This window comes from Pipra filicauda, unplaced genomic scaffold (assembly GCF_003945595.2).
Source record: "Pipra filicauda isolate LSUMZ 115617 unplaced genomic scaffold, ASM394559v2 scaffold889_size95291_pilon, whole genome shotgun sequence".
NCBI lineage: Eukaryota > Metazoa > Chordata > Aves > Passeriformes > Pipridae > Pipra > Pipra filicauda.
This window is the reverse complement of record NW_024105074.1, coordinates 36,918-95,275: the sequence shown is the minus strand read 5'-3', so window position 1 is coordinate 95,275 and position 58,358 is coordinate 36,918. Positions and strand designations below refer to the sequence as shown.

General features: G+C 48.3%; 1 protein-coding gene and 2 long non-coding RNA genes across 4 annotated transcripts; 2 read left to right on the top strand and 1 right to left on the bottom strand.

The window, feature by feature from the left end:
- Positions 1 to 1,720: 1,720 nt before the first annotated feature.
- On the bottom strand, positions 1,721 to 3,444 carry LOC120325210. Of its 2 annotated transcripts, none has more exons than XR_005567106.1 (4): positions 3,349 to 3,444; positions 2,488 to 2,526; positions 1,874 to 1,959; positions 1,721 to 1,765 (listed from the first exon to the last, which is right to left on the bottom strand). It is a non-coding gene; the product is annotated as an uncharacterized LOC120325210 (long non-coding RNA). The 2 variants fall into 2 exon arrangements; XR_005567107.1 differs by having other exon boundaries at positions 1,725 to 1,765; positions 1,870 to 1,959.
- A 6,688-nt stretch (positions 3,445 to 10,132) lies between these two features.
- LOC120325211 lies at positions 10,133 to 13,567 on the top strand. Its single transcript, XR_005567108.1, has 3 exons — positions 10,133 to 10,169; positions 10,528 to 10,694; positions 13,270 to 13,567. It is a non-coding gene; the product is annotated as an uncharacterized LOC120325211 (long non-coding RNA).
- A 7,348-nt stretch (positions 13,568 to 20,915) lies between these two features.
- LOC113999897 lies at positions 20,916 to 38,103 on the top strand. Its single transcript, XM_027743694.2, has 8 exons — positions 20,916 to 20,982; positions 23,580 to 23,996; positions 24,399 to 24,505; positions 24,994 to 25,136; positions 25,930 to 26,063; positions 33,725 to 34,346; positions 34,832 to 35,169; positions 37,230 to 38,103. Exons 1-8 carry the CDS (start codon positions 20,916 to 20,918, stop codon positions 37,505 to 37,507), a joined length of 2,106 nt encoding a protein of 701 aa, XP_027599495.2. The 3' UTR covers positions 37,508 to 38,103.
- Positions 38,104 to 58,358: the final 20,255 nt, after the last annotated feature.

Below are 58,358 nucleotides of genomic sequence, written 5' to 3'. Positions count from 1 at the left end.
GGAGGCAGAGGATGACCCGGCCCTTGTTTCTCCCACGCTCGCAGACCCAGGTCCGGCTCCTTTGGCCCCACTTTTCTTAGCAGACCCGGCATCATTTCCCAGGGTCCCCAGGAAACTTCTGCACTTGACCCATTGCTGAGTGCAGAGCACAGGGCGAGGGAAGGACAAATTTCCTGGCACCCACCCCCTGGAATTTTCCTTCTCCGCAGCACGCTCCCGTTCCCGCTGTCTCTGGAGGTGCCCGCACGAGTCCTCCTTCTCCCAGCACCTCAGAGAATGTCCTCTTCACCCGGGTCCTGCTTACCGGCGTCCAACAAAACACGCTGACGACATTTTTCAGGATGCCAGTGGAGAGATATTAGAGCACACTGCCCAGGGAAGCGGAGCCTGCCCCATCCCTGCAAGTGTTCCAGGCCGGGCTGGACGGGACTCGCAGCAACCGGGGACAGTGGAAGGTGTCCCTGCCCACGGAAGGCAGGCTGGCCTTTGAAGGTCCCCTTCAAACCAAATCGCTCTGGGATTCCCCTCCAAAAGCACTCCCCAAGAGACACAGCGAGCAAAGCAGAGGGACTGCACTCCCAGCTTTTCTTACCTGCAGGCACACACAGCACAGCACAGCACGTTGGACAGAAAAGCCACGGGGTTAGTCCTGCCAGAGGCGTCCGGCACACCCACGGCCACCGAAGGGAAACAGGGAGCCTGGGAACACGGAGTAAAAGACACCTTAATTAGGACCACACCGAGCACTAGCCAGGCCATTCCCACAGCTTCACTGTCCCGTCACACAAAAAGCACTCACCGAGGCCTCAGGTAGGATGGCTCCTGCCGCTGACCAGGTGAATACCTCCCTGGAAGCCCGCTCCGCTCCTGCCAGGCACTGGGGCTCACCCAGGGGGGCTTTGCCAAGCATCCAATGGACATTAAAATTACAGCCTGGGCAAAGGCGCTTCCCGCAGGACCGCTCCTGGCCAAGGCCACCGGTCCGTGCACGTCAGACCGCTGACCAGCCGGGGGGATTTTCGGGGGCACGCTTCCAGCTTTTATTCTCCAGAAACTCCAGTTCTGTCTGGCACCGCTTGCTTCAGTCTTCCCCTGTTGGAAGAGGTCACTTAAGGCTTCCGAGGGGCCAGACTGCCAAAGCCCGGCCGGTCCATTCCCACGAGGAAAGGTAGCTTTGTCTTGGACAGGATACTGGGGGGGAGACACAAAATAAAAGTTAAATTTAAAACAACTGCCTAGAATAGAAAGCAATTCAAACATAAGGCAGACAAGACTCGTGCAAATCTGAATCCATTTGGCTTCAAAGGAGAATTATTTCCCTCTGCACCTAACAGACTGTCCTCTTCACCCGGGTCCTGCTTACCATCGTTGAACAAAACACGCTGACGACATTTTTCAGGATGCCAGTGCAGAGATATTAGAGCACGCTGCCCAGGGAAGCTGAGCCTGCCCCATCCCTGCAAGTGTTCCAGGCCAGGCTGGACGGGACTGGGAGCATCCAGCCGGGGATGAGAGCGGAAGGTGTCCCTGCCCACGGAAGGCAGGCTGGCCTTTGAAGGTCCCCTTCAAACCAAATCGCTCTGGGATTCCCCTCCAAAATCACTCCCCAAGAGACACAGCGAGCAAAGCAGAGGGACTGCACTCCCCGCTTTTCTTACCTGCAGGCACACCCAGCACAGCACAGCACGTTGGACAGAAAAACCACGGGGTTAGTCCTGCCAGAGGCGTCCGGCACACCCACGGCGACCGAAGGGAAAGAGGGAGCCTGGGAACACGGAGTAAAAGACACCTTAATTAGGACCACACCGAGCACTAGCCAGGTCATTCCCACAGACAGCTTCACCGTCCGGTCACACAAAAAGCACTGACCTACCAGGGCCTCAGTTAGGATGGCTCCTGACGCTGACACCTCCGTTTGCCCCGGGGGGTCAAGAAGAACATCCCTGGGAAGAAGTCACCCTGAACAACAAAAAGGCAAAATTAGTGAAGCACGGGGGCCTCTTCTGACTAGATTGCCACCAGCATTCCATAGCAAATGCCACGACTATTCTGTTACAGACGAGAAAACCCTGTACTCCCAACCAAACAGCCAGGAGGTTTATGGGCACGCCTGAAAATTTCCTGTGAGGAGCTTTTTGTAACTAAGGAGCAGGTGCTATCTTGAGTTGAAGGCATCGATTTGACAGACACTTAGTACAGCAAACTCTTCAGCAGAGCAATTAATTGCTGCCTGTTTGAACAGTAGGGGAGAGAAAATGACAGTCTAACAGAAGACAAGAAAAGCAGAACTGGAATCAGCAGCCTTTTCTTCCATCTCTCCCGAGAAAGTCGTGTTTCTCTGTTCTAACAATTCTATGCCCTTTTCTACATGAAACTTACACCAAGGCTGAAAAAACAACTAGAAAACACGGAGAGAAGCTTTTCAGAATTTCACGTGATTTTCCCAACCCGATCCCAGAAAAGCAGAACTGGGTAGAATGGACTCACCTCGAGGCCTTTGGTCTTTTTTTCCATAAGCTTCGTCACCTGATTGAAAAAGCAGAGTAGACTCGGTATTTAGGCTCACAACAGGAAAACCTCCCCTTCGTTTCCTAAAAGAAACTACATTAATCTGCACAGCTGCAGGCGCGTCTCCAGCTGTTAAAGCCTTTCAGCTTTTCAGAGGGTGAGAATGCCCTGCTAAGGAAGGCTGAAAAATGCTGGGAGCCTGCCCAGGTCAAAGAGCCCCTTGATTTTGTCTGTGTTCCAGTCCCTGGCTAAAGAAAGGGCAGAACCACCGCAGGTGTTGCTTGCCTTTTCCCTACGAGGTTTTGCCAGGCGCTGGGCCAGCCCGGGCACTGCGGGGGAAGGCCGGCAGTGGCCAAAGCCCGCCGCTTTCCCAGGGCAAGCGTCGCTTGCCAGAGCGCCCCCGAGCGCCGGGCCCTGCCTCACAGTCGCCGCCTGGCGGACACGGCCGGGAGCGGCACTGCAGCCGCGCGCCCCCCCCCCCCCTTGGCGAGACCCGCGGCGCCTTTCGCGCGTCCGGGCCTTTCTTCCCTAAAACCTGCCCTTGCCTAGGAAAAGCTGAGCAGTTCACAGAGTTGCTGTTTCCAGCCCAGCTTCCCAAAGGATTTCTCTCTCCCGGCAGCACAGACAGGGTCCCCGAGGCAGCGCAGACCCTCCCCGCGGGGGGGTGTGGTGCGTGTGCAATGCCAGGGCACATCCGAACCCGGCCCTGCGGCGGCACGCAGGTGCAAGTTTCTCCGCAGAGGCGAGAAAGCTGCCCGTCGCTTCCCCTGCCTGCAGGCCCCGCTGGCCGCGGGAGAGGCAGAAGAGCGGCCGCCGCCCCCCCGCCGGGCCCCCGCTTACCCCGGCGACGATCTCCTGCAGAGCCCGACGTCGGATCTGCCGCCGTGGGTCGCTTCCGGGGGGGGGGGGGAGGCGGCGGCGCAGCCCCGACAGCATCTCCGGGGCACGGCGGGACCGACCGGGAGCGGAGCGGAGCGGAGCGGAACGGGGGCGGAACGGGGCGGGAGGACGGCGACCGCGTGGGATCGTCGCGCGTGCGCGGCGCGCCGCGGCGCGAGAGGGGTCTGCCCGCGCCGGTGCCTGCCGCCGCCCGCGAACCTGCCGCCCGCGCCCGGCGCCGCCGAGCGCCCCGCCCCGTCCCCACAGCGGGAAGCGGCGCGGCGAGACGGCGCTGCGGGCGCGGGGCGGGGGTCCGGGTCGCGGCGGAGGTCAGGCAACAGGATAGACGCCTCTCTGAGGCCAGGGCGGGGGCCTCTCGCCGCCATCTTGAGTGTGGCCTCGGCTAAGTTCCGGTCCTGGCGGCGCCATCTTGAGTGTGGCGTCGGGGCGAACTTCCGGGCCGGGGCCGCCATCTTTAGTGTGGTCGTTCCGGTCCTGGCGGCGCCATCTTTACTGTGGGCTTGGCGGACTGCCGGGCCGGGGCCTTGGAGGACTTCCGGTCGCTCTCTACTTCCGGTGACCGAGTTTACCCAAATTACCGGCCCTCCTCGCTAATTTCTGCGCTTTCACCCCAAAAAATCTTCACGTTATTCCCCCCACACACACCCCGCCAGAGACGGGAGACCGCCAGTCCCGCCCTGCCGCCGGAACCGGCCCTTAACTCGAGCGGGGAGCGCTGCACCGCCACGAGAGCCACTGCGCATGCGTCGCCGGTCCCGCTCCTGGCTGCCCTTACTTACCACGTGATCGCCGGCGTCTTGCCAACGACTGCGCACGCGCCGCCGTCGCCACCTTGCCTGCCCCCCCCCACCCCGCCGCCCGACCGCCCGGCTTCGCTTTCTTACTGCGGCTCCCCCTCCGCTTTTTCGGCTCCCTGGGGTTCCCCCACCCGCATTTTCGGGTCCCCGTCTCACATCTTAGGGGTGATGACCCCGCAATTTACGGGTCGGGGGGCGGGAGGAGAGGAAACGGGGTGCCCAAGAAGGGGTTTCTTTTTTTTTTTTCTTTTTTTTTTTTTTTCTCTTTTATTTCATTTTCATTTTAATTTCCTTTTTAGGTTTTTTGCCTTTTTTTTTTTTAATTTTCTTTTGTTTTTTATGTTTCATTTTTTTATTTCGTTTATTTTTTATTCTCTTTATTTTTCATCTTCTCTCCCAGTGCTCCCCAGTAAACACCCAGTGCTCCCCAACAACCCCCAGGAACACCCAGTGCTCCCCAAAAATTGACCCAAAACCGACCCAAATCACCCCAAAAGCTGACCCAAAACTGACCCCAAAACCTGACCCAAATCATCCCAAAACCTGACCCAAAACTGACCCCAATCACCCCAAACAGTGACCCCAAACTGACCCCAAAACCTGACCCAAATCATCCCAAAACCTGACCCAAAACTCTGCATTTATTTGGCACCATTACCTCCCAGAAACAACATCTCCGATTTAGTTGATTGCTAAAGCCATCATTTTAAAACCATCTCGGGAAGCAAAAGGCACTGGAAAACACACACAAATCATTCCTGCACCCACCAAATCATTAGGAATTGGAACCCCATTCCCTCATCTCTCTCCTTGTGCTTCTTGGCTGGAAAACCTGCTGATCCCCGCTGGCTATTTTTAGGCTGCTTTTCTTCCACAGCTCCTTTCCTCCCGGCTGAAACCTCCTGGCACATTCAGGGCTTATCCGGAGGGAAGCCCCTCTGAAGTATTTCCTCCCGTGGCAATTATGTGGGATGAAGAAGGAAAAAAAGCACGTCAAGAGCTCCTTCTCCCCCCTTCCCTCGCAAACCCCCTCCCAGTTTGTCCTTGGCAGCTCCATGCCCCCGGCACCCGCACCCGACGCTTCGGCTCCGCTGGGAAAGGGACAGCAAGTGCACAAGCAAGTTCAGTGCTGGGCAGGGGCTCCCTGGGGAACGGCACTTCAGTGCTTTAGTCCGGGGCCTTTCCTGCTGCCCTCCCTCCCGGAGGCAGAGGATGACCCGGCCCTTGTTTCTCCCACGCTCGCAGACCCAGGTCCTGCTCCTTTGGCCCCACTTTTCTTAGCAGACCCGGCATCATTTCCCAGGGTCCCCAGGAAACTTCTGCACTTGACCCATTGCTCAGTGCAGAGCACAGGGCGAGGGAAGGACAAATTTCTCGGCACCCACCCCCTGGAATTTTCCTTCTCCGCAGCACGCTCCCGTTCCCGCTGTCTCTGGGGGTGCCCGCACGAGTCCTCCTTCTCCCAGCACCTCAGAGAATGTCCTTTTCACCCGGGTCCTGCTCGCCGTCGTCCAACAAAACACGCTGACAACATTTTTCAGGATGCCAGCGGAGAGATATTAGAGCACGCTGCCCAGGGAAGCTGAGCCTGCCCCATCCCTGCAAGTGTTCCAGGCCGGGCTGGACGGGACTCGCAGCAACCGGGGACAGTGGAAGGTGTCCCTGCCCACGGAAGACAGGCTGGCCTTTGAAGGTCCCCTTCAAACCAAATCGCTCTGGGATTCCCCTCCAAAATCACTCCCCAAGAGACACAGCAAGCAAAGCAGAGGGACTGCAGCACTCCCCGCTTTTCTTACCTGCAGGCACACACAGCACAGCACGTTGGACAGAAAAGCCACAGGGTTAGCCCTGCCAGAGGCGTCCGGCACACCCACGGCGACCGAAGGAAAACAGGGAGCCTGGGAACACGGAGTAAAAGACACCTTAATTAGGACTACACTGAGCAATAGCCAGGTCATTCCCACAGACAGCTTCACCGGCCAGTCACACAAAAAGCACTCACCGAGGCCTCAGTTAGGATGGCTCCTGACGCTGACGAGGTGAGTACCTCCCTGGAAGCCCGCTCCGCTCATGCCAGGCACTGGGGCTCACCCAGGGGGGCTTTGCCAAGCATCCAATGGAAATTAAAATTACAGCCTGGGCAAAGGCGCTTCCCGCAGGACCGCTCCTGGCCAAGGCCACCGGTCCGTGCAAGTCAGACCACTGACCAGCCGGGGGGATTTTTGGGGGCACGCTTCCAGCTTTTATTCTCCAGAATCTCCAGTTCTTTCTGGCACCGCTTGCTTCAGTCTTCCCCTGTTGGAAGAGGTCACTTAAGGCTTTCGAGGGACCAGATTGCCAAAGCCCGGCCGGTCCATTCCCACGAGGAAAGGTAGCTTTGTCTTGGACAGGATACTGGGGGGGAGACACAAAATAAAAGTTTAATTTAAAACAACTGCCTAGAATAGAAAGCAATTCAAACATAAGGCAGACAAGACTCGTGCAAATCTGAATACATTTGGCTTCAAAGGAGAATTATTTCCCTCTGCACCTAACAGAATGTCCTCTTCACCCGGGTCCTGCTTACCATCGTCCAACAAAACACGCTGACAACATTTTTCAGGATGCCAGTGGAGAGACATTAGAGCACACTGCCCAGGGAAGCTGAGCCTGCCCCATCCCTGCAAGTGTTCCAGGCCAGGCTGGATGGGACTGGGAGCATCCAGCCGGGGATGAGAGCGGAATGTGTCCCTGCCCACGGAAGGCAGGCTGGCCTTTGAAGGTCCCCTTCAAACCAAATCGCTCTGGGATTCCCCTCCAAAATCACTCCCCAAGAGACACAGCAAGCAAAGCAGAAGGACTGCGCTCCCAGCTTTTCTTACCTGCAGGCACACACAGCACAGCACGTTGGACAGAAAAGCCACGGGGTTAGCCCTGCCAGAGGCGTCCGGCACACCCACGGCCACCGAAGGGAAGGAGGGAGCCTGGGAACACGGAGTAAAAGACACTTTAATTAGGAGTACACCGAGCACTAGCCAGGTCATTCCCACAGCTTCACTGTCCAGTCACACAAAAAGCACTCACCGAGGCTTCAGTTAGGATGGCTCCTGACGCTGACCAGGTGAATACCTCCATTTGCCCCGGGGTGTCAAGAATAACATCCCTGGGAAGAAGTCACCCTGAACAACAAAAAGGCAAAATTAGTGAAGCACGGGGTCCTCTTCTGACTAGATTGCCACCAGCATTCCATAGCAAATGCCACGACTGTTCTGTTACAGACGAGAAACCCCTGTTCTCCCAAACAAACAGCCAGGAGATTTATGGGCACGCCTGAAAATTTCCTGTGAGGAACTTTTTGTAACTAAGGAGCAGGTGCTATCTTGAGTTGAAGGCATCAATTTGACAGACACTTAGTACAGCAAACTCTTCAGCAGAGCAATTAATTGCTGCCTATTTGAACAGCAGGGGAGAGAAAATGACGGTCGAAGGGAAGACAAGAAAAGCAGAACTGCAATCAGCAGCCTTTTCTTCCATCTCTCCCGAGAAAGTCTAGTTGGTCTGTTCTAATAATTCTATGCCCTTTTCTACATGAAACTTAGACCAAGGCTGAAAAAACAACTAGAAAACACGGAGAGAAGCTTTTTAGAATTTCACGTGATTTTCCCAAACCGATCCCAGAAAAGCAGAACTCGGTAGAATGTGCTCACCTCGAGGCCTTTGGTCTTTTTTCCATAAGCTTCGTCACCTGATTGAAAAAGCAGAGTAGACTCGGTATTTAGGCTCACAACAGGAAAACCTCCCCTTCGTTTCCTCAAAGAAACTACATTAATCTGCACAGCTGCAGGCGCGTCTCCAGCTGTTAAAGCCTTTCAGCTTTTCAGAGGGTGAGAATGCCCTGCTAAGGAAGGCTGAAAAATGCTGGGAGCCTGCCCAGGTCAAAGAGCCCCTTGATTTTGTCTGTGTTCCAGTCCCTGGCTAAAGAAAGGGCAGAACCACCGCAGGTGTTGCTTGCCTTTTCCCTACGAGGTTTTGCCAGGCGCTGGGCCAGCCCGGGCACTGCGGGGGAAGGCCGGCAGTGGCCAAAGCCCGCCGCTTTCCCAGGGCAAGCGTCGCTTGCGAGAGCGCCCCCGAGCGCCGGGCCCTGCCTCACAGTCGCCGCCTGGCGGACACGGCCGGGAGCGGCACTGCAGCCGCGCGCGGCGCTGCAGCCGCGCGCCCCCCCCCCCCTTGGCGAGACCCGCGGCGCCTTTCGCGCGTCCGGGCCTTTCTTCCCTAAAACCTGCCCTTGCCTAGGAAAAGCTGAGCAGTTCACAGAGTTGCTGTTTCCAGCCCAGCTTCCCAAAGGATTTCTCTCTCCCGGCAGCACAGACAGGGTCCCCGAGGCAGCGCAGACCCTCCCCGCGGGGGGGTGTGGTGCGTGTGCAATGCCAGGGCACATCCGAACCCGGCCCTGCGGCGGCACGCAGGTGCGAGTTTCTCCGCAGAGGCGGGAAACTTGCCTGTCGCTTCCCCGGCCTGCAGTCCCCGATGGCCGCGGGAGAGGCAGAAGAGCGGCCGCGCCCCCCGCCGCCGCGCCCAGCTTACCCCGGGGACGATCTCCAGGGACGACCCCCCCCCCCCCAGCTGCTTCTCCCTGCAACCCCTCCGGCAGGCGCAGCTGCCCTGGGATTTCATGCACCTTGTGTCTCTTGCGAGCTCAACGAGCGAACAAAGGGGTCCTGCAAGATCCGCTTCCTCTGTCCCTGAGGCAGCACAGACCCTCCCCGCGGGGGGGGGGGGCGATGCCAGGGCACATCCGAGCCCGGCCCTGCCGCTCTCGCCGCCCCTTCTCCTGGCGGCGGCACGCGGGTGCGAGTGTCTCCGCAGAGGCGAGAAAGCTGCCCGTCGCTTCCCCTGCCTGCAGGCCCCGCTGGCCGCGGGAGAGGCAGAAGAGCGGCCGCCGCCCCCCCCGCCGGGCCCCCGCTTACCCCGGCGACGATCTCCTGCAGAGCCCGACGTCGGATCTGCCGCCGTGGGTCGCTTCCGGGGGGGGAAGGCGGCGGCGCAGCACCGACAGCATCTCCGGGGCACGGCGGGACCGACCGGGAGCGGAGCGGAGCGGAGCGGAACGGAACGGAACGGGGCGGCCGGGGTTCGCGCCGCGACCGCGTGGGATCGTCGCGCGTGCGCCGCGCGCCGCGGCGCGAGAGGGGTCTGCCCGCGCCGGTGCCTGCCGCCGCCCGCGAACCTGCCGCCCGCGCCCGGCGCCGCCGAGCCCCCCGCCCCGTCCCCACAGCGGGAAGCGGCGCGGCGAGACGGCGCTGCGGGCGCGGGGCGGGGGTCCGGGTCGCGGCGGAGGTCAGGCAACAGGATAGACGCCTCTCTGAGGAGAGGGGGCCTCTCGCCGCCATCTTTAGTGTGGCGTCGGCTAATTTCCGGTCGTGGCGGCGCCATCTTGAGTGTGGCGTCGGGGCGAACTTCCGGGCCGGGGCCGCCATCTTTAGTGTGGTCGTTCCGGTCCTGGCGGCGCCATCTTTACTGTGGGCTTGGCGGACTGCCGGGCCGGGGCTTTGGAGGACTTCCGGTCGCTCTCTACTTCCGGTGACCGAGTTTACCCAAATTACCGGCCCTCCTCGCTAATTTCTGCGCTTTCACCCCAAAAAATCTTCATGTTATCCCCCCACACACACCCCGGGAGAGACGGGAGACCGCGAGTCCCGCCCTGCCGCCGGAACCGGCCCTTAACTCGAGCAGGGAGCGCTGCACCGCCACGAGAGCCACTGCGCATGCGTCGCCGGTCCCTCTCCTGGCTGCCCTTACTTACCACGTGATCGCCGGCGTCTTGCCAACGACTGCGCACGCGCCGGCGTCGCCACCTTGCCTGCCCCCCCCACCCCGCCGCCCGACCGCCCGGCTTCGCTTTCTTACTGCGGCTCCCCCTCCGCTTTTTCGGCTCCCTGGGGTTCCCCCACCCGCATTTTGGGGTCCCCGTCTCACATTTTAGGGGTGATGACCCCGCAATTTACGGGTCGGGGGGCGGGAGGAGAGGAAACGGGGTGCCCAAGAAGGGGTTTCTTTTTTTTTTTTTCCTCTTTTATTTCATTTTCATTTTATTTCCTTTTTAGTTTTTTTGCTTTTAATTTTTTTAATTTTCTTTTGTTTTTTATATTTCCTTTTTTATTTCGTTTATTTTTTATTCTCTTTATTTTTCATTTTCTCTCCCAGTGCTCCCCAGTAACACCCAGTGCTCCCCAACAACCCCCAGCAACACCCAGTGCTCCCCAGTGCACCCCAGTAACACCTACGCCCCAGACAGCATTTCATGGAGGCTTTCCTGGGGCTCTGAGTTGGTTGTTCCTTGCAGGTGATGCTGAACACGGAGCAGCTGATCAAGCATGCGGTGCAGGAGAGGTTGGCAGTGACCGTGTGCATCAACAAGATCGACCGGCTCATCCTGGAGCTCAAACTGCCCCCAACAGATGCTTATTACAAACTCAGACACATTGTAGATGAAGTTAATGGTCTCATCAGGTGAGGGGGTTTGTGTCCCTGTCCCACTGCAGGTGCTTCTCTCTGTGTATACCTGAAAACCCATTACTCTGTCTCTTGATACGTTGAATCAGAGAAAAATGAGGCAGGAAGAACTGCTAGAAATTTATTTCAGCCAATACCTTGAATTAGGGAGGATTGGCTCTTCCTGACAAGCTTCATGGGATTTCATTCCCCCCCCCATTTTATTTGTCCTCCATTAAAAAGTAGGGACAGAGCAGTGAGCTTCTGTGTTCCCAAATATCTCAAATACACTGAAATTATCCAGATTGTATCCCAAACTGGAGGTTGAGATGTCTCAAAGCTCCTGAATATTTGCTAAAAAACCAGGAGGGACTTGCTCTTCCAACCCCTAAACAAAGATATGATACTCATATGGTCAGATCAACTCGCCAGCCCTGCTCAGGGAAGGGAGGCACATCTTGGTAGCCATGTATCATTTCTGTGTATTCTGCATCCACGGAATTTTTTTAACAACTTTCTGCCCTTCAAGTGTGTGTGGATTTGCACACAGGCTCCCTGGCATGTCTCTGTTCAGTGTCTTATCATTAACTTTTTCTCCTTGACAGATTGGCTATTTTGTGCCCTCCTCAACTAGCCCCCAGTTGTGTACAAACCCTCACTCATTGAGGGGAGGTGGGTTGCTATTTTGGGGGAGAAGGGAAGGTATTTGTTTCTTTGCTTTATTTTTTCTTTCAACAGCATAACCAGCACCCCAATAAAGGAACAGCTACATACTTAAAACCTAAATTCTCTCTTATGCAAAGTTTCAGATTTCTTCAGTTTGCTTTTATCTTTGAACACCAAACATTTGCAATTCATATAAAAGCAAGCCAACCAACTGGTCATCCATGCTGGGACTGAGCCGTCAGCTGGAACACAGTTACACACCACCACAGGGTGGGCCCTTAAGTGAAATGTGTGATACGTGTAATAGCTCAAGCATAGAGGGACTTCTGGAAAGAATTATTACATTTTTTTAAATTCACATTCTATGCTTACTATGATTTACTGTTAAACTTTTGCAAGAGAGAAGGTATTTCAAAACCGTGATATTAAATTTATCTTTCTCATTTTGATGTTGCAGACATTCTCAGCTAGAGAGCCAAGGATTGTTTTTGTAATCTGATGTCCTCAGTCAGACAATTCTGTTTTTAAGTCAATCATTTTACATTTTTAAGTAGTATTCAGATGCTGCATTAACATGAACTATTTTGGTCACATTTTCCAAACACTTTCCAAAATTTTATGTAAGAAAACTGAAGGACAGCCCAAACATAGTAACTGTGTAAACACCAGCTTCTATTGGGATGCCCAGAAGTATACACTCATAATAATGGCACAGTAGAACTGAAACATGAAGAAATATCACAAAATTAAACCTTTTTTCTCATACAAAGAGCCACCAAATTCCTCTAAACCTGCTTATTACAGGATGTGTAAAAGGGGGATAAGAGTGATTTTTAAGGAAGCAAGGAGGGATAGTGCTCTACACGACAAACACACAACACAGTGATGGCAAACGGTAGGCACAAATACACACAGCAACCACTTTCAGATGTAGCTACTCACCTTTCACAGCACTTGCTTCCTTCAGGTTGTGAAACAGAAAGTCTGTGCTGGCATAGGTGCTCATCTCTACTCCATTGATGCCCCCGTTCAGGAGGAGCCTGGCTTTCAACCTGGATTTGTGCCAGTTTGCCAGGGACCCACCCACTATGTCACTGGCGATGTAGTTGAGGCCGTTCTGGAAGCCAGCTGAGGTCTGGTGGCACATGGGACTGCCACCCTGCTCCTCCTGCAGGCCTTCGCTTGTCCTCAGGGACACATTCTCCACCGAGGCCCAGCTGTGTCGTTTGGGGTTTGTGCGAAGGAAGGGGGCACTGGGGTCACAGTGGTGGTGGAAAAGAAAGTTTCTGAGCTGTGCCTCCTCCACCCCTGAGGATCTGCCCGGATGACTTTGGCCCCCTGGTTTGGGTCTGGGGGAGGGCTTGAGAGAATGAAAGCCTCCACCCCAGAGAGGGTGAGCCTCTTCACCCCAGCTGTGGGGCTGGTGACCCGGGCACTTTCTGGCTTGTGAACGATGGGTTGGGGTGGGGTGGTGGCCATGCCATAGGTCATTTCACATGCAGAGTGGAAAGATTTATATAGTCACCGCCCACGGGGTCCAGCGATGGAATTCAGTAGTTGCAGCTTCCATGTCTTGTCAGTGGTGGCCTTGATCTGCTGGGGGTGAAGGAGGGAAGCCCCCACACTCAAAGAAGTTCTGAGTTATTATATCCATGGTTAGTGTCCCTGCCCATGCCACAAGCCTCCAACATCTCCCTGGGCCTGCACAGAGTTCCTGTGTGGGGCCCGGTAAAAAGAGGTTTTCTCGCCTTTCAAGACTGGCAGAGGGGGGGATGGGCTTTGATGGGCCATCAGAGGTATAAAGCAAAAGTCCTGCAGAAGCCTGCAAGTCCCTTGGCAATCCTAGAACACATAAATCATTAACCGTTTCAGTCTCTGACACATGTGAAATCCCATTTTCTTATGAATCTGTTTGGGGTTTTTTCAGAAATCAAAGAAGAAATTAATGACTGATGCTAGTCTCTGAGGGGAAAAAAAAACAAAGGAAAAGGAAACACTGCCACTTTAAACTCTGCAAAACAAGAAGAGTCAAAAAGAGAGTCAAGAATAATAATATTTGCAACAGAAGCACTTTTTTATTTCTTTTTTTCTTGGTTGTGTTTTTTTTTCCTTGTTGCCATAATTATTTTCCTGCTGAGGAAAGAAGCGGAGAAATTTCAGTCAATAAAAGCTTCTGGTCTGTGGTGGGGTTTTTTGTTTGTTTTTTGTAAGTCTCCCGACTTTAATCCTGAATTCTAATCTTGAGGAGCCCACAGACAGGATAGAGAGATTATACAGGCACCAGAGTCCCATGGGTGGAAATTCCAGATCATGCAAGAGTCAGGAGGTGTGGCTGCTGTCCTGGAATACATGGCAAGAGAGCACAGGAGGATGTATGCAAAACAGGGGGAGGAACTCCACCAACGACCTCATTTTAGGGAATCCTGACAGAGAAAGAAGTGTCTTTGGAAGTCCACCATTAGTTTGGTGTTTTCTAGCCTTGAATTACTTTTAAAAAGTATTTCCACTGTAAAACTGTAACAATAAACAGCTGCAGAACTGTGACTGTAAATGCTGGCAGTGTAAGCAGATCCCTCTCAGTTATTAATTGGTTTAGCATCCCATTTGAATTGATCCATTTGATCTTGGTTTGATTGTCTCAGCTCCTGGTTTGCCTGGGACTATCAGCCTGGGAAACAAAATATGTCTCTGAAATCAACTGTCAGGGGCAAGAGCAGAGGACTCCAGTGGTGAGACTGTTTACTCTGGTACATAAACAGAGCTGCAGTCCCAGGGAACCATGGTTCCCAAAGGAGCTGTAACTGCCTGGATCTGTGGGATGTATGAGTGGCTAAAAGGTGGCTCTCCCCATGTCCTTGTATGAGAAACAAAAATACAGTTTTTATATAAATAGACGTATCATGAAGTTGTGAGATATCCAAGTTACAAGAGCTGAACTTGGGTATCAGGGTCTCTCGGCGGGATAAGGGAAATGAGAAAATTCTTTAAAAATTCAATCTTTTAGGGCCATTTTGTACACAAGGTTCCTCTTCTCTTTGGGCTAAGAACAAAGGAAGATCCATCACCTTTGACAGGGGATGGCTTGCAGCCAATTGGGAAAAAGGGAAAGCCCCAGGACAGGCTCGTGGCACCCGTCCCCTCCAGGATGGGTGTTCCCCAGGGCAGGTGTGGGGGATGTGTGACCCTGTCCCCGAGGCATGTGGCACATGTCACCCTGCATAAGGTGGCTCTGTAGGGCCACCCAACCCACAGCACCACAAAGCACCAGGGGCCACACTGCCCCCTCACCACAGTGCCCCCCCCGACCGGGGCAAGGCTGGGAGCAAACGGGGCTGCTTCCCCACCCTGGGCACCATGAGCCTGTTGCTGCAGGGGCATCTTTGTACCCCATAAAGGCTTTACGTGTCCTTGAAGGAAGCATCTTGTATAAACTGAAATTAATTGGGGCCTCACTATTGGCTCTGTGCAGCAATAACTAAAACATCCCTGTGTTACCAGCACTGATCCAACACAAATCCAAAGCACAGCCCCTACCAGCTACTGGGAAGAAATGTAACTAGCCCAGCCCAGCCTAGTCCAACGCAAATCATGAGTCCATCTCAAGCCTGAGGAACAAGGCCTTTGACTGGGGAGGAGATGGGACCTGTGGCCCTGTGACATTCACATAGTGACACAGGTTTTCCTGTATCCCGCTGGCAGCCCCGGGTATCCTGCTGAGCCTCAGCAGACAGGTGGGCAGGGCCAAGTCCTCAGCGTGTGGAAAATGTTTTACAGACTTTTTAGTTTTGCATTTATTTATGCCTGGTTTTCCCCTCGTATAACTTTGCACCTTTTTGTACTGAAGCGCCCATAAGGTGCAGGTCGGAAGAAGTGATTCCAGCCTGCTGTAATGATGAAAATAAACTTATTCAGCTAAACGTGCTTTGAAGTACTGGCAGAGCAGCAGCCTGCAAAGTTCAGCTGGAAGCAGTTTACACACTTTCTGAGGCTATTTGGTCTACTGTTCAATACATCAACAACTCAGAGTGCAGCTACTGTTCTTCTGCCCCTAAACTACACCTCAAGAAGAGAAGCTATTGTTTTAAGGAGCATGGAATTGCTTATCTCCTACTGCCAAAACTGAATACGGATGAATCTTCTTCCCAGACAAAAGGTGCCAGGACAGAAAGCTCTTGCTGCCCACAGAGTTCCCCAGCTGTCCCAACAACTGCACCTGGGAACCAGTGGGTAAGCAATTTCTTTCCTGGGGGAAAGGGCTTTTGTTCGCTTGTGGGAGTCCTGAGGGGGCATAGAAAGGAGCCACTTGTGCTGTCAAAAAGCCCTTACACAGAAAAAACACCTAGCCACACAATCCCCACCATGCCCAGCCCTGCTCCCAGCCCTGGGGAGGAATAAAGAGGGGAGGAAGAGGAGCACATCCAAAATCCAGGTCAATGTCGTCCTCCTCCTGTGTCACCAGAAGGGTCAGGAAAAGCACTGTGGGCAGGCTGACACCAAGGGTGGAAGGTGACAATGGGGCTGACGTGGGCACATCAATCACTTCTGTGTCTGGCTGCCAGTGCTGGGGGCTCAGCTGGACCCTTTGCTATGGAATATGGGGACTTGGATCTACTGGGAACTTAAAGGCACCAGCAGCTCACCATCACCAACACTATCTTTCAGCAGAAAAATAGACTGAAGACAACCTGGATGCATCCTAGATCCAAGCATTGGCACCTCATTGATGACATCTTGGTGCGACGGAGAGATGTCCGCGATGTCCATCACACCCACGTGATGCCCAGTGCAGAATGCCAAACAGACCATCTACTTGTGCGCTGTAAACTTGACTTCAACCTTAAGTTCAAACCTAAAAGGGGCGGTATTCCAAGGAGGAGACTCCAAGTTAACGATCTTAAATCAGCTAAAGTGAGAGACAACTTTCAGACAAACCTTCAAACTAGGCTCGAGGATCATTCCATAGATCCCTCTCCTGAATCACTTTGGCAGCATATTAAAAACAGCATCCTGCAGTCCTCTGAGGAATCCTTAGGGTTCTCCTTCAAGAACAACAAGGACTGGTTTGATGAAAACAATCAAGAGATCCAGGAATTGTTGAGGAAGAAGATAACTGCTCACCAACCACACCTTGCACTGCCGTCTCGTCATGTAAGAAAAGCAGCCTTTCATCTTGCATGCAGCAGGCTCAAACAGCAACTTCGTGACATCCAGAACAAGTGGTGGATCAGTCTAGCAGGAAAAATTCAATTATGTGCAGATACGGGTGATCACAGAGGATTCTATGAGGCCCTGAAAACAGCATATGGGCCTACATTCCAAGTAGTGCAGATACTCAGTGCAGATGGTCAAACGCTTCTGACAGATAAAAACCTCCATTCTGAATCAATGGTCTGAACACTTTCAGACTCTTTTCAGTACCAATCATGTAGCTCAAGACTCAGCAATTCAACGCATTACACAACAGCCAGTGAAGGATGAACTGGATATTGCCCCTACTAGGGGAGAAACTCTTAAGGCCATACAGCAGGTGAAAACTGGCAAGGCAGCTGGGGTTGATGGAATTCCACCTGAAGTCTGGAAACATGGGGGCCAAGCACTCCATGCGAAATTCCACGAGTTCGTGGTGCGCTGTTGGGAACTAGGCCAACTACCATCAGACCTTCATGACGCAGTCATCATCACCTTATATAAGAAGAGGGGAGATAAATCAGACTGCTCTAACTACTGAGGTATTACTCTGCTCTCCACTGCTGGCAAGATCCTGGCAAGAATACTCTTGAACAGACTAATACCCACTAGAGCAGAAGGAATTCTTCCTGAAAGTCAGTGTGGTTTCAGAGCCAACAGGAGCACCACAGACACGGTATTTGTTCTCAGACAACTGCAAGAGAAGCGTAGGGAACAGAACAAAGGTCCTTATGTAACCTTTGTTGACCTCACCAAGGCTTTCGATACTGTGAGCAGAAAAGGTCTGTGGTAGATTTTGGAATGTTTAGGTTGTCCCCCCAAGTTCCTTAAAATGATCCTCTCACTCCATGAGGATCAGCACAGCCAAGTCAGATATGGCAATGCAGTTTCTGAGCCCTTTCTAATAACTAATGGTGTGAAACAAGGCTGCGTTCTCGCACCAACCCTATTCACAATCTTTTCCAGCAGGATGCTCCAAAGGGCCACGGCAGACCTCAATGATCATCTACATTCGATACCGTACTGATGGAAGCCTTTTCAACCTAAGGGGACTGAAGGCCCACACCAAGACCTTAAACCATCTTGTCTGGGAGCTGCTCTATGCTGACGACGACACCCTCATCGTTCACACAGAAGCAGCTCTGCAGCGTTTAACATCCTGCTTTGCTGAGGCTGCTGAGCTCTTTGGGCTGGAAGTCAGCTTGAAGAAGACAGAAGTTCTCTATCAGTCTGCACCTCAGGAAGTCTCCCATCATCCCCACATCACCATTGGCCAATCAGAACTCAAATCAGTCCAGCAGTTTAATTACCTAGGCAGCCTCATCTCCTCGGATGGTGAGATTGATGGAGAGATAGACAACAGGTTAGCAAAGGCATCGAGAGCTTTTGGAAAACTCCATAAAAGAGTTTAGTGAAATAAACACTTGAAGAAAAGTACCAATATCAGTGTTTACAGAGCCATAGTGCTGTCTACTCTCTTATATGGGTCCAAATCATGGGTCATCCACCGCCATCACCTGCGACTCCTGGAACGCTTCCATCAACGCTGCCTCTGAACAATCCTAAACATCCACTGGTCAGATGATGTGACCAATACATCTGTTCTAGAACAGGCAGCAGTGACGAGCATTGAGGCCATGTTGCTGAGAACACAGCTGGGCTGGGCAGGGCACGTCTCCAGGATGAAGGACCAACCACCCCCTCCCTAAGATCGTGCTCTATGGTGAACTTGCCACTGGCTGCTGCATGAGAGGAGCCCTGAAGAGAAGATACAAGGACTGCCTGAAACAACATCTCAGTCTTGGCCACACTGATCTTCATCACTGGTCTACTCTGGCCTCCAGTCGGGAGGTCTGGAGACACCCCATCTCTAACGCTGCTGCTTCCTTTGAGAACGCAGCAGGATCACCATCGAGGAGAAAAGACAACGCAGAAAGAACCGTGTCTTGCCGATCCCATCCAAGGAGTCCTTCTGCTGTGCCTTTTGCAACCGGATGTGTCTATCTCGTATTGGCCTCTTTAGCCAGCAGTGTGCTTGTAGCAAATGTGGGTAGAGCCCTTCCCAAATCTTCGTTTGCAAAGCCCAGCCATGAATGAGTATGTTTAGGAACATTTAAAGGTCAGCTTATGCTTCTAAGCGCTCATGTCCTGGTTTACTTTGATTTCTTGCATTTCAGATAGGCCTCAACTTCTCACTATTTATTTCAATTTTTAACTCCAGCACCATCCTGCCACCGAAATCCATATCTGAAATGCTTTCTGAAGTTGATTAACATCTCTTTGATTTGTACAAACTTAATCAAACTAGTACAATACCCCTTCCAACTGCGCATTCAGGTTACAGGAATCAAGTTTAACAGAGTATCTGCTGTGTCCTATCACAGTCTTCTTTATGAGTCAGGATTTCTCCCTACATTATCTAATGAGGATAACCTGATTTCCCAAAAAATTAGTGTTAAACAGAAGCATAGGGTTTGTCAAACAGGTCCCAATACTTATCTAGGAAGATCCACAAAGAAGGCAGGGCATAGGAACACTGTGTGAGAGGTGCCAGTGTATCTTCCCCAGGAACCTGTGGAGACTGATACATAGTGTATCCAGACAAAAGAAATTCAGTATTTCTATACCGGAAAAAAAAAACCCTCAGAGGGCAGTTACACTAATTCATTCTTGTGAGAAGAACAGCAATGGAGCACAAGTATAAACTACATCTAAACAGCTTTGTTGAGAGTCTGAGAAAGTAACTGTTTACATCTGAAAGTTAATGTTATGACTCCTGTCATTTTTCATATAAAGAAGTATAAAATATATATACATATAGATATATGTGGCTCTAAAGAGAGGAAAAAAAAAAGCTCACAGCCCTGGGAACCTGAGTTGGTCCCTCCTCAAGGAAAATAAAAGAAAGCATTCTCCACAGTTCTTACTCCCTTCAAAAGAAAAAGCTGATATTAGGACCAGAGTTCAGTAAATAAACACAACCTTGCTCAGAAACAGGAACCTCTGAAGCAGTTAGTGATTTTTATAATTTGCACTTTTATCTAATATTGAAGAGGTCCCATCCCTTCTGAGTTATGTTTTGTCAGCTGAATGCTGTTAGCAAACTAAATGCCATTTTAGCCACAATGACATTGCAGCCAGCATGTCTTGCAGCTGGTGGCTGAACCAGGTGCACAGTTAGACCGATTATACTGTCTGCAAAATGCTGGCACATGTTTCAGCTTACACTCATTTAACATGGTGAAACTGCTTTCAGGTGAAAGCATCTGTAGAAGCAGGACCTTCCAAGCTCTAGTGAATCTTGAAACAAAGACAGAAGGTATTAGGGAAACACACAGTAGGAGAATGGTGCCGTGAGAGCAACAAGATGGTAAGCCAGTAACCATGAAAAGGATGAAGGATATTCTATTTTGGTGCATCAGAATGCAGTGAAGCAAGGCTCATTCTTCATGCCAGTACTGTCTTTGCAGACAGTGCAACCCCTGTTGACGGAGAACCAGAAGCACTGCTAAATAACTACAGCCAGAGCACGTTAAAAAAGTAATATCTTCCTGCCAGCCCACTGGAAAAGACTACAGAATCCCAGAATCCTTAGGGTTGGAAGGGACCTCCAGTGAGCATCCAGTCCAACCCCCTGCCAATGCAGGGTCACCTGGAGCAGGTGACAGGGTAGCAGGTCAGGTGGGTTTGGAATGTCTCCAGAGAGGGAGATCCACGACCTCCCTGGGCAGCCTGTTCCAGTTATTTATGCTGAAGTGGAGCTTTTTGTGCTTTAGTTTATGGCCGTTGCTGCCCTCCTGCTGCTGGGCGCAACTGAAGGGAGTCTGGCACCATCCTCTTGGCACCTGCCTTGGAAATATTTATACGCATTAATGAGATCCTGTCTCAGCATTCTCTTCTCCAGACAAAATAGACCCAACTCCCACAGCCTCTCCTCAGAGAGATGCTCCAACCCCCTCATCACCTTTGTGGCCTCCGCTGGACCCCCTCCAGCAGCTCCTTGTCTTTCTTGCACTGAGGAGCCCAGACTGGACACACCACTCTAGATAACGAGGTTCACCTCGTTCACGCGAGCTTTGCAACATCTAGGCTTCCGCGGCGTGCTGTGGGCGGCATTTCCACCAGCTCTTCGCGGGAAGCATTCTCCCAGGTATCCCGAGCCGAGCTTGAAGCATTCCCGTACCGGCCGGGGGGGAACAGCATCCCCGCCGAGGCCGAGCGGGGACGCGGGGACGCTGCCCCGTTCCCTGCGGGTGCGGGGGTCGGGCAGCCTCCCCCGCTGTCCCAGGTGTCCTTGGTGAGCCGGCGGGGCCGGGGCAGGACTGACCTCGGGCGGGGCATTAACCGGAGCGGGCTGGGCGAGGCCGGGAGCACAGCCGAGCCGGGATGGACGGGACGGGCGCGGACGGAGAAAACAAGGAGCGGGCGGCCGGAAAACTGAGTAAGGGTGATGGTAAGGGTTGTTATGAGGGTTAATTTAAGGGTTATATAAGGGTTCTTACAAGGGTATGGGTAAGGGTGGTGCCGGCTCGCCTTAATGAGCGGAGGGAGGCACTCGGCGATGAGCCTAATGAGTGACGCCAGGGGTAGGGTAATGGCTCCTCCGGGAGGTTATCTGGGCGCTCCGGCCAACATTCCCCCGCCTCCCTCATCCCCGCGGCGTCCTGACCCCGCACAGACACATCCTGGCGTCTGGGGCTCCGTGGCGGAGTTTGGGGACGAAGGGCTGCGGGGCCCTCGTGTGCCTCGGTTTGTAAAAGCACCTGAGCGAGGGTTGGGGGCAGGTGCCTTTCCCCTCCTGTCGCGCGGAGGGGCTCCCGCTGCCTCCGGTTTTCTCTGTTGTACCTTCCCCCCGCTGTCCGGTTTTCCTCCTCCTTGTGTGGATGGACCTCTGACATCTGTCCGTGTGCGTGCCTTCAGGTGGCTTTGTAACAAATGCCCCAAAAAACCCTCAGAAGTCTTGCTGTCACAGTGCAAGTGGTTGGCTTGCTCCGAGAAATGTCTAAGGAGGTGGTTGTGAGAAGGAAAAGAGAGCTTGCCTTCCTGCTCGTGCGCCTTCAGCAGCTCAGGTGTTCCAGACTGAACGTCTGATGTTCCCAGTCAGTTAAAATCTCTGCTGCTTAAGGTTATGTTTATCTAAAAGTGGGACAAAGTGATGTTCAGTCTGGTCTCTTGCCATATGGGAGAAAGGAGTGGTTTGGTAAGTCCCTCTTTATTACCATGAAGGCCTATCTTTCTCTCCAAACTATTTTTATTACAGCTCTTCCTTGTCAATCCCAAGTTGTTGTGAGGCCTTTGCTGTGTATTTTAGAAATAAGAGCAATTTACTTTCTCTTGCAAGAGTATTTCTGTAGGTAATATAAAACAGGTAGAAAGTACCTACACAAGACTTGGAAATCTATTTTGTGGTGCAAACACATACTGGTGTTTGCACAGAAACAAGTGAAACCCCTGCTCAAATCAAAGCACTAAGCTGAAAATGCCATTGCCTATTTGAGATGTTGGGTGAGTGACAGAAAATACTGGTTTTTTCACATGATGAGTGAGATGAGCTAAGAGGCAACAAGGAGGGTGATGGAAAAAGGAATTATACAGAACAGAGCCAGACTGTGCCTCACTGTTTCTTGACCCTCCCCATCAGAATATTTCATGTCAATAGCAGTGGAAACTGTTGTTGCTTAACAAGATCAAATTATTATAGTTGCATAACTTCCTGCTTCTGTTTCTTTCCCCTGCAGCTAATTTAGTTCTCTTAATCCTGTAAAAAGCAAACTGGAAGGTCTTGGAACAGCCTGGCATCCCCTCATACTTCCATGCAGATTCTCCCATCTGACGGATGTTATGGGACTCCTTGACTAACAGTTGTTTCAGAAAGAAACATTGAGGCAGAAAGCAAATCCCTTATTTTGATATTGCACTAATATATATCAAAAGTAAACCAGAGTGAAATGTTAGAAAGAGAATTATTCTAGATCCCCAAATTAAACGACCAAGTTTCTCTGTAAGCATATACAACTGAAATGCTGCCAACAGTCTGCTCAAACTTTCCCCTCTCCAGACAGAGGTAGATACATGGGTTTGGGTTTGTTATTCTACTTTCTATTCTTAAGCATTTGTTTGTTCGTTTGTTTGATTGATTGATTGTTTTGTTTATCTAGCAGGAATCACACAGACTCAGACATTCTAAGACAACCAGCAGGTTTTTGGGACATTGTTTTTTGGAAAAGTATATGCCAACTGGAAAAGTATAACGCTTCTTTATTGTTATGTTGCTTATTTTAATTATTTCTCTTGCTGTGTTCTCTCTGACCTGTCTTCTACTATTTAGTCTTCCTTACTATAATGCAGTTTGTGCTTTTTGTTAAACTTGATCACACTTCTACACCTGTTTTTGTCCTCATCCAGCTATTTAATTTGCTGGTTTGTAAGTCTGTTATTTGTAAGTGTGACTGAAGCTGCAGAAAAATAATTCAAGGCAGTTATCAGAAGCTTATACAATTAATGGGTTTTGCTTGGTCAGCTTTGGTATGACAGAAATACATAAAAAATTGTCTGTCATTTGTTAGATAATCCCTGTTGACACAATAGACCACAATTTCACTTGTGTCTTTCTTTTGCTCGTAAATCATTAATTTTTATTCTGTCCATTAGTCCAGAGACCTTTGCTATCCCCAGTACTGTTTTCCCACTACTGTATTTGTAATATGCAACCTTCCCTTTATTCTCTGTGCCTGGAATTACCTCTCCCTGTAGTTTACAGTTGGTAATGTTTTTGCAGACATCTTCACTCTCAATATGAACCATTTCTCATCACAGAGGTTTGACTATCTCCCTGTTGACCATTTCAGTTTCTTTGCTCTTGCTTCCCTGGCAGGCTCTGTCCTGGTGACAGTTTTTATTTTGAGCTCTCCAGTTCTTGTCACTGTTGGGTTTTGTTGTGTGGTGTTTTCCTTCTTCCATAACTGAAACTCCTGATCCAGGCACAGTGCATGTGAGGTGGGGTATGGGTTGGTTTTGGGGTGTTTTTTTTTTCCCACTTTTTCCTTACAGAGTGCCAGGATGAGGAGGGCAACGTGTTGCAGTGTAAGGAGCACTTTGTGGTGGATCATGAGCACCCAGGTCAGTCAGGGTCCCCTGAACACTGTGAGAGTCATTACCTTGGTGGGACTGAAAAGGAGGCAAAGGAGAAAAAAAGTACCAACAGAAGTGGAATGTCCGCCGAGAAAGCACCAAGTGGAATCCCTGGAGCTCCCTGCAGGCAGGATGAGGGTGGCCCAGCTACTTGCCAGTCATCCAAATGTGCTGAAGCCCAGCAGTCCTACAAGGTGTCTTCAGTCTTGGAATCCAGAAGTAGCCACGATGCAACCAAGGAGGAGGGAAAAGAGGAAGAGGAGAAAAAAGCCTTACTTGAGAATCCAGACATCCTACCACCGGTCAGGAAGAAGTCCCGCACCTCCTACAATGCAGGTAGATACTGGGGCACCCACTGGCAGACAGGGACACTTGTAGTGCCAGTGGCACTGGTGTTCCTTTCCCCATGCCAGAGGCCCATGGAGGTGCTGAGCTGCCCTAACTGGTGCTGCACTGCATTCCACACCATCAGATGTGTGAGGATCTTCAAAGAGAGATCTTCAAATAAAGTGTCTTATGTTTGAAGCATTGTTAGCAGTGCTCTTTGTTTCTACTGCAAAAGAAGAGTTTTGTTTATTTTTGTGGTTTACTTTAAAAAAAATCTTTTATGTTTTTCATGTGTTTCTAAATATAGTAAAAATGTTCTGTTTTTTTTCTGCTTCCCTCTTCTGTTTTTTTTTTCTTGTTTATCACATACTCCCCATCTCTCACTCTCTTTGAACAATGCATGTTTTCTAGAGCAGCTAGAAGAGTTGGAGAAGGTGTTCCAGGAAGACCCCTATCCCGACACTGAGAAGAAGATGGAGCTTGCAGCTGCGTTTGGTGTGATGCCAAAGCGAATCCTGGTAACGCCTGTGTGAGGGACAGTGGGTTCTGTGCAGAAAAAGGATGGACAGGGACTGGGGCAGGGAGGAGGTGACGACTACACCTGCCACTGGTGACAAGGAAGAGAGCTCACAGGGATGGACGCTGCTCAACCCCACCCAAAATGGCCATGGAGTCTGGGGTTGCATATCTTCCCATTTCCTAAGATGAATCATATAATGGCTAGATAAATGAGGCTAAGGAGATCAGAGTTAATCTCTTTTGTCTTGAAAATCATGGGCAGCAAAGGAAATTGATGTTTGGGGGTGTCTTTCTGCTATTATTTTTCTGTTTGCAATGAATTGTGCAGGTTCTTGGGAAGAAAGGTTTCTTGAGGTTCCTTTCTGTCAAAGGAAGGTTTTTGGGCTCACCTGGTGATGTGTGGAAGCAGTCACTGCTGATTCGTTGTCAGTGTCCCCATGTGTAGATGTTTTCTTTCCTGAATGCATCCTTTCTTTCCATTCATCAGATCTGGTTTCAGAATCGCAGGGCAAAGTGGCGGAAATCGGAGAAGCTGAATGCGAAAGGCCACAGAAAACATCCAACATCGTCACCTCTGTCACATGATTATGGGTGGGGGACCTACTCTGTTTTCTCATCTTTCCACAACAGGTACCTAATGAATTAAATGTTTTCCTTTGCCATTTCCCCTTTACATTTAAACTATGGAGAGCTGACAATCGAGTTGGACCTCAGTAGCTCGTCAGATTTCTTGGCAAATTGTAGTAGACCCTCTTAAAAGAGGGTTTGAAATAAATCTGTTGAGATTGCTGTGGCTGAAGTCATGTGGAGCACAAGGGATGAGATAGAAAGGTCTATGGATCACCCCTTCATTTTATGTTTTTGTGAATGGTCAGGAGCCCATTGCATTTCCCACCACTGCTTTCCATTTCCATGGATTTTGACTTGGTGATGGAAGTGCTGCTTGCTTAGATCACTCTTACAAAGTCATGGGCTTCTTTGAACAAATATAAGGTAGCACCTTTCATAGGTGAGCAGGGGACATTTACTGGGGGGGAAGGGAGTATGTGAGAGGATAGATAGTCTTTCAAGGGGTAGTGAGTGAATGTGTGAGGGAAGAAATTAGTTTCCACAGGGATATATTTGTGGCAATCTGGAGTGAGAAAACAGAATGCAAAGAGGAAAAATTAAGTTAAAGATTGGAGACCACCTGACTTATTTCATTGCATTGTCCCTGCTGCCTGTCCTACACTGGGGACTTGAGGCTGCTTCCCCAAATACTACCAAGACAGCATTCCTTGCACACCTAAATCAGCCACTGCTTTCTTTTTGCACCAGCTAGTGATGTAGGATCTGCCCATTGTAGGGTAGAAGAGTATGTATTTGGTCATAATGCCTTGCCTTGTCTTCTGATTCATCCTCACACCCTTTTTGCTTCCTCCAGGGCACCTCCTCTGCCTGTGCCTCCGTTGCCTGATGTTGCTCGTGACCAATCTGCCGTGCTGGGAGGAAACGCTGCAGCTGGGAACTGCTCCAGCCTGCTCAGAGCACAGCTTGCACCACTCTCCTCTGCCTCAGGTGAGACCCCGACCAGCATGAGTGTTTTCCATAACTACAGCATTGGCTGGTGGAGCTAGGATGTTCCCAAACACTTTAGGGAAGGTCATGTGAATGCCCCACGCCATCAGTGCAAAATGTGACACCAGGTCACTGGACAGGCTGAGAAAGTTGGGATTGATCAGCCTGGAGAAGAGAAGGTTGTGTGGAGACCTCACAGCACCTTCCAGTATCTGAAGGGGCTGCAGAGAAGCTGGAGAGGGACTTTTCCTCAGTGACAGGATGAGGGAGAATGGCTTCAAACTGAAAGAGGGAAAATTTAGGTTAGATATGCAGAAGAAATTCTTCCCTGTGAGGGTGGGGAGGCCCTGGCACAGGTTGCCCAGAGAAGCTGTGGCTGCCTCATCCCTGGAAGTGTTCAAGGACAGGCTGGATGGGGGTTGGAGTAACCTGGGATAGTGGACGGTGTCCCTACCCATGGCAGGGGGTTGGAACTGGATGGTCTTTAAGGTCCCTTCCAACCCAAACTTTTCTATGATTGGAGGTATAGCAGCTCTCTGCTAATTGAGTCTGTTCCAGCTATGTACCAGCACGGTGGTGCTTCTGTGCTGATGCTGGAGCCAAATTTGCAGTCCTTGTTCATGTCCTAGCCCAAGCTAGCAAGGAATTCTGAATATGACTTCATAAGGATAAGTGATAGGGGCATTCTTCCATAATAGCTGTTTGACACTGGTCCTGCTGCTCTAAATGATGATGAAAGTATTACTCTGGTTATGATGTTCTTCATGGCAGATATGCACATCCACACTCTGGTTTAGATGGAAACATTCTGGCTACAACCAGAGTCGGGTGAGGTGTGTGAGGAAGGTGCACTGTACAAACTGTTGGTGTTGTAGAGGCTCCCTCAGGTACTCCATACCTCTAAATGTCCAAGAGGGTTCCTCGGCTTCCCCAGGCAGTGCAATTTTCCATTTTGTGCAAGACCTCGAGGGAGGGAGACTAGTTGAGTTCCGGAGCTGCCGCTGAATTTACTCTCAGTTGCAGTGGAGCTGGAGGTCAGTGGGGTGTGCTGTTCCACCAGGGTTCTACCTGTGCTGTGCTTGAAGATTGATGGCAGCTGAAGACTGTTCAATTGTTTCTTCGTGTGTGGAGTACCAGAGCATTCCCTGGAGTCAGGAATGCTCCCTAAAGCGTTTCCTATGTATGTTTACATTTCCAAGTTGGCACAATTTGAAAAGATTTCCAAAGTGATGAGGACTTTATCACTTCCTTGGGAGGGATATCCCAAGCAGTATATGTGCTGACATATGATACTACTGTGTGCATTTTTCTGCTTCCCAGTGTAATTCATTCATTGGAATTTCTGCTCCCTCATTTTATTCTAAATGTGCCAGTATTTAGTTATCAGTATTAAGGCCAGTTCTTGCAACTCATTTTCTAATAATGACTCAATTTTTTTTTAATAGTGCTGATACCTTAAAAGTACTTTGGCACTGTAGAAAGCACCTGTAAGATTGTATCAATAAGCTTAGAATGCTAATAAATACTTATGTGTGCTAAAAGTACGTAATTGAGATACCTAATTTAGTATTTCTGTCATTTAAATTTGCCTGTCATCCTCTCAAGGCAAGGACTACTTTAGTCAATCCTATGACCTATTTAATCAATAGGTCTGTAATTCAGTTAGTTCTGGTTTTTCCACTCCTTACAGCAGGGTAAATATGGTCAAAGTGTTTGAATAATTCCCTGCTTCCCAGAGTGCTGAAGCAGTGTTGTCTGTTGAGCCCTGTATTTGGATATAATTAGATAAAGACTAAGGTTTTGCAAAATAATTCATTTAAAGGAAACAAACCAATTATCCTCAGATTTCTATGCTGTAGGAACCTCTGCTGGTTCCTAAAATACATCTGCAGATGTGCTGTTTAGTCAAGAGAGAATGTAATAGAATCATAGAATGGTTTGGGTTGGAAGGGACCTTAAAGATGATCCAGTTCCAACCCCCTGCCATGGGCAGGGACACCTTCCACTACACCAGGTTGCTCAGAGCCCCGTCCAACCTGGCCTTGGACACTTCCAGGGATGAGGCAGCCACAGCTTCTCTGGGCAGCCTGTGCCAGGGCCTCCCCACCCTCACAGCAAAGAATTTCTTCTGCATATCTACTCTAAACTTTTAGTTTGAATCCATTTCCTATGTTAGAGAAATAGAAGTTTCATTCAGGGATGTGATCTTGTCCTCTGTTTTCAATGAACCATTTCTTTCTGGGGAATCTGCACGCTGGGATGCAATTCTCCATGTGGAAAAGACAAGCAATCCTCCTGATAGGAGAGAAAGGTCCCACCTGAATTCTTGGTGCAGTGTGTAAGGAAGAAAAAGGGCAAGTGAATGTCCCTGAGGGTGAAATGAGTATGTGGAAAATGAGTGATAAAGAGAGCTGGGTTTTTACTGCTGGAATCCTTTCAGCTTGCTGCTGACTGCCTCCTATTGCATTTGCTGTGTGTGCATCCAGCTTTTAGGAAACACAGGCTTCCTCTGCTTGTCTGAAACCCCTGTGTCTTCAGTGCTAGGGATGTGTGGAAACGAGACTTTACTTCGTTCCACTAGATCTGTGTGAGGGAACAAGCCTCCCCTTGTTCTCTTTAAATCAGGCTGGGCAAGAAGTAATGAAATCTATTTGTGTCAGCTAAGGCTGGTAAATACTTTCCAGATACAGATCTGTTTGAGGGGATTAAAAAAAGTACCTTTTTTAAGTCACTGTTCAGAAAAGAGGCTTGCTTTGGTAGTGCACACAAACTGTGAGGTTTGGTGAGTGGTTTTGGACCCGGTTGCCTGAGGGAAGGGAGGAATAAGGTTTGTGTAATGAGCCACATGCTGCCCTCTTTATTTATGAAACCCACCCTGCCCTCCAAATTTGTTCTACTCTAATCAGATGGAAGTTAGAAGTCCTAAAAATTACATTCCTACAAGTCATGGGAGAACTGGTGCCTGGGCAGAGTAGAGACCTAAGTTGGTGCACTCTTTGAGGAAGAAGACTGATATTTGGTGTAAAGAGTCCTCATAGAAGAGAGATCTGCAGGGCACAATGGCATGGAAAGCTGCAGTTGCAGTTTTGCCTTAACTAGATGCAGGGTAACAGCTATGGGGAATAAAACAATAAAATTTGCTTTTTGTTTGTTTGCTTGTTATCTAGCATTGCATAGGCAGACTTTTCTCTTTAAGAAAGCAAAAACTGAAACAGGGAAAATGGAAGACAATGTGACCTGAATTCATTCATAAAAAAAAACTTGCCAAGAAATAGAGCCATCCAGGGTCCACCTGTTAGCTTTATTAGAATATCTCAGAACATGAAGGAGGCAAAACTTGAATAGGATAAAATCCAAACTAGCTGAAGCAAAATAAAAGAGGAAACAAATTAGAAAAAAAGCTATCAGTTTACAAGGCAAAACCAATTGCTTAGTAATGTTAGATTTCAGCAAAATAATTTGTGACCTGTGCATTCTGGTGCAGTTGTGCCCATAGATTTTGGCCTGCTGGAGTGGCTGTTCAGGTGCTTTCCTTGGTACCAGTGTATTTAACCACTTTCAGCAGGACAAGAAAATGATGAGGACAGTATAATCTATTACCTGAGACCTTTGGAGAGTGTTCTGTGCTGCCTTTTCCACTGTTTTTCTTTGCTCTGGCCAGTACTTCTGACTGTTGATTTGTGGGTTCTTTTTTTTTCTAATGTCCCACTGTTTTTTCCAGTTTGCCAAACAAGCTGATTAAAAATGTCAGCGCGTTGTATTTGAGATGTATCTTACCTTGATGGCAGTTATGGCTTCTGATTTGGGTATTGGGCACACTGCTTGCTGTGAGAGCCTTTTGCGCCTCAAAACTTCCATTTTGAACTTACTTTGGTCTCAGAATTGTTTTTTACTACTTTTGCTGGACAGCATGCTTGAGATTAATAGATTTTTTTGACACTGGCAGTTCTTTAAAGTTGTTCTTGTTTTCCTGAGATTCCTTACTGGTATAAATATATCTGTGATTCATTGACTTAAAGCATTGGCTTATGATTTTTTTTGAGTTAACCCTTTAGAAAGAAAAGTTCCTCTGGAACTTTTTTGTGGGAGGAGATTTTTCTGCCCCACTGGTGATTTTGCAGGAAATCCTTTGTTTCATGTGGCTGTATTGTGAGGACACCTGTCAGGAGCCCAATCTGTGCAGATAACTGTCAGAGGTGGAATGGCTGTGGAAGTCTTGAGAGCAATTGGATGAAGCTGGATATGATCTGTCAGAGAAGAGTGAACGACAAGCTCTAATGATTTTGTGGGAAATATCCCTCTCTTTAAATTTAGAAAGACGGCATAAACTTAGGGAACAAAGAAACAAGGAAGAATTTATTCAACACATTGGGTCTTTCTCGCACCGAGTTTCCAGGGAAAAAGACACCTTCGGTTTAAATTCCATACATTTTATAGTTTCGCAAAATCCCACCCTTTTCAGATAAGTTTTAATGTATTCATCTTCACCTAAAAAGGTTTCTTTTCTCTGAAAAGGGGCTTTCCCTTTTTCCCAGTTGGCTGCAAGCCATCCCCTGTCAAAGGTGATGGATCTTCCTTTGTTCTTAGCCCAAAGAGAAAAGGAACCTCGTGTACAAAATGGCCCTAAAAGATTGAATTTTTAAGAATTTTCTCATTTCCCTTATCCTGCCGAAAGAGACCCTGATACCCAAGTTCAGCTCTTGGAACTTGGATATCTCACAACTTCACGATACGTCTATTTATAAAAACCCCCATATTTTTATTTCACTCACAGGATTCTGGCTTTTGAACAAATTACTTTAAAGCTGATGATGTGTAGCTGACATGGCAAGCAGGAATCATATCTTTTGAACAAGTGGTAGGTTCTGGCCTACTGAAAATCCAGAAGAGGATCAGACTGACAGGCTTCTCAAAGCAATGCAGTTGGAAACTGAATTGGTTCATTGACCATCACTCCAATTAAATGAAGAGGCCATTGCTCCTAAGTTTGAGTAATATTTTTTTTCTACTTTCAAGATGTCATTTGCACGAAAGGCTGTAATTACTCAGCATTAAAAGAAACTGTTTGTGACATCAGTGTGTGACACAGGCTTGTGAAACCAGGCCCTGCTGTAAGTTCACGGATACATCTCTAGGACAAGCCTCAGTCTCCTTCACGACTCGTGAAAGACAGACATCCCAGTCATGCCAGCAGAAAAACACACATCCCTTTCTGTTACTTTAAGACTCTGTCCCACTCATTGGAAGCTGTTTGCACTAAAGAATGGATCTCTGAACTCTGCCAGGATGTTGAGGAAGCAGCTATAGTAGGGGTAAGGCAGCTGTGTGGGTGGAGACTTAGAACAGACATTCTTGAGTTAAGGCACATGTCTTAACCAGGGCTGGTTCAGAGATCTGAAGCTGCAAATTATTAAATTGCTCTCCAAAAATTCCCAAGGCTGTCTCATGGACTGAAAATCCAGAAATAATGGAAGTGATAAACAAAAATTCTGCTGTTACATTCCCGTGTTCACTGGAAAGCCTTCTGAGGTTATTTATCTCTATATCAGTGTCAGGAAAAGCAACAGAATAGTAAAATGTAGGTATTATCTCAAGCCAGTGATCAGAATTCTCCATCAAACAATTCTGGAATCTTCTGTAAATATGTCAGATTTAGCAGATATTGCTTCTCTGGGAATTGTTTATTCCCACTGCATTTGTGACTTTATTCAGAAGGCATCTGAATAAAGCCATCTGTCTTTGAAAGGACTGAGAAGCAGAGGAGTCTTGAGAAAAGGCTAAACCAGCTCTTTGGAGGCCATGGGTGTCCCTTCACAATCTCTTTGCCTGGGGGTCCTAGTGCCATGACCCACAAAGATTATCTACACCTAAGTATTGCAAATATTTCAAAAAACAACTTAATTTTTAGTAGATGTGAAAGTGGGATTAGAAGTGACTTCCTGGGCTGCTTGTATTCATCCTGAGGAAGACTAGTGCCATCTGCAGAACAGCTCACCCTAATGTCATTACTGAACTGAAGCTTTACCTGGATGTAGACTGGTTTTCAGGTAGGTATGTTTCATAATGTTTGTGTGAACATTCTGGGACACGATGGTTAGGAGAACCTGTGCAAATGAAGGTTTTAAAAAAAAAATCAGGAGAGATCTTCAGTTTCATTTCTGGCTAAGCCATTTTGATTTTGAGGACACTAAATATTGGCTTCCTTGTGCTTTGTTGTGTGGGAGTAGATCTGTGCTATGTCAAACACCGGGAGTGGGACAGGTATATCACAGATGCTGCCTGACATGGATAAATAGTATGTTCAAACAGAAAAAATAAACCGCTGAGAATTGCATGGGCATGTGAATGCTTGAGAGATGCCATCCTAGCTCTTGCTCCGGTTTTCTAAATGAGCCCAAAATCAAGGTTATTGAAACTTGAAAAGTTTTCATTGAAACACCATGATTCCCTCTCTCCATGGTTGCAGAGAGTTGGTAAAAACTGCATGTGGGAAGATGCAATAAGAGAGACAGAAATGCACAGTGTGATGGGGAATCTGAGAAACAGTGCTATGAGGTGTTGAAGTGGAATCTCCTCATCAGCTCTCTGGGCTTGCATTCCAAAATTCTCCGAAGGTTGCTAATGCTTGCTGTGGCATCTTTAGGTTTGATGCTTGAGGCCTTTCATTCGTACCTGGTGGAGTGCATTGCATACCAGGTACATACCTTGCACCCTGTATGCCTGCAAGGGTGAAGTACAACTGTAAACTCTCCATAAAGCTTTCCTAGGAGTGGGAGTAGACCAGCTTTACCTGAACAGTTGGCTGGTTCAGCCCAGCTAGACTCAAAAAATCATTTAAACTTGTGAAGAGAGAAATCATTTGCTAATTGCCATAATGAAAGAAAATCTGGTTCTCTTGCCCCATGTGCAAGCTCCTTGAACTTCTGCGTATAGTTGTTACTCTGGATCACCAGCATATGTGATTCTGACCTTTAATGTCCTCTATTGTCCTGTTTCCACAGAGGCTCTTCTGTAAGAAACTCTTCCTCTCTCATTTTCCAGCAGTGACTGAGGAGAGAGGTCACCAAACAAGATTCTAGGAACCAAAAGGTGTTGGTTTCTTTTTCTGTGTCCCAGCTTCTTTTTCCAGAAGATCTTCAGCTGACATCTCTGCTCTTTTAATTTTTGTTTCTGGCACGACTCATCTGAGTGAAAATATGGTCAAAACAATGACTGAGGATGTGGATGTGCACGTGCACGTTTTTGTTTCTTTCAAGCCACAGTTAAATTTTTCAAAAGGGTAATCTTTTTGAGTTGAGTGCAGCACACTCCTCCCAGAGGACAGTAGTGATGGAAGATGACTGGGGGATAATTCCTGGCTTTTTTCCAGGAAGTACTTTGCTTCACTTGGCTGCCTTCTTGAGAGCTGAATAAATATAATATGCAGAGGCTGAAATCATGAAGGTAATTTTATTTAGCCAATAAACACCATCCTGTGCTCCAGAGAACTTGCTAGTACTTCCTTGTGCTTCTCTACAGCAATGCCGGTACTTGCTCAATTTTATTCCCACCAGTTAATGTCTGGCTTCTTGCTTTTCTGTTCTGTTCCTCCTTCCCTCTGCTTGCTCCTGTTCATTCCTGCTATGACAGCCCGGTGTGACAGTCTCTCTTTTCATTCACAGCCTCCTCCGTGGCAGGAACAGTGGCATCTTGTGAAGAAGTTCAGGCAAAGATGTCGCTACAGCTCGGCTTCAACTGCAGCAGAGTGGACAGCTTCAACTCCAGCAGAGTGGACAGCTTCAACTCCAACAGAGTGGACAGCTTCAACTCCAACAGAGTGGACAGCTTCAACTCCAACAGAGTGGACAGCTTCAACTCCAACAGAGTGGACAGCTTCAACTCCAGCAGAGTGGACAGCTTCAACTCCAGCAGAGTGGACAGCTTCAACTCCAGCAGAGTGGACAGCTTCAACTCCAGCAGAGTGGACAGCTTCAACTCCAGCAGAGTGGACAGCTTCAACTCCAGCAGAGTGGACAGCTTCAACTCCAGCAGAGTGGACAGCTTCAACTCCAGCAGAGTGGACAGCTTCAACTCCAGCAGAGTGGACAGCTTCAACTCCAGCAGAGTGGAGTGCTTCCCGAGCCTTCCCGGCCCTCCTCCCGTCCGCAGGGCCACCAACCTGTCCTTCAACCCCCACAGCCCTGCTGTTTCCATGGCGCTGGACACTCCCAACAGTGAATGCTGGTTGTCCAGTCAGGAAAATGGCTCCAGGGAGGCCTTCACTTACAACATCCAGAATCAAGGGTAGGAAAGATGAGAAGGGAAATGGAAAAAGCAAAGCCTGGGAGAAGCCCTGCGAGGGTGAATGTGGGACATGGGACAAGGAATTAGGTGGGAGCATAAGTGAAAAGAGAGGTGCAGGAGTGACAGTATCTTTTAAATGAAGCGTGAAAAGCTGCATGATGTGCATAGTGGGACAGGGCACCTGCTGTGAGACAAGTGATACCTCTGGTCAGAATGCTTCCAGAATTGCATACCTGTCAAGCAAAAGAGAGGATGTTTCAAACTTTGGGGTGTGCTTTGGAGAGTGGGAAGATAATGCCCATTGGTGAAGAATCCTGCTGTGATACCACTTGGCTCAAGTGGTTTCTGTTGCCCTTGTCCTGGCATCTGGGAGGAGGGGTTGGAGTCAGATCAGGGTTGGCAATAACACAGTTGTTTACTGGATGGGTTGCTGTAGCTGTTGACCCTACTTTAATCTCTGGATTGCCTCTCCTTGCTCTCTGCAGCTTTAGTCCACCACCCTCCTGCCATTACCCTGAGCAGCTGGAGACTGCAGGGAACCTGGAGACCACGTACTGCCAGTCCAGCAGCCAGGGGGGAATTTACCAGCTGTCCCAATATTCCCAGCAGCACCAGCTCTCCCAGTTCTGCCAACTGCCAGATGACTTGGCCACCAGTTTGCTCTCCAGTGACCAACTCCCTCCTCCAACACCCCCTGAGTCCCATTCAGCTTTCCTGGCCTTACCTGGTAACACTGGAGCAGTAACCTATGGAGCCACACAAGGCTATGGACAAAACCACATGGAGGGACAGCTTGTGCCGCAGCAGTCAAGTGGAATCTCAGGTAAATTTCTGAAATATTTTGTCATCCTGCATCTCTGGAGTAACTAAACCATACCCTGAAACACTCAGGATGATCAGTGGTTTTACTGGTGGCTGTGACAGAAAGTAGAAACGTGCACATGCATGCACAGATATATAGATATATATGTATGTGTGTGTGTGTGTGTGTGTATATATATATGGGCCCATCTTTTTTTCTAATTTCCTTGTATGCTTGTTTTTTTTTTTAAAGTGCTGAGTGACCCATTCATTTGAAGTTACTACACAGGTTGCACATGTCAGAAAGAGCATTAAATGTGAATGTGTCAGGTAGTGCAGTAGTTTTTCTCTGGACTGGAGAACTAACTTTTGCAGGAGTGTACTGTTGTGCAAGTGAACATGCCTTTGGTATATGTGGGTGGGAATCAAGGGTGCAAAATGGAAAAGGTGCCACAGCAAGTGGAATAGTTGGAGGTAGAAAGAAAAACAGGCTTCTCACTCTGTTGGGCTTCTGCAGAAACCGGTTTGAAGTTTCATATCTTGGGGTAGTGCAAAAGAAGAGAGAGACAGAAGCCAGTAGAGTATGCATATAGAGTCTTTCTTTTTCTTCCTCTGGTTTGAATTTGCAACAGATTAAGGCCCTTCTGCATAATTTTCTGAAAAGTAACTAGGTGAAACTGGCACTGTTGGTCTCCTTGTTTTGTGTCCAGGCTTTGTATTTTGAAGTTATTCAAGCCCAAGTATAATCAAATGATAAACCATTGCAGTTAGTTTATTTGGAGTGTCAGGTTTGTTGAATTAAGCTCACAGTCCAAAAACTACATATCTTGTCTTATCACATAAGAGAATAGTTTCAGACCACAGATGCTGCTGCTGGTTTTGTACCAGTCTTGTGGACCTTGTTAGGGAGGGAAGTCTGACTCAGAGTCTGACTCACAGCAGGCTGCAAACTGGCTCTTGTTCCCATTATTCCTGCTGACATTGTCCAGGCCAGGTTGGCGGCACCTGTGCTATCTACCACACTTGGCCTGTCTCCCCTCTCTGGTTTCAAGGCATAATTATTCTTCTCAGTGGTTTTTCAGTCTGAAGTGCCAGAAATAATGAGAGGGCTGTGCCCCAGTGCACCAAATTAACATTTTTATAGCGTGATGCCAAAGTGTGTGTTGCATTCTTTGGGGCACATTGTGTGAGCATAAGGGGTGTGTAAAGGTGCAGGCTGATAAAGTTGAAAGATTGTTGAAGGAACAGAGGCAGAGTTGATATTCTCTTACTCTGTCCAGAGCACAATCAGCAGTGCGTGGCTGTTCTGTTCGAGGAGGGGATCCTACAACTGTTATGACCAAGTTCACAGAATCATAGAATGGTTTGGGTAGGAAGGGACTTTAAGGATCATCCAGTTCCAACCCCCTGCCATGGGCAGGAACACCTTCCACTATCCCAGGTTGCTCAGAGCCCCATCCAACCTGGCCTTGGACACTTCCAGGGATGGGGCAGCCACAGCTTCTCTGGGCAACCTGCCTCACTACTCTCACAGGGAAGAATTTCTTCCTAAAAAGGTTCCAGGTTCCCAAAGTGCAGTGGGCAGGGAACCAGTCTGTCAGTGCAGACACACCCGTGAGTCTTACTTCACCGAGTAAGCAAGTGAACAGCTTAGTTGGATTATAGCTATTACTTAACAATACATTCCTGCTTCCAGCTTCCATAAATGAAAGTGAAGATTAAACATTCAGGTTATGCTTGACAGAGTTGGAACCTCTTGGAAAATAGGAGTGGAGAAAAAAAATTGGGGGGTGGGTGTCTCTAATATTGTTACATACTCTCAGGATCAGTGCTGAGTGACATCGTGATTTCTTTTTACATTATAACAATGCTATGAATTTCCAAGATTTTTCCTCCTAAGAACTTACCTTTTGGATAAAAACACTGCAGTGTAAACAGCAAAGTGATCCTTTATCTATATGTGGTGTCTGCTCTACTGCAGTGACCACCAGAGCATGGCTGCAATGCTGTTTGCACTGAGCATAGACATGCTGCTGTTATTTTCAGTATTCTGTCTTTCCTTTGTTGCTTTTCCCTCAGCAGACACCACTGCCTATCAGGCTGTCCCTTGGAGTGATTTCTACATGCAGGAAGCTCAGTTCTCAAATCAGCTGCACTCCCAAATGCCATTTTTTAGCACAGCAGAAGGACAGAACTTCACAGAGCCATCTCTTCTTCAAGTGCCCAATGGAACAGCACTGGGATCCATGTCACAGGCTGGAAAGCAAAAGGGAGTCACACCAGATCAGAGTTCAAACCAGAGCCACCAAACAGAGCCAGAGTTGGCATGGCCATGGCTCGCTGAAAGAGAGATGATGTAGAGTGTTGTAACAAGAAAGGAGACACCACTGTTGGTAACTGAAAGGCCAGCTGATTTTTTTTTTGGGGGGGGGGAAAGGAAAGAATTCCAAGACAGCAGTAGCTCCTATGAATGCAGGATCAAAACTGTAGCATGAATGGGAATGGAACTTCCTTTTTTCTGGTCTGCCATCCGAGGCTGGTCTCGTTATCCTGTACCTGGTTCTTAGATTCATCTGTTCATAGAAAGGGGGACTTAGAAGTCAGTAAAATAGATGCCAAAGTTCTGTCTTCTCTCAGACAACATCTGTTGTGAGCTGAATGGCTGCACAGGACTGATAATTTCTAAGATTTCCAGAGGTATAAACACCTCTCTTCAAGGCAGAACTTCTTCAGCACGAGAGGGGAAAAGGGAAGAGAAGAGAGAGCTTTCTGTCTGGATTTCCATTTCCAGGCTTTTTCTTTTTTGGAAACAAGATTATCCTACTTTCAAATGGTTGAAAGGTGTCATATGCCTTAAATATTCTTTGGATGTGTATGGGGGTATATGTGTGTCTAATTTTGAAATATGAGACATTTGAAAAATCCAAAGTATTTTGTTCTATAGTTTTCCATTGTCTTCTTTCCCCCTTTAGTGACATGTCTGCCCCATCCCAGGAGGCAAAACCAAGCACAATTGCAGACACCTTGCACCCAGCATCACGTATTTCCTTCACATCCTGAAGCCAGGGCTTAGCTCTAGCCTTTACCTTTAACACTGCTGCCAGAACAACTTGGCAGCACACAAGTCAGGAATAATATTCCAGTTCAGGTCTCCCCGCGGCCGGGGCCAGCCGCAGCGCTCAGGCTCCAAGTCCGCTCGCCGGCAGCAGGTCTACCCCCCTCACCCGGCAACGGGGAGAGCCAACCCTCGGCGCCACACCCGCGCTCGCGGGGGTGGGGACGGAACCGCCTCCAGCCCGCACCGCCCAGGCGCGCCCGGGGGCGCCGAGGCTCGGCCGCTTCCTGCTGTGCCGGGGGGTCACCAGGTCTAACCCCTAGCGGGGAGATGTCGGCAGCGGGGCCCCTCCGCTCTGCGGCGAGGGGCCCCCTTTGCTGCCGCCCCTCAGCACCGGAGCGCCCCCGAGCCCCCGCCCCGCGTACCGGGCCCGGGACCCGCACGGAGGGAAGGACGGGCCGCCGCCGGCGTCCCAAGCGCGCGCGTCCCCCTTCTCTCTCTCGCCCTTAGGCCCGGCCCCCGGGACCCCGCGTCTCGGGCCTTGGACCCGCGCGGAGGGAAGCTGGGCCGAGCGCGGCGCCGGGGCCCCCTGTCAGCACCCGACCCGCCGTCTGTCAGCGAGCGATCGGTGGACAAAAGCTTGTGTCGAGGGCTGATTCTCAATAGATCGCAGCGAGGGAGCTGCTCTGCTACGTACGAAACCCTGACCCAGAATCAGGTCGTCTACGAATGATTTAGCGCCGGGTGCCCCACGATCATGCGGTACGCGACGGGGGAGAGGCGGCGCCGCGTCCGTCCGCCCCTCCGCTCCCGACCACGAGCGGCGCTCCGCACCGGGCCCGCCCCGGGGGGCGGGCGGCCGGCTATCGCGAGCCCACCGAGGCGCCGGCGGCGCTGCGGTATCGCTACGTCTAGGCGGGATTCTGACTTAGAGGCGTTCAGTCATAAGCCCGCAGATGGTAGCCTCGCGCCAGTGGCTCCTCAGCCAAGCGCACGCACCAGGGGTCTGAACCTGCGGTTCCTCTCGTACTGAGCAGGATTACTATTGCAACCACACATCATCAGTAAGGTAAAACTAACTGCCGGCGTCGGCGGCCCCGGGCGGACGGGGCGGCGCCTGGGCGGGGAAGGTGCCGCGCGCGGGGCCCCGGCGGCGGGTAGACCTGTTGTCGGCGGGGGGACTTAGAGCCGGAGCTCCGGAGCTGGCTTTAGCGGCGGGTAGACCTGTTGTCGGCGGGGGGACTTAGAGCCGGAGCTCCGGAGCTGGCTTTAGCGGCGGGTAGACCTGTTGTCGGCGGGGGGACTTAGAGCCGGAGCTCCGGAGCTGGCCTTAGCGGCGGGTAGACCTGTTGCCGGCGCGGGGACAGAGCCGGAGCTCCGGAGCTGGCTTTAGCGGCGAGTAGACTTGTTGCCGGCGAGGGCCCAAACAGCGGCCAGAGGCGCGAGGTCAACACCCTGAGCAGGTCCCTGAGGAAGGGCCGCCACCTCCGGCGCCCCAGCAAACAACGAGATCGAGAGACCCGCGCCGAGGGAAGCAGCAGCGGGACCCGAGCGGGAACCACTCAGAAGGCAGGAAGGACCCGGAACCCCGAAACACACAAACGACAGAGGCACCGCGAAAAACAAACGCAAGCAGCGCACGAGGTGTGCAAAAACCGGGGCTATGGAGCGTGGGCGGCGGAGAGGATCCCACAGAATCCCCGGGGGGCTCCGGGAAAGGGCCGAGGGAGGAAAGAGCCCGAGCGGGACCAGCGGCGAAGGAGGGAGCGAGCGGAAGCCCGGCGGCAACAGCACGAAAGAAACCCAGGAACAGGGACCCCGGAGACAAACGGAGTGGGGCGGACACAGAGCTGCCGACTTCAGCAGTAGTCAAAGCAGCAAAAACCCCCTTCCTTGATCTTTTTCCTTTTTCTTTGCAGCCTAAACTAAGAACTGGTCTTTTTTTGCAAACCCTTTTGTTTATCAACCTGTTTCAGCTTCACAGTGTAAGGCGAACAAAACGCTACCAATGGAGAGATTGTCCCCCCCCCGCAAACGAACAAACAAAAAAAAAGAAAAGAAAAAAAAGGGGGGGGGGAAAGCGAGGAAAGCAAAGAACCGTTGCTGAATGAAGACACCCTTCCATAATAGCCAGAATTGTTTTTAAATGTATGCATAGCTGTATTTTTGAAAATTTTAAAGTTTTCACAATAACAATTTTCCTTAAGTCCAAAAGCTAAATTAACACAGAAAGACATATATTTGCCTTAAAAATAGAAGTATATATTTTATCCTTGAACTATAGGAATGTTTATATGTATTTGAAATTTAAATTGAACATGAAGTAAGATATGCTTATGTTTTTACAGGTTATCATAAAAAACAGAAAACATATATTACTAATCTAAGGGTGAGAAACAAAAACCGCCAATTTCTCAGTTCATAACCAAAAGACGCTGTAAAATGAAACCCAAAGGTATGTTTGTATGTTGTGTGTTCGATGGCCATAGAGTATGAATGTGTAAATGTATGCATGCGTGTGAATATATAATAATTAATATGTCCTGATTTATACACAAATGCACATTACCTCACACATGCACAAACACCCTTAGATAAAAAACAGAAAACATATCACCCCAAGTTGAATAGAATTTCATTTACAGAGATGTTTTAAGTTAAATAAAAGTTTTCAAAAACAAACACTAAAAAACTTTCAGGTAAAAGTCAGGAGCACACGAACCCTGAAGTCATCAAGTTATTAAGTTTGGTTCAAAATCAATTGCTTATAAGTCAATAGGATCTTTAGAGGATAGCTTAAGATTTTATAAGAGTAATTTCTAATAAGAAATAATGGAAATAAGTTAAGTTGTTTAAACAAGTTTTATATTAATCCAGAGTTATTTAGTTTAGCATTGTGGGAATTTTTCCTTCTTGCATTTTGTTCCTTGTTTACTTTTCTATATCCAAAAATGTCTGATAGTCTTTCTGACTGGTTTAATGCTTTTAATGTTAGTGCTAAGTTTTCGTAGCAATATGCAGAATGCCTTAAAACAGCTATGATTCCTTCACATGCCTTTATAATGCCAAACCTTGTGGCCCAAACTATTCTGACACACAATGCCTTTGCATAATCATACTTTCCATTTCAGGTATATAAAAGGCTGTACATTGCCTTGAAAAAGGAGCCTCCTTGCTAACATTAATTTCACTTGTGGTATTAAAAGTAAGACTGCAATATTTCTTGTTAGATCCATTTAAGAATCCATTTGCTTCTAAAATGCAGCTATAGAATTTGTTATTACCTCACTCTGAACCGATACATCAAAGCATTGATAAGTTGAAGAAAAAAAAATAGTAATCAAAGTTTAGTTTACATGTTTAGTTAGCATTATAAATTTAATACTCTAGTTAAAGAAAACATTTATGGTAATATTTGTATTCCTTTGTATTTTATCTTGCATTAGCAAACGTTTGATCAAAGTTTTTTCCGAGTTTTTTGTTTTTTAGAAAAATAAAAAAAGAGGGCAGTTGTGTGAGCCCAAACCCAGCTTTCAGCAAAAGAAAACAAGGCTGACAAAAACCTCGTGATCTGAAGGAGCTGGACCCTTCTCACAAGACCTGTTAAAGTTCTACCTTATGGATTAAGCCTGGCTCCAGCAGAAATCAGAAAGGACTCTTGAGATGATTGGATCAGACCATGTCTAAACCCATTTAATCCCTTTCCCCCTGTGTCATCTTGGTTGAGGGAAATATTTAACCCATTGGGCAACGGTAGTAAAAACTTGAGTAATTCCCTAATTAACATAGCTCGTCCTCTTCATTAATATGTCCAGCCCCAGATGCCTTTAAAATAGTGTTCTCGTGTTCAATAAATTATTCCAGTTCCCCCATACTGGGATCGTGTCAAGCTTTTATTTTTCAGCGAGTGCCTGGGCAGAGTTTGTCCCAAACCTTTGTTTTTCCAGTGAAAACCCAAAGGGGGAATTGTAGTTTCAGCTTTGCCCTTGAGCTGCAGCTGGAGCCTGGCCAAAGAACAGGGCAAACCTCCCTGGGGAAGGAAGGGGGAGCCAGAGAAGAGAAGCAGCTGCAGCCAGAAAGGTGGGTTTGGGGGGGAGAAGAGCTGCTGGGACCCAGCAAGGGGCTCTGGAGGGGCCTGGGGTCCCTATAATGGCTCTGGGGTCTCTGTAGGGGCTCTGGGGTCCCTGTAATGGCTCTGGGGTCCCTATAGGGACTCTGGGGTCCCTATGATGGCTCTGGGGTCTCTATAGGGGTCTGGGGTTCCTATGATGGCTCTGGGGTCTCTATAGGGGCTCTGGGGTCCCTATGATGGCTCTGGGGTCTCTATAGTGGCTCTGGGGTCCCTATGATGGCAATGGGGTCTCTGTAGGGCCTCTGGGGTCCCTATGATGGCTCTGGGGTCCCTGTAATGGCTCGGAGGTCTCTATAGGGGCTCTGGGGTCCCTATGATGGCTCTGGGGTCCCTGTAATGGCTCGGAGGTCTCTATAGTGGCTCTGGGGTCCCTATGATGGCTCTGGGGTCCCTATGATGGCTCTGGGGTCTCTATAGTGGCTCTGGGGTCCCTATAGGGACTCTGGGGTCCCTATGATGGCTCTGGGGTTCTATAGGGGACTGGGGTACATATTATGGCTATGGGTATATAAGGGATATGGTAGAGGTACCTATTATAGGAATTCTGGGGTACATATGATCGGGATATGGGTCTCTATAGGGGCTATGGGGTCACTATGATGGATCTGGGGGTCCATATGATGGATATGGGGTCTCTATTAAGGGGCCTAGGGTACCTATGATGGCTCTGGGGTCCCTATGATGGCTCTGGGGTCTCTATAGGGGCTCTGGGGTCCCTATGATGGCTCTGGGGTCTCTATAGGGGCTCTGGGGTCCCTATGATGGCTCTGGGGTCCCTATGATGGCTCTGGGGTCTCTATAGGGGCTCTGGGGTCCCTATGATGGCTCTGGGGTCTCTATGATGGCTCTGGGGTCTCTATAGGGGCTCTGGGGTCCCTATGATGGCTCTGGGGTCTCTATGATGGCTCTGGGGTCTCTATAGGGGCTCTGGGGTCTCTATAGGGGCTCTGGGGTCCCTATGATGGCTCTGGGGTCCCTCTAATGGCCGTGAGAGGAGCTGCTGCCGCCCCAGCAAGAGGCAGAGGAGTCGCTGCCCAGAACCAAGAAAGCAAAGAGAGATGAAATAGGGGCACGTGGGCGGGGCCAGAAGGGAGCAAAAGAAGGAATTTGTTCCTAATAAAAGAAATAAAGTTTTGGGTCATTTTTTGGGGAGATTTGGGTGAGTTTTGGGTCATTTTTGGGGGAGATTTAGGTCAGTTTTTGGGTCATTTTTTGGGGAGATTTGGGTCAGTTTTGGGTCAGTTTTTGAGGTGATTTGAGTAAGTCTTGGTGTCGGTTTTTTGGGGTTTTGGGGTCAGTTTCTGGTCATTTTGGGGGGTGATTTTGGGTCAGTTTTGGGGGGGAGGGGTTGTTGCATTTTTTTGGTCAGATTTTGGGCCCATTTGGAGTTAGTTTTTGGGGTGATTTGGGCCAGTTTTGTGTCAGTTCTGGATCAATTTTTGGGGTGAATTGGATCAGTTTTTGGGTCATTTTTTGGGGAGATTTGAGTCAGTTTCTGGTCATTTTTTGGGTAGATTTGTGTCAGTTTTGGGTCATTTTTTGGAGATTGTGGGTCATTTTCGGATCATTTTTTGAGGAGATTTTGAGTCATTTTCTGGTCATTGTTTGGAGAGATTTGGGTCAGTTTTTGGGTCCTTTTTTGGGGTGATTTGGGTCCGTTTCTTGTCATTTTTTGGGGAGATTTGTGTGAGTTTTGGGTCATTTTTTGGGGAGATTTGGGTGAGTTCTGGGTCATTTTTTGGGGAGATTTTGGGTCAATTTCTGATAATTTTTTGTGGATATTTGGGTCAGTTTTGAGTCAGTTTTTGAGGTGATTTGAGTAAGTCTTGGTGTCAGTTTTTTGGGGGTTTGGGGTCAGTTTCTGGTCATTTTTGGGGGTGATTTTGTGTCAGTTTGGGTCAGTTTTTGTTTTTGTTTTGGTTTTTTTTTGCATTTTTTGGGTCAGATTTTGGGCCAATTTGGAGTTAGTTTTTGGGGTGATTTGGGCCAGTTTTGTGTCAGTTCTGGATCAATTTTTGGGGTGAATTGAATCAGTTTTTGGGTCATTTTTTGGGGAGATTTGGGTGAGTTCTGGGTCATTTTTTGGGGTAATTTTGGGTGAGTTTCTGGTCATTTTTTGGGGAGATTTGTGTCAGTTTTGGGTCATTTTTGGGGGAGATTTGGGTCAGCGTTGTGTCATTTTTTGGGGAGATTTGTGTGAGTTTCTGGCCATTTTTTGGGGGAGATCTGTGTCAGTTTTGGGTCATTTTTTGGGGAGATGTGTTTGAGTTTCTGGTCATTTTTTGGGGAGATTTTGGGTCATTTTCTGGTCATTGGAAAGATTTGGGTGAGTTTTTGGGTCATTTTTTGGAGAGATTTGGGTGAGTTTTGGGTCATTTTTTTCAGTCAGTTTTTGAGGTGATTTGGTGATTTGGTCTTGGTGTCATTTTTTGGGGAAATTTTGGGTCAGTTTCTGGTCATTTTTTGGGGAGATTTGGGTGAGTTCTGGGCCATTTTTTTGGGGAGATTTGGGTCATTTTCTGGTCATTTTTGGGGGAGATTTGAGTTTCTGGTCATTTTTTGGGGAGATTTGTGTGAATTTCTGGTCATTTTTTGGGGAAGATTCTACCATGGCCCCTTCCTGCTCTGTCTCTCCCGAGCAGTGTGGGGCCCTCCATGACAACATTCCAGTCGTGGCAGCCCTGGCACAGAGTCCATCCCGTCCCCAGCACGGATCCAGTCACCTTCCCCGGCATCTGTCACCTGGAAGGGCCCAGGCACCCGGGAGTGCCAAGGGGGGCGAGCAGGGAGCTGAAAGCAGCTGGATACCCTGTGGGGCCAACCCCTCATCCTGACACAAACCATCCCCCAAGAGCCCCCAAAGCCAGATTGCCCCATGTCCTGGTGCCCCTCCCGTCGCAGAGCTCTCCCTCTGGAACGCCCCAGAGCGCACCCCAGCCCCAGACCAGCATCTCTGTCCACAGTTGTCCCTGCTCCCACTCAAGCCTCGTGGGGAAAGAAGGCGGCTGCCACTGAACGTGATTTGGGAAAATCCCACCTCCTTAGGTGGGAGAACAATGGGGGACATGGGCAGTGGGAACCCCCACATGACTGGGATCTCCAGTCACTGGAGGCACTGGGGAACACTGGGGAACGCTGGGCACCCGAAGACAAGGGTTAGGCTTGGGGAATTGCTCGGGTGTGGCAGTTCCCAGATCCAGCCCACCCCATTTCCCAGCACTGTAGGCCCGTAACGGGTCTAGTCTCCAACCCCAGAGCAGAGCAGAGAGGGGAAGATCCCCTGCCCTGACCCTCCCTTTGTCACACCTGGGGCCACCCGCATCCCCTGGGTCCCACTCTGCACAGCTGCCCCACCACGGAGGGACCCCAAGGGACCCCATCCCCAACAAGGCTCCAAGTCCAGCTCTGTCCCTGGATGGGATTTGGTCACAGCTCCCCAAAGAAGCCCTCCCTTCCTTTGCCTTATCTTGCCTGCCTGACGCGGTTAGCTCCGAAGGAAGCAGGCAGACACGCTTCTGGCATCCAGGTGAAAAGGTTTTACTGGAATGCATCAACACAACACGGCTCCCACCTTTTCTAGTGCGGGGCAGGGAAGGTGCCGGAACAAAGGGGGGAGTTAAAGCAGAGCATTCAAACAAGCACCATATAAGGAGAAACATAAATATACATGGCACTGCACCAAAAATTAACCAATAAGAGGACGTGGTTTAGGGCCATGAGGGAAAGTGCTGGAAAAGTAGGGTATAACAATGAGGGGAATATTACAATAAAGAAAACACAATACTAAACACAAAACACACTCTGCAACAGTTCATAAAAGTCCCTCTTTGCTTCCATAGCGTAGTCCTTCTTGAGAGGCGATATTTCCTTCATTTGTCCACCTCCAACATCTCCCCTTTTTTTGTTGACTAAAAAAAAGCGAATCTGGAAACACCTTTATGAATCTATCTTGAATGTATAAAAAGAAGTAAACAACGATGTTAAGATACATAAAAGTACATCAAGGGATATATGTAAAATGACAATCTTATTCTTTTTAATTTTGACGTTACTAGATTGTTTTTGACCTTTCCATAACTGGATTTTTACTTACTTTATTTAATTGCAACAACCAAACAAACTTTGATATGCAACCTTGAATAGCAAAACTTTCAACGACAATGAACTTTTAAACCATAAGCAATGTAACAACCCGTGGAAATTTGCCGGCGTAACTTTCCAGCTGTGATTTGAGGTACCAAAGTAAAGAAAATAGAGATTAGTCATTAATTCAAGAAGAAGGACAAACAGAATTTATGAAATTAAGCAAAGGTCAGTTACTAAAACATTTCTCCTAGTTTGTCAGGATAATGCATTTGAGGTAGCTCTTGTTGCGTTTTTTAAGCTCACACACACACACACACATTCACACGAACTCTCCCCGTGGCCACCATCACTCATGCGAACACGCTTTTAAGTTTATTTTATCATGTCGCTCTTTATAAAATAAACTTTTGTTTTAGCAAACATATTTCTTGTAAAACATAAATTTTCAATTCAAAACTCAAAGCCATATAAACTTTTCTATTACTCAGGGATAAGACAGCTATTCAAAAATACAGAATTTCACATAAAACCCGATTTTTGTTACCAAACAATTCGCAAGGCCATCATTTGGCTCTGTCTCCCCCTGTTCCCCCTTTCTTGTTTTTATTAGTAGATGGATTGCAGGGGGATGAAGGGTTGCACACGCCGAAATTAAATTGCGAGGTCAGGTATTACATGAAATAAAAGGTATGAACTCAAAAATATAAGCAAGTTACCACCACAATTTACTAACACAGTCTGAAACTCAGTGCAACAGCAATCAGCAATCAGCTGGAACTATTTCCAGGGTTCGAGGTGCCATTTTCCTTCTGGCCTCAGCACTCTCCACTCTCTACTGCCATGGAGAGTGGCTTTTCTTCTTACCACTTCCACATTCTTCCTAAACTTACTCTTTTTCTTTGCAGAACAACTTCTTGCCAATTGTCTCCCCTCTCTTACCATCTGTCGACTTACACAAAACTTTCTTTTCACATATCCTTTTCTATCACTTTTCCCCAAGAGGTAAAGGGGAACTTGCTTTCAATAACGTTGGGATCGCTTCACTTTTCTACTTCACATTCAATATCCACTATTATTAGTAAACCACTCTTTGATCCTTCTATATCGCACTTCACTTTAATGGATTTTCTACAACTTTCACATACCTTCTACAACTTCCGCACGCCTTCTGCAACTTGTGCACGTGTCTTCCTCAAAACCTCTGCTTTACATATTAGTGTGTAAGAGGTTTTTCGCTCCTGCATTGTCATCAGCCTACCAGGCAAAGACGGAAGGGGATGGTTCAGCAGAGCAAAGGGACTACAGTCTTAGGGAGCAGAATCATATTACGTGGCTGACAGCATCTTTTCAGATTTCACTATCTACAGACAACAGTAGCTCTCCCCATCAGGACTCATTCTCTTTACCAGTGTATAACTCCATGTTAGTGCAACAGTAGGTCTCCTACCAACTTGTTCATCCTTGGAAGTTAGTCTCTACCTTTAGAAATAAACTCAACAAATAGGTCAACAAAAATGCAAATTTTCATTTCAAATAAAGCCTTAAATTATTCAGATGTTAAATTATTAAATAAGAAGAAATAACAATTTAATTACTTTTTTAAACACATGACATTAAATAGAAAACTGTGTTAGGATTTGCTGTAAGGGAAAAGAAAAAAATGAAAACGGGTTTTGGATCTGTTCTGGTTTTGCAGTGGTCTATGACAGGGAGAGTTTAGTTGTTTCCTGTTGTCAGCTTGAAGAAAGATGTAGTGTTGCTCCCAGTGCTGGTGCACTGGCACACGGGGATCTCGACCGAATTCTTGCCGTTAGACGACTACAGTCGCTCTATCTCAGAGAACACTAATTTTAAAGCTGCCGTTTGTAAATGCAAATTTCCTTGAAGCAATCTCAGGGATGTTCTGGCTGCGCTGCTGTTGTTCCCACGGCTGCAGTGGTCCTGTGGACACCGAGGACAGGGAGCAGGAACCGGGCTGAGACAGCTGGAGGCAGTGAGGCCTCGAAGGCATAGGTGGTTTGGCTGAGGGGTCACTATGTACCTTTTTCAGTATAGCGCTTTTTTCTAATTTGTCTTTCTTTCGATTGATTTTTGTCTTGATAATTTTAGTGACAGTAACAGGACTTTATAACTTGAAATGGAACTGTCTAAAACTTGTAGAACTGTGAAACCTTTTATAGATTTGTTTTAAAACATATGTTATTACATTAAATAATTTTTAAGCCCTATATAGAAATTATAAAAAGAGAAATCTCCAAAATCAATTATCCCTGAGCCTGTGTGGGTAGCTTAGCCCTAGCCCTTAGGGTGGCTAACTCCGAGGCAATGTGGGATGCCTCCGCCCCGAGGACCAGCGTCTCCCGCTCTACCAACTAGGCTAGTCCTTGGTCGTGTCAGGAGACCATTCCCTCGCTGGAACCACTTGGGCTGAAGGCTCTGTGGTTCCAATTTGCACTGTGGAGTGCTAGGCTTAATTCTGCCTTAGCACGACCAGCTTTCCGGATCCGTCTGGGTCCGGATATTGCTGGGGAACCATTGGGTGGCTCCTACCCCGAGCATCCCTCTCGAGTCTTCATGGCCGGGAACACTCGCCTTTGAACCTCCTCCCCGCACTAACGAGTGATGTTCCTACGGTGCAAATCGAGGTGGTGGAGGTTTCCAACTTAGGCAAACAGAAATGTAAATCTTATTGAAATCTGAACTTTAGCTCGAGCTTATGAACGCACAAGAACAAATAAACCTGAACTACAAACTGTTTCTGAACTTGTGAAAGAACCTTATTTAACCATAACAATTTAACATCTTGAAATCCGATCTGGTGTTAATTATATCATAATTCAAGGTACCTTAACACGGTGCACCATTTTCTTTCACACAAGCATAGTTTCCGAGTTTTTTCTTGTTCAACTTAAAATTCAAAACCATATAAACATTTTTATAATTCAAAGAATAAATTGTACCTTTCTTCATTTCCAAAACATATATGAACTTCTCTATGTTAATAAAGACAATTACTATAAAACCTCAAAAAAATATTAAAAAACATCAAGACTTAAGCAAATTTAAAAAACGGTTAGGTAATTTTGTGAGGTATACTTTAAATATTATTAAATAAGAAGAAAAAACAACTTAATACACAAAATTAAATCAGAAATTATATTAGATCATCTCTCCTCTTTCTAATTTGATTTGTTTGTAAAACCACTTGTTGTCACTATGGCATCTCAATCGCTCCTGTAGAAGGTTTTCCACTGGGGTTCATCGGTGGTGTAAGGATGGTTAGATGTTGAGGGTCTGGGTTCATCACTTTGCATTGGGGCACAGGCAGCGTTGTTAAGATAGTCGAAGCCGTAGAGTTTATTGAGTTCTATCTGCGTTAGTGCAGTAGGCAAATTTTCCACCCCCCGATACCGAGCCAGAAACTCTTCTGGTTTTGCAGCCCTTTTTAAGATCCGAAAAACCAGTTTCCAAGTGGGCACTGCCTTGGCAGCTTCTTTGTCTCCTCTAAGGACAGCTTCCCTTAAGGGATCTTTTAATTTGTCCCATTCTTTATAGTTCAGGTCTATTGGGGTGGTCTCTTTGCTTTTGTTCATCCATATCACAAGAGATCTTAAAGAGTCTTTATCTATGGGATGCCCTCCTTCCTCAATAAACTCCTTTATGCGCTTGTATAGCTCCATTTCACTTTTACTTAAACGGGCTCCCATTTTTATGTTATGCTTTGATGTTATGAAATTCGAGCTTTTTACCTTGTTATTCTTTAGATGTTAGAAGTCTTGTGGGTCGTGCCACGCGCAGGGTGCCGCTTGTCGCAGTTAGCTCCGAAGGAAGCAGGCAGACACGCTTCTGGCATCCAGGTGAAAAGGTTTTACTAGAATGCATCAACACAACATGGCTCCCACCTTTTCTAGTGCAGGGCAGGGAAGGTGCTGGAACAGAGGGTGGAGTTAAGGCGGAGCATTCAAACAAGCACCATATAAGGAGAAACATAAATATACATGGCACTGCACCAAAAATTAACCAATAAGAGGACGTGGTTTAGGGCCATGAGGGATGAGGGAAAGTGCTGGAAAAGTAGGGTATAACAATGAGGGGAATATTACAATAAAGAAAACACAATACTAAACACAAAACACACTCTGCAACAGTTCATAAAAGTCCCTCTTTGCTTCCATAGCGTAGTCCTTCTTGAGAGGCGATATTTCCTTCATTTGTCCACCCCCAACACCTGCCCACTAACTGACTTCTTTGTGTTGCCCACCACTACCTCTCCTTGCTTGTCCTACCCATCACTTGCCTTGCCTTGCCTTTCTCTCACCTGCCGTGCCTTCCTTTGCTTTGACTAACCCTTCCTTGCTTTGTATGCACCTTCCCAGACTTGCCTTACCTGCCTGCATGTTGCCTTGCCTTACCTGCCCCTCTCATGACTTGCCTTGCCTTCCGCTCCCTCGCCCTGCCGCGAGTCCTGCTCGCCCGCGCCGGGGCGGAGAAATCCCACAACACCCAAAAGACTCCCAGCGACGCAACCCCAACTGTGCTTCGCACAGAGACCCCGCCCGGCCCCCCGGCAGCGCCCCCGGCCCGTGCCCAGCCTCCCCTCTGCTCCGGGCTCCGCGCCCGGCGCCGAACGCCGTCGCCTCCCCCCGCGCCGCCTCCTCCTCGCCCCGGCGCTGCCGCTGCCGCCGCCCCGGGGCGCGGGGACCGCCTTGGCCGCCCCGCTCCGGCACCGCCGCTGGGAGGGGGGAGCGCGGGGCGGCCCCGACCCGTGCGCGGGGCCTGAAAGGCGGCGGGGGAGGAGAGGGAGAGCGCGGCAGGGGCTGTGTCTGCACCGGGCTGTGCCCGCAAAGCTTGAAGAGTAGGTAGGTAAGGCAAGTCTGGGAAGGGCGAGCAGGACTCGCGGCAGGGCGAGGGAGCGAGGGAGCGAGGGAGTGAGGCAGTGGCGCTGAAATGAAGGCGGGAGCCGGGGCAGGGCACAGCAGGGTTTAGAGAGCCGGGAGCGCTCCCCCTGCTCGGAGTGCCGGTCGCTCGTCTTGCCTGTTGGGGCCAAGGGCACTTAGGAGCAGGGGAAGGACTCCGACTCGTCTCCCTGAGCAGCAGCAGAAACAACCTGTGATGACCTGACCGCGACCCCCATTCAGGGGAAACTGAGGCACGGACAAACAAAACACACCCCACAGACCCCACTTATGTCACCTGGAGAGTCCTGGGGGGGGGGGGGAACTGAGGCATAGACCTCCTTCACACACACATAACCCCCCTCACGTCACCTGGGAGCAAGAAAATGAGGCACGAACCCCCATGCACACATAACTCCTCTCGCATCACCTGGTTGTTCCCATACAGGATGTCCCCCACACAGTGCCCAAGGCACTGGTGAAGTGCCTGAGCTGCTTGCAGTCAGAGCCGTTCAGGAAGTGACAGTCGGCTTTTCCCAGAAACTGAAACGCCCCTCTGTTGTCCAGGGGAACCCCCGCCTCCTCCAGGAGCCCCCACCATCCCGCAGCAGGTTGGGAGCTCAGGGTGGGCAAGGCAAGGCAAGGCAAGGGAGTGATAGGCAAGGCAAGGAATGGCAAGGAAGAAGTGGACAGTCAAGGCGAGTTTAGGGTAATCAAGGCAATGTATGTCAAGGGATAGGCAGGGCAAGGCAAGGCAGGGGACTGGTTTGCAAGGCAGTTCAAGGCAAGGAGAGGGAGCGGAAGGCAAGGCAAGTCATGAGAGGGGCAGATAAGGCAAGGCAACATGCAGGCAGGTAAGGCAATTCTGGGAAGGTGCATACAAAGCAAGGAAGGGTTAGTCAAAGCAAAGGAAGGCACGGCAGGTGAGAGAAAGGCAGGGCAAGGCAAGTGATGGGTAGGACAAGCAAGGAGAGGTAGTGGTGGGCAACACAAAGAAGTCAGTTAGTGGGCAGGTGTTGGGGGTGGACAAATGAAGGAAATATCGCCTCTCAAGAAGGACTACGCTATGGAAGCAAAGAGGGACTTTTATGAACTGTTGCAGAGTGTGTTTTGTGTTTAGTATTGTGTTTTCTTTATTGTAATATTCCCCTCATTGTTATACCCTACTTTTCCAGCACTTTCCCTCATCCCTCATGGCCCTAAACCACGTCCTCTTATTGGTTAATTTTTGGTGCAGTGCCATGTATATTTATGTTTCTCCTTATATGGTGCTTGTTTGAATGCTCCGCCTTAACTCCACCCTCTGTTCCAGCACCTTCCCTGCCCTGCACTAGAAAAGGTGGGAGCCATGTTGTGTTGATGCATTCTAGTAAAACCTTTTCACCTGGATGCCAGAAGCGTGTCTGCCTGCTTCCTTCGGAGCTAACTGCGACAAGCGGCACCCTGCGCGTGGCACGACCCACAAGACTTCTAACATCTAAAGAATAACAAGGTAAAAAGCTCGAATTTCATAACATCAAAGCATAACATAAAAATGGGAGCCCGTTTAAGTAAAAGTGAAATGGAGCTATACAAGCGCATAAAGGAGTTTATTGAGGAAGGAGGGCATCCCATAGATAAAGACTCTTTAAGATCTCTTGTGATATGGATGAACAAAAGCAAAGAGACCACCCCAATAGACCTGAACTATAAAGAATGGGACAAATTAAAAGATCCCTTAAGGGAAGCTGTCCTTAGAGGAGACAAAGAAGCTGCCAAGGCAGTGCCCACTTGGAAACTGGTTTTTCGGATCTTAAAAAGGGCTGCAAAACCAGAAGAGTTTCTGGCTCGGTATCGGGGGGTGGAAAATTTGCCTACTGCACTAACGCAGATAGAACTCAATAAACTCTACGGCTTCGACTATCTTAACAACGCTGCCTGTGCCCCAATGCAAAGTGATGAACCCAGACCCTCAACATCTAACCATCCTTACACCACCGATGAACCCCAGTGGAAAACCTTCTACAGGAGCGATTGAGATGCCATAGTGACAACAAGTGGTTTTACAAACAAATCAAATTAGAAAGAGGAGAGATGATCTAATATAATTTCTGATTTAATTTTGTGTATTAAGTTGTTTTTTCTTCTTATTTAATAATATTTAAAGTATACCTCACAAAATTACCTAACCGTTTTTTAAATTTGCTTAAGTCTTGATGTTTTTTAATATATTTTTTTGAGGTTTTATAGTAATTGTCTTTATTAACATAGAGAAGTTCATATATGTTTTGGAAATGAAGAAAGGTACAATTTATTCTTTGAATTATAAAAATGTTTATATGGTTTTGAATTTTAAGTTGAACAAGAAAAAACTCGGAAACTATGCTTGTGTGAAAGAAAATGGTGCACCGTGTTAAGGTACCTTGAATTATGATAACACCAGATCGGATTTCAAGATGTTAAATTGTTATGGTTAAATAAGGTTCTTTCACAAGTTCAGAAACAGTTTGTAGTTCAGGTTTATTTGTTCTTGTGCGTTCATAAGCTCGAGCTAAAGTTCAGATTTCAATAAGATTTACATTTCTGTTTGCCTAAGTTGGAAACCTCCACCACCTCGATTTGCACCGTAGGAACATCACTCGTTAGTGCGGGGAGGAGGTTCAAAGGCGAGTGTTCCCGGCCATGAAGACTCGAGAGGGATGCTCGGGGTAGGAGCCGCCCAATGGTTCCCCAGCAATATCCGGACCCAGACGGATCCGGAAAGCTGGTCGTGCTAAGGCAGAATTAAGCCTAGCACTCCACAGTGCAAATTGGAACCACAGAGCCTTCAGCCCAAGTGGTTCCAGCGAGGGAATGGTCTCCTGACACGACCAAGGACTAGCCTAGTTGGTAGAGCGGGAGACGCTGGTCCTCGGGGCGGAGGCATCCCACATTGCCTCGGAGTTAGCCACCCTAAGGGCTAGGGCTAAGCTACCCACACAGGCTCAGGGATAATTGATTTTGGAGATTTCTCTTTTTATAATTTCTATATAGGGCTTAAGAATTATTTAATGTAATAACATATGTTTTAAAACAAATCTATAAAAGGTTTCACAGTTCTACAAGTTTTAGACAGTTCCATTTCAAGTTATAAAGTCCTGTTACTGTCACTAAAATTATCAAGACAAAAATCAATCGAAAGAAAGACAAATTAGAAAAAAGTGCTATACTGAAAAAGGTACATAGTGACCCCTCAGCCAAACCACCTATGCCTTCGAGGCCTCACTGCCTCCAGCTGTCTCAGCCCGGTTCCTGCTCCCTGTCCTCGGTGTCCACAGGACCACTGCAGCCGTGGGAACAACAGCAGTGCAGCCAGAACATCCCTGAGATTGCTTCAAGGAAATTTGCATTTACAAACGGCAGCTTTAAAATTAGTGTTCTCTGAGATAGAGCGACTGTAGTCGTCTAACGGCAAGAATTCGGTCGAGATCCCCGTGTGCCAGTGCACCAGCACTGGGAGCAACACTACATCTTTCTTCAAGCTGACAACAGGAAACAACTAAACTCTCCCTGTCATAGACCACTGCAAAACCAGAACAGATCCAAAACCCGTTTTCATTTTTTTCTTTTCCCTTACAGCAAATCCTAACATAGTTTTCTATTTAATGTCATGTGTTTAAAAAAGTAATTAAATTGTTATTTCTTCTTATTTAATAATTTAACATCTGAATAATTTAAGGCTTTATTTGAAATGAAAATTTGCATTTTTGTTGACCTATTTGTTGAGTTTATTTCTAAAGGTAGAGACTAACTTCCAAGGATGAACAAGTTGGTAGGAGACCTACTGTTGCACTAACATGGAGTTATACACTGGTAAAGAGAATGAGTCCTGATGGGGAGAGCTACTGTTGTCTGTAGATAGTGAAATCTGAAAAGATGCTGTCAGCCACGTAATATGATTCTGCTCCCTAAGACTGTAGTCCCTTTGCTCTGCTGAACCATCCCCTTCCGTCTTTGCCTGGTAGGCTGATGACAATGCAGGAGCGAAAAACCTCTTACACACTAATATGTAAAGCAGAGGTTTTGAGGAAGACACGTGCACAAGTTGCAGAAGGCGTGCGGAAGTTGTAGAAGGTATGTGAAAGTTGTAGAAAATCCATTAAAGTGAAGTGTGATATAGAAGGATCAAAGAGTGGTTTACTAATAATAGTGGATATTGAATGTGAAGTAGAAAAGTGAAGCGATCCCAACGTTATTGAAAGCAAGTTCCCCTTTACCTCTTGGGGAAAAGTGATAGAAAAGGATATGTGAAAAGAAAGTTTTGTGTAAGTCGACAGATGGTAAGAGAGGGGAGACAATTGGCAAGAAGTTGTTCTACAAAGAAAAAGAGTAAGTTTAGGAAGAATGTGGAAGTGGTAAGAAGAAAAGCCACTCTCCATGGCAGTAGAGAGTGGAGAGTGCTGAGGCCAGAAGGAAAATGGCACCTCGAACCCTGGAAATAGTTCCAGCTGATTGCTGATTGCTGTTGCACTGAGTTTCAGACTGTGTTAGTAAATTATGGTGGTAACTTGCTTATATTTTTGAGTTCATACCTTTTATTTCATGTAATACCTGACCTCGCAATTTAATTTCGGCGTGTGCAACCCTTCGTCCCCCTGCAATCCATCTACTAATAAAAACAAGAAAGGGGGAACAGGGGGAGACAGAGCCAAATGATGGCCTTGCGAATTGTTTGGTAACAAAAATCGGGTTTTATGTGAAATTCTGTATTTTTGAATAGCTGTCTTATCCCTGAGTAATAGAAAAGTTTATATGGCTTTGAGTTTTGAATTGAAAATTTATGTTTTACAAGAAATATGTTTGCTAAAACAAAAGTTTATTTTATAAAGAGCGACATGATAAAATAAACTTAAAAGCGTGTTCGCATGAGTGATGGTGGCCACGGGGAGAGTTCGTGTGAATGTGTGTGTGTGTGTGTGAGCTTAAAAAACGCAACAAGAGCTACCTCAAATGCATTATCCTGACAAACTAGGAGAAATGTTTTAGTAACTGACCTTTGCTTAATTTCATAAATTCTGTTTGTCCTTCTTCTTGAATTAATGACTAATCTCTATTTTCTTTACTTTGGTACCTCAAATCACAGCTGGAAAGTTACGCCGGCAAATTTCCACGGGTTGTTACATTGCTTATGGTTTAAAAGTTCATTGTCGTTGAAAGTTTTGCTATTCAAGGTTGCATATCAAAGTTTGTTTGGTTGTTGCAATTAAATAAAGTAAGTAAAAATCCAGTTATGGAAAGGTCAAAAACAATCTAGTAACGTCAAAATTAAAAAGAATAAGATTGTCATTTTACATATATCCCTTGATGTACTTTTATGTATCTTAACATCGTTGTTTACTTCTTTTTATACATTCAAGATAGATTCATAAAGGTGTTTCCAGATTCGCTTTTTTTTAGTCAACAAAAAAAGGGGAGATGTTGGAGGTGGACAAATGAAGGAAATATCGCCTCTCAAGAAGGACTACGCTATGGAAGCAAAGAGGGACTTTTATGAACTGTTGCAGAGTGTGTTTTGTGTTTAGTATTGTGTTTTCTTTATTGTAATATTCCCCTCATTGTTATACCCTACTTTTCCAGCACTTTCCCTCATCCCTCATGGCCCTAAACCACGTCCTCTTATTGGTTAATTTTTGGTGCAGTGCCATGTATATTTATGTTTCTCCTTATATGGTGCTTGTTTGAATGCTCCGCTTTAACTCCCCCCTTTGTTCCGGCACCTTCCCTGCCCCGCACTAGAAAAGGTGGGAGCCGTGTTGTGTTGATGCATTCCAGTAAAACCTTTTCACCTGGATGCCAGAAGCGTGTCTGCCTGCTTCCTTCGGAGCTAACCGCGTCAGGCAGGCAAGATAAGGCAAAGGAAGGGAGGGCTTCTTTGGGGAGCTGTGACCAAATCCCATCCAGGGACAGAGCTGGACTTGGAGCCTTGTTGGGGATGGGGTCCCTTGGGGTCCCTCCGTGGTGGGGCAGCTGTGCAGAGTGGGACCCAGGGGATGCGGGTGGCCCCAGGTGTGACAAAGGGAGGGTCAGGGCAGGGGATCTTCCCCTCTCTGCTCTGCTCTGGGGTTGGAGACTAGACCCGTTACGGGCCTACAGTGCTGGGAAATGGGGTGGGCTGGATCTGGGAACTGCCACACCCGAGCAATTCCCCAAGCCTAACCCTTGTCTTCGGGTGCCCAGCGTTCCCCAGTGTTCCCCAGTGCCTCCAGTGACTGGAGATCCCAGTCATGTGGGGGTTCCCACTGTCCATGTCCCCCATTGTTCTCCCACCTAAGGAGGTGGGATTTTCCCAAATCACGTTCAGTGGCAGCCGCCTTCTTTCCCCACGAGGCTTGAGTGGGAGCAGGGACAACTGTGGACAGAGATGCTGGTCTGGGGCTGGGGTGCGCTCTGGGGCGTTCCAGAGGGAGAGCTCTGCGACGGGAGGGGCACCAGGACATGGGGCAATCTGGCTTTGGGGGCTCTTGGGGGATGGTTTGTGTCAGGATGAGGGGTTGGCCCCACAGGGTATCCAGCTGCTTTCAGCTCCCTGCTCACCCCCCTTGGCACTCCCGGGTGCCTGGGCCCTTCCAGGTGACAGATGCCGGGGAAGGTGACTGGATCCGTGCTGGGGACGGGATGGACTCTGTGCCAGGGCTGCCACGACTGGAATGTTGTCATGGAGGGCCCCACACTGCTCGGGAGAGACAGAGCAGGAAGGGGCCATGGTAGAATCTTCCCCAAAAAATGACCAGAAATTCACACAAATCTCCCCAAAAAATGACCAGAAACTCAAACAAATCTCCCCCAAAAATGACCAGAAAATGACCCAAAATTTCCCCAAAAAATGACCCAGAACTCACCCAAATCTCCCCCAAAAAATGACCAGAAATTCACACAAATCTGCCCAAAAAATGACCAGAAACTCAAATCTCCCCCAAAAATGACCAGAAAATGACCCAAATCTCCCCAAAAAAATGGCCCAGAACTCACCCAAATCTCCCCAAAAAATGACCAGAAAATGACCCAAAATTTCCCCAAAAAATGAC

Coding starts and splice junctions, on each gene's coding strand:
- LOC113999897 (XM_027743694.2), top strand. CDS start 20,916: ATGGACGGGACGGGCGCGGACGGAGAAAACAAGGAGCGGGCGGCCGGA. Junction 26,064..33,724: donor ACCACTCTCCTCTGCCTCAG/GTGAGACCCCGA, acceptor TTTCATTCACAG/CCTCCTCCGTGGCAGGAACA. Junction 34,347..34,831: donor TACAACATCCAGAATCAAGG/GTAGGAAAGATG, acceptor TGCTCTCTGCAG/CTTTAGTCCACCACCCTCCT.